We start from the raw sequence: 60,948 nt of genomic DNA on the forward strand, positions 1-60,948 counted from the left end.
GCTTACTCAAACTCATGTCCATCGAGTCAGTGATGCCATCCAGCCATCTCATCATCCTCTGTCATTCCCTTTTCCTCCTGCCTTCATTCTTTCCAAGCTCATCAGGGTCCTTTCAAATAAGTCAGTTCTTCCCATTAGATGGCCAAAGTTTTGGAGTTTCAGCTTCAACATCAGTCATTCCAATGCATATTCAGGACTGATTTCCTTTAGGATGGACTGGTTGGATCTCCTTGCAGTCCAAGGGGCTCTCAAGAGTCTTCTCCAACACCACAGTTTAAAAGCATCAATTCTTCGACGCTCAGCTTTCTTTATAGTTCAACTCTCACATCCATACATGACTGCTGGAAAAACCATAGCTTCAACTAGACTGACCTTTGTTGGCAAAATAATGTTTCTGCTTTTTAATAAGCTGTCTAGGTTGGTCTAACTTTTCTTCCAAGGAGCAAACGTCTCTTAATTTCACTGCTGCAATCACCATCTGCAGTGATTTTGGAACCCAAAGAAATAAAAGTCTCTCACTGTTTCCACTGTTTCCCCATCTATTTGCCATGGAGTGATGGGACCGGATGCCATGATCTTAGTTTTCTGAATCTTGTCCAGATAAAGCTCTAATTCCTTGTCTTATATTTTACCTCCTTATAGGATAGCTCATTCTCAGATGATCAGAAATTGAAAGCTTTATCTTTCTTCCTAAATTAGAGCTTCCTCTCACCTTCCCTGTTTTTATCAGTGTCAAATTTTAGACCTGTCTACCATGGAATTCCCATGAACCTTTGCTCTCTGTGCTCTCTTTTACTATTCTTTCCTTAGTTGCTGTTTTTTTTTTTTCCTCAATTCTGACTGACATCACTCAAATCAGATTCATATTATCCCATTCCTAAATTGCTCCAATTCTTAGGTGGACTTCCTAACTTCCCCCCTTTAGAAAAATAATTCATCTAAGATGTTGCCACCAAATGTTAGAACATACAGTTATTATATACCACTACAGCCCCCCAAAAAAGCAAAGACAAGAAAGGCGTTCTCCATTCCCAAAGAAAGGCATTTATTTCTAAAGAATGTTCAAACTGCTGCACAATTGCACTCATCTCATACACTAGTAAAGTAATGCTCAAAATTCTTCAAGAGAGGCTTCAACAGTACATGAACTGAGAACTTCCAGATGTTCAAGCTGGATTTAGAAAAGGCAGAGGGACAGAGATCAAATAGCCAACATTTGTTGGATCATAGAAAAAGCAAGAGAATTCCAGAAAAACATCTACTTTTGCTTTATTGACTACACCAAAGCCTTTGACTGCATGGATCACAACAAACTGTGGAAAATTCTTCAAGAGATGGGAATACCAGACCACCTGACCTGCCTCCTGAGAAATCTGTATGCAGATCAGGAAGCAACAGTTAGAACCAGACATGGAACAATGGACTGGTTCCAAATTGGGAAAGGAGTAGGTCAAGGCTGTATATTGTCACCCTGTTTATTTAACTTATATGCAGAGTACTTCAGGCTTCCCTGTTAGCTCAGTTAGTAAATATCATGGCATCTGGTCCCATCACTTCATGGCAAATAGATGGGGAAACAATGGAAACAGTGACAGTTTTTTCTTGGGCTCCAAAATCACTGCAGATGGTGACTGCTGCCATGAAATTAAAAGACCACTTGCTCCTTGGAAGAAAAGCTATGACAAACCTAGGCAGTATATTAAAAAAAACAGAGATATTACTTTACTGACAAGGGTCTGTATAGTCAAAGGTATGCTTCTTCCAGTAGTCATGTATGGATGTGAGTTGGACCATAAAGAAAGCTGAGTGTCGAAGAATTGATGCTTTTGAATGTGGTGTTAGAGAAGACTCTTGAGAGTCCCTTGGACTGGAAGGAGATCCAACCAGTCCATCCTAAAGGAAATCAGTCCTGAATATTCATTGGAAGGACTGATGCTGAAGCTGAAACTCCAATACTTTGGCCACCTGGTGGGAAGAACTGACTCATTAGAAAAGACCCTGATGTTGGGAAAGACTGAAGGCAGGAGGAGAAGGGGATGACAGAGGATGAGATAGTTGGATGGCATCACTGATTCAATGGACATGAGTTTGAGCAAGTTCTGAGAGTTGGTGATGGACAGGGAAGCCTGGCGTGTTGCATTCCATGGAGTTGCAAAGAGTCAGACACGACTGAGAAACTGAACTGAACCGAATAGCCCCCAAATTAGCAGAATATCCACAATATCTTTTTAAGTTTCTTCTAACTCTGAATTTTCAAGACTCCATGAATTTCTCAAGGCCAGAGGGACCAGTCTGTCAAATGACAGATGAAGAGAATTCATAGCTTTTGATTCATCCATTCATGGCTCTAGTTTGGCTATCTTCACTTTTCTTGCTGATGCTTGGTGTTACACCTAAAGAATATTCCTGTCATTTACTATGTGCGTTCTTGTCATTGCTGCAGTGACTCTATTCTTGGTTCAAGTTCTTACTATTATCTTCGGAGGTTCTTCAAGGAAGGACTATTTTCTATTCCCTCCAATGATTGCTGGTTCTAGTGCGTTCCACGCTTTGGTTTCTGAAGTTACAGTCATTTTAGCTTAAAATTTATGTCTTAATTACCGTCTCAAATTCAGGACAGGCTTATAGCCTTAATTACATGGTCTGCCAGACCAGACTCCCCTAGTATTATCCTACCATTATACCAGTTAACTAGTTAAGAGTCTCCTCTCCTCCCCTATGGTAAATTTCTTTTGTGGTAATGTATATCTTTTTCAACTGTCAGTTGGGACCAGCCAAATCATCATTATAAGAGATTCTTATAATATTATACCTCAAGAGGAAAGGTTTGAGTTTTGATCCCTTTCTTCCCAGGAGGCGATTTGCCTCCATCTCTCCCAGCTTCTTTGGGCATTGGAAGATACAGCCTTTGTCATGCTACAGAAAAGTTCTTGTTATAGTCTTTCTCTCAGGATGCTTGCATCACTTAAAATTTCCTAAATGAAAAAGCAGCTGGCAACTCCGGTTCTTCCTACTATATCGATACCACTACTTTATGTATACTTATAAAAATTGATCTACTCTATGGGAACAAATCTCTTAAAAGTTCTCCATAAAAGTAATGGTATTCAAACACCATAACTCCTTTCTGTTTGAACCCAGTTTTTACTTTATCCATGTAATGTTCTTTCACTACTAAAATGACTATTTACTTTTTATCTTTTTTTTCCCTGAAATCATGGGGACTCTTATATCTGTTTCTCCCTTTGAGTTTCTTTAATTCCTATCCCGAAGCTTTCTCTGTTTTCTCCATGTCCATAGTTGATAAAAGCCACCCCAAAATGGTGGTCCTAGCTCCTAAGTTGTTTGGTTTTTACATATGTAGTGTTTGTATCTAGCTAACAGAAGTCTTCAAGCTTCAATTCTAAGTTCTTAGGAAAATTGTTAGATAGCTAGGGTTGATGTTTACTGTTGTCCAGTCAGTTGCTTTCAACCAGAAGTTAGATCATATACTAAAAACATGGCTGCTTACCTCTGTCAATTGGAGTTTGGTCTCAGAGTACAGAAGCCTGGGTTGAGAAGATAACTCAAAATGTATAATTGTGTAGTGTATGGAGGAAAGAATGTGAGCAATTGCTTAGAGTTGGGAATTAGCTTAAAATTTATAATCGGCAATTAGAGTGACCTGACCGGAAGGTGTGCTCCATAGCAAACTATTGGAAAGCAAGTGTTTGTGTACACTATAAATCCAATGTCATAAAGTTTATTTGCCAGTCTCATTACTGTGAATTTTATAATATGGTAAAAGCATCAGGTAACTTGGAGAAGGAGCTTCCCCGGTGGTTTAGTGGTAAAAAATCTGCCTGTAATGCAGGGAATGCAGATGACATGGGTTCAATCCCTGGGTCAGGAAGAACCACTGCAGGAGGGAATGGCAACCTAGTCCAGTACTCTTGTCTGGAAAATCCCATGGACAGAGGAGCCTGGTGAGCTACAGTCCATAGGGTTGCAAAGAGTCAGACACTCTTTAACATAAGAGTCAGATGTGTTTTAGTACAGGAATGTCATTATTATATTAATCATAGATGGGAGCAGTAGAACATCCTTTTGTACTTAATCCCTCAGTCACCTGTATACAGTACTCTTTGATGAGCTTACTTATTTTCTCTTATTTTGGCTCTTTGGGGAGCAATAACAAAATTTTACTTGTGCTATCCTAAGTAAATAGAGGAATTTATTATAAGGCCTTTTGTAACCTAAGGGATGGTACTTCAGCCAGGGACTAGAGCCAGTACTAGAAAGCCATTAGGAATTGGGATTATGTAAATGATCTCTTTGAGGACACATGATCTTACATCTCTGCTTTTCTGTGGATATATGCTTTATTCTTTGTGCTAATGAACTTTCAGTTTACTTAAGAAAGATATGGCTTTATAATACTTGTCTTATATCATTTAAAAATTTAGCACCCAGTGGAAACTGACTAGAGTCCAAATTTTTACAAGGTATACTCTTATTGAACATCTTGGCTTGAGCCAGCTGTCCCTGACTGTGACTACGGAGATTTGGGCGAATATAGTATAGGGTGTTGGAGAGAAGCACTATGCATGGATTTGCAGTTATTAATGCTGGGAAGTTTGGGCTGAGGAGAGACTTAAAGTGTCAGCTAAAATTACAAGCTCTTTTAGCTTCATCTCTTTTCAATTCGCTGCTTTTTGTGTTTATTTCATCTTTTATCCCAGGTTGCAAGGTCATATTTACAAACAGTCAAAGTTTTTTCTAATCACCATTGTCAATTTTCTTTTTCTGTCTTTACTACAGCACTTTCCCCCTCAAGTCCAAAATGACAGGAATGTTTGCACTTGATATTTCATTCACTTTAGGAAACTTTGTTGTTGTTGTTCAGTTGCTAAGTCATGTCTGACTTTTTGTGACCCCATGGATTGCAGCATGCCAGACTTCCCTGTCCTTCACTATCTCTTGGAGTTTGCTCAAACTCATGTCCATTGATTCGGTGATGCTATCCAACCATTTCATTCTCTGTCATCCCCTTCTCCTCCTGCCTCAATCTTTCCCAGGATCAGGGTCTTTTCCAAGACCTTTAGGATACTAGGCTCAAATAAAGATTCAACCCCACAACAGGGCATTTCTTTATAAGTTATATTCAAAAATATGAGAGTGCAAAGATTCACAAGAGTGTCTCATTGAATTTCACTTTAGAAGAAGTCCATCAAGATGATGACCAGCCAAAGAACCACCAGAAATCTCAAAACAAAATCCTTAGGGAAGTTGCATTCAAGAAAACAACTCTGACTAAGAAAAAGAGCCACGAACGTAGTTCATTGTGGAAAAAAAATGTGAGTACAAAATATATTCCTTCAAAAAAAAAGCTTCTTAAATTTGATTCACATGGAAAGAATTTAGACTTACCTGGTGACCTAAGAAACTGTGCAGAAAAGAAATCTGATATAGCTAAAGAGCATAGGAAATCATTCAGTCATAGCTTATCTGATACAAAGAAAGACAAAAATCAAACTGGAAAAAAATGTGAGAAATCATCTACCTATAGCTCATCTAATGGGCCTGACAAAACTCAAACTGACAAGAAATATACTGAACAGGACAAAATTCAAACTGGAGAAGAACATGAGAAATCATCCAGCCATTGCTCATCTCTTACTAAGCATGAAAAAACTCAGAATAAAGTGAAACCCTATGAATGTAATGAATGTGGGAAGGTTCTCAGCCATAAACAAGGACTTATTGACCATCAGAGAATTCATACAGGGGAAAAACCATATGAATGTAATGAATGTGGGATAGCCTTTAGCCAAAAATCACACCTTGTTGTACACCAGAGAACACATACTGGAGAAAAACCATATGAGTGTGTTCAGTGTGGCAAAGCCCATGGTCATAAACATGCTCTCACTGACCATCTCAGAGTTCATACTGGGGAAAAGCCCTATGAATGTACTGATTGTGGGAAAACCTTCAGACATAGCTCAAACCTTATGCAACATGTGAGATCTCATACAGGTGAGAAGCCCTATGAATGTAAGGAATGTGGAAAGTCTTTTAGGTATAACTCATCTCTTACTGAACATGTGAGAACACATACGGGTGAAATACCATATGAATGTAATGAATGTGGAAAAGCCTTTAAGTATAGTTCATCCCTTACTAAACATATGAGAATTCATACAGGTGAGAAACCCTTTGAATGTAATGAATGTGGGAAAGCTTTCAGTAAGAAGTCACACCTCATTATACATCAAAGAACTCACACTAAAGAGAAACCCTATAAATGTAATGAATGTGGAAAAGCCTTTGGACATAGTTCATCTCTTACTTACCATATGAGAACTCATACAGGTGAAAGTCCATTTGAATGCAATCAGTGTGGGAAGGCCTTCAAACAAATTGAAGGTCTCACTCAACATCAGAGAGTTCATACTGGGGAGAAACCCTATGAATGTAATGAATGTGGGAAAGCTTTTAGCCAAAAGTCACACCTCATTGTACATCAGAGAACTCATACAGGGGAGAAACCCTATGAATGTAATGAATGTGGAAAAGCCTTCAATGCAAAGTCACAACTTGTAATACATCAGAGATCCCACACTGGAGAGAAACCTTATGAATGTAATGAATGTGGAAAAGCCTTCAAACAAAATGCATCCCTTACCAAACATATGAAAACTCATTCAGAAGGGAAAGCTCATGAGTGAAATTAGTGTGGGATATCTGAACACAGGTTTTACTTAAACTTATATGTATTCTGAACTTAAAGGATGTTAGAAAGCCTTTAATAAGAAGTCACACCTTGTTACACATAAGAGAATTTGAAAATGAATCTTCACATAAAAGAAATGGATGGAGAGTTTAAATTTGATACTAAACCTTTTATATAAAATATTGTTATAAATGATCTATATATTCAGACTGAAATATAAAGCTTTTAAAATTGTTAATAAATTAAATAATCAGTACACTAGAGAACCAGATTACATATTCTGACAATTCCTGAGTGGCTTGAGTGTTGTGTCCTTAAGCACCATGTATGAGAATTAAGTTTGCATATCTGTTTAGTGCCGTGTATAAACGTCTGTGACTGTTGGTATAAGCTTCATCTTTGATACTATCACACTAGTCTTTGTATTATCAGAAAACTTTATAAGAGGATTATTATTTATATAAAAATGTTAATGCAAAATTAAGAGAAAATGAAAGAAATCAGCTGAGGACACACAGTGCCAATAGGGAATGCTGTCAAAGATACATTGTTGAGTGAAATAAGCAGGTTGCTCAACTATGTATATAGTTTGTTCCCATCTATGTACAAAAGGGTGTGTGTATTTGCATGTCTGTCCATGTGTATGTATGTATTAATATATTTGTATACATGTATTTATCTGTATGTATGTATGCGTGTATGTGTATATACATATTTTTTATGTAAATAGATTGGTTTGAAAAAATACAGAAGAAACTTAGGGGTTGCCTTTGGGCACAGGCATACAGGAATGAGGTCTGGGATGAGAGAGAGACTTTCTCTTTATTGTATACTGCTTAAATTTTAAAATCATGTACATATATTATTTTCACAATTAAAATCCTTTTAATATGTATAAATCAACACTAATGAAAATTTTCACTGAACCCACTCTATGATGTGATTTGACTAAGTAAAAGTTTCTAGGCTTATTCATAAATGAGCATATGGTATTAAATTTGATACTGAATTCATGAAGGCTTTTCTTATCAAACATATTCTTTCATTAAAATAATGAATTACAACTATTACTTGGAGCTGTTTCTTTTATTTACTATAATTTTAAAGACTGAAGATAAACTGTGATTGCAGCTGAATAAAAGGGATTTTCTGAACAATCACTCCACTTTACCTCATATTCAAAGTGCTTTTATACAAATACTTCAATCTGGGTTTTCAAATGTATTGCAACAAATGGCACTACTTCCTGTTCTTGCCCAATAGCATACCTTGTGAATGGATCAGTGCACTCTTTCTGAGTGAATCTAGACTTGGCCTCAGAATATTCTCAAGCATGCATTCCAGAAGGTACTGTTAATCCATTTGGGTTTGCACAGGAAACCTGTTTTCCTATTTTTCCTCATGAGTTACAGACTTAAAAATACAGCTGAACTGTTCTAAAATATAAGTGGTTACACTAAAAATGGTAACATAAGGACAAAAAATGGTTTTGAATATAAGATAATAATAATATTTGATATATATGTCATCTTTTATATTTTTCATAGCACATTCACTACATTACCTGATTTGTTCCTCAGAATAAACATGAGTTGGTAAGAAAGACTTCTCTAGTCATGGTCAATACTTCTCAATAAATATTTCAAATAAATAGGTACTGTTCTAGCATAATTATAGACCCTTAATAATATGTGGTTAAATGCTATCTTTGCAAATATTTCCTGTCCCAGCGGCTGCCTTACTGACCTCATTTTTTGAGAATTAAAAGGTATAAATATTTAAAATAGAACTTGTGTTTGTGTGTGTACATGCATGTTTCAATACATGCATGTATTGAAAGATCAACTCATGAATATTATACACTCATTACCAAGTAACTTATTTACTCTCAGGTGAAGAAAATGAAATCTGAAAGTCATTTCCCTCAGTAATTTATTACCAAATGAAAATCTGGCACTATACACAGAATGAATTCATCACTGTCTAGAGCTGTAATAAATCTCACTTTTTAGAAGAATAAAGCAGTTGCATGGGTGACTAGATTAACTTTCCTACATCTCTTGGAGAACCCACAATAGTGCCACACCTGGGATGATCAAGAGTATAGTGTGCCTGAATATTAAAAAATGAATGCTGAAAGTCATCCTGTGCAGTAAAAAATGAATTAAAATTTAGCATCAATGAATGAAGAAATAATATTTGAAAACGACTAGAGGCAAACAGTGAAAGAAAATAGACATACAGATGTGAGTCCAAATCCATGATACAGTTGGTTGGGCATGCATCACAATGGCCTAGAAGGCTTGTTACTTGAAAGACTTTAGAAACGGGCCCCGCCCACAAAATTTCTGACTCAGTAGGTTTGTGATCTGGCCTGAGAATTTGCATTTTAAATAAGTTTACAGAAGATGCTGATGCTGTTGGTCGGGGACCACACTTTGAGAATCACTAATCTGAATAATTGTTTAAGTAAAATTTTAAAATATTTTTAAATGTTCCTGAAATATTTCTTCAATATAAAGAAGAGGAAGGGCATGGAGTTAGTTGTTATATTAACAGTTTTAAACCATTTATTTCTTCATGAACTTTTGATCACATATATATTATATGCTGGGCACTGTTATAAATCTGAGGGACATAGCAGTCAACAAAAAAAGAAGGAAAGAAATCTTGTCCTCAGAGAGCTTAATTCTAGAGTGGGAGACAGGCAGTAAATCTAAATATAGTTGCCCCACAGGGGATTGGTTCCAGGGCCAGCCACAGTTACCAAAATCTGAGAATGCTTAAGTCCTATAGTTGGCCCTCCAAATCCTTCATATCCAAGAACTCAACCAACCATGGATTGTGTAGTACTGTATATATTTATTGAAAAATATCCATGTATAATTGGACCCACACAGTTCAGACTGTAAGTGAAATATAGAATATGACAGAGGGTGACAAGTGGTATGGCAAAGGACAAAACAGAGAAGGGGAATGTAATTGTAAGAGAATGAAATTTTAAATTTGATGGTAGTGGTGATGGAGTAAGCTCAATCTCACTTAGTGGTGACACAGTCTTGAAGAGTGCAGAAGCAAGTCATATATATATGATGAAAGAGCTTTCCAGACATACATCTTTTAGAATCTGAAGGTATGGAAAGAGAAAGATGCTGAACATACAGAAGAGGAAAAAGTAAGAACCTTTTTTATTAAATCAAAAATTTTAAATAATCAGGTTTGCAAGAGAGGTAGAAAGCAAGATCTCTCTCTCTCTCTCTCTTTTTTAAATGGGAGAGCACACAGACAAGCAGTTTATTTATTTAAGTCAGAAGCAAGACAGACATACATACTCTGAGAAAAAGGGTATGGTCATCCTCTCTGGTGAGGAAAAGCATAGTAAAGAGATAATTTTCATTTTTATTTAAAGGATTTCATTTTCCCAGTTAGACATTTGAAAAAAAAAGTCTTTTTCTTTTTTTTTTTTTTTGGCTGAGACAAATGGTTTGCAAAAAAAAAATAAAAGATCTCTCATACACTGCTTTTCATAGTCAAGTTTGTATAACCTATTTAAATGTAAATCTGACAGTACACACTGCACTCCTACTTCCAGGAATCTGTTCTATGATACACAGTTAAAGTGTACTGTAGTGATCACAGAACAGAGAAGTTGGATAAAGCAGTTAATTGCCAATTAAGTGTGACACCCTCATAAGATAAAATTTGATGTGGCAGAGGAAGATAATTTGAGAGAAAACACATAGTTTTTGTTTGTTTGTTTGTTTGTTTTAACATGAAAAACCACAAGACTGAGTTTTTAGCAACCACAGCTACTGGAAAATGAGGAGAGAATCCCAGAAAAGAGACACAGAGAGGGAGGACCTCAAATTATGTGAATAAACTCTGCCCTAGTCTCCGGCTGACCCCGAACCATGCATGTGTGGCACAACTACTATCTTTCTGTCTTTTGAACTGAGCTTTCTTTTGTGTTGCTACTGCAGAGACAGAGTTTAAAGTTTGAGTTCAACAATGTTAATTACTTGATAAAAGCATTAACACTCCTCCAAGAAATATACAGAATCCTGAATTGCCATGATTTATCACTCACAATATCTAGGATACAAGAAAATTCAGATTAGGAAAATGTGACCCCATTTCAAGAAAATAGACAACCAACTCAGAAATTGGAATAGCAAATGACGATATTATTATAGATATTATAACTATGCTTAATGAAGTAAAATATGCTCCAAATGAATAAAGATTTTTTTAATTCAGGGAAAAAATGGAAACTAAAGAAAAACCAAAATAAAATTCTAAAACTGAAAACACAATATCTGAAATATAAAATTCACAAGATAAATGTACCAAATGTAAATTACAAGGAAAAGAGTCACTGCCTTGAAATAGATCAGTAGAAATGATCAAACAAGTGAAAGAAAAATGATGACAACACATTAACCTGTGACCTGTGGGACAAAAAAAAAAGTCTTACATCTATGTAGATGAAGTCCCAAAAGGGGAGTGAGGAGAGAATGGGACATACTTGAAATATTTGAAGATATAATGGCTATTTCCCCAAGCTTGGTAAATAATATAAATATACTGATTTGAGAATCTTGGCAAACTCCTAATTGGATAAAAATGGAAAAAACCATCATTCAGTTCAGTTCAGTTCAGTCGCTCAGTCATGTCCGACTCTTTGTGACCCCATGAATTGCAGCACACCAGGCCTCCCTGTCCAACACCAACTCCCAGAGTTCACTCAGACTCACGTCCATCGAGTCCGTGATGCCATCCAGCCATCTCATCCTCTGTCGTCCCCTTCTCCTCCTGCCCCCAATCCCTCCCAGCATCAGAGTCTTTTCCAATGAGTCAACTCTTCTCATGAGGTGGCCAAAGTACTGGAGTTTCAGCTTTAGCATCATTCCCTCCAAAGAAATCCCAGGGCTGATCTCCTTTAGGATGGACTGGTTGGATCTCCTTGCAGTCCAAGGGACTCTCAAGAGTCTTCTCCAACACCACAGTTCAAAAGCATCAATTCTTCGGCTCTCAGCCTTCTTCACAGTCCAACTCTCACATCCATACATGACCACAGGAAAAACCATAGCCTTGACTAGACGGACCTTAGTCGGCAAAGTAATGTCTCTGCTTTTGAATATACTATCTAGGTTGGTCATAACTTTTCTTCCAAGGAGTAAGGGTCTTTTAATTTCCTGGCTGCAGTCACCATCTGCAGTGATTTTGGAGCCCCCCAAAATAAAGTCTGACTCTGTTTCCACTGTTTCCCCATCTATTTCCCATGAAGTGATGGGACCGGATGCCATGATCTTCGTTTTCTGAATGTTGAGCTTTAAGCCAACTTTTTCACTCTCCTCTTTCACTTTCATCAAGAGGCTTTTTAGCTCCTCTTCACTTTCTGCCATAAGTGTGGTGTCATCTGCGTATTTGAGGTTATTGATATTTCTCCTGGCAATCTTGATTCCAGCTTATGCTTCTTTCAGCCCAGCGTTTCTCATGATGTACTCTGCATATAAGTTAAATAACCAGGGAGACAATATACAGCCTTGATGCACTCCTTTTCCTATTTGGAAGCAGTCTGTTGTTCCATGTCCAGTTCTAACTGTTGCTTCCTGACCTGCATGCAGATTTCTCAAGAGGCAGGTCAGGTGGTCTGGTACTCCCATCTCTTTCAGAATTTTCCACAGTTTATTGTGATCCACACAGTCAAAGGCTTTGGCATACTCAATAAAGCAGAAATAGATGTTCTTCTGGAACTCTCTTGCTTTTTCGATGATCCAGCAGATGTTGGCAATTTGATCTCTGGTTCCTCTGCCTTTTCTAAAACCAGCTTGCACATCAGGAAGTTCACGGTTCACATATTGTTGAAGCCTGGCTTGGAGAATTTTGGGCATTACTTTACTAGCATGTGAGATGAGTGAAATTGTGCGGTAGTTTGAGCATTCTTTGGCATTGCCTTTCTTTGGGATTGGAATGAAAACTGACCTTTTCCAGTCCTGTGGCCACTGCTGAGTTTTCCAAACTTGCTGGCATATTGAGTGCAGCACTTTCACAGCATCATCTTTCAGGACTTGAAATAGCTCTACTGGAATTCCATCACCTCCACTAGCTTTGTTTGTAGTGATGCTTTCTAAGGCCCACTTGACTTCACATTCCAGGATGTCTGGCTCTAGATGAGTGATCACACCATGTGATTATCCGGGTTGTGAAGATCTTTTTTGTACAGTTCTTCTGTGTATTCTTGCCACCTCTTCTTAATATCTTCTGCTTCTGTTAGGTCCATACCATTTCTGTCCTTTATCGAGCCCATCTTTGCATGAAATGTTCCCTTGGTATCTCTAATTTTCTTGAAGAGATCTCTAGTCTTTCCCATTCTGTTGTTTTCCTCTGCTTCTTTGCACTGATCATTGAAGAAGGCTTTCTTATCTCTTCTTGCTATTCTTTGGCATTCTGCATTCATATGCTTATATCTTTCCTTTTTTCCTTTGCTTTTCGCTTCTCTTCTTTTCACAGCTATTTGTAAGGCCTCCCCAGACAGCCATTTTGCTTTTTTGCATTTCTTTTCCATGGGGATGGTCTTGATCCCTTTCTCCTGTACAATGTCACGAACCTCATTCCATAGTTCATCAGGCACTCTATCTATCAGATCTAGGCCCTTAAATCTATTTCTCACTTCCACTGTATAATCATAAACATCCTAAACACACTCTAGAGCTTGAAGATAGAAATAAAAGCTTGGAAGCAGGAGGAGGAAATGATACATTTTATGTGATAAAAACAATTTTAATGATTGGTGACTTATCATCAATACTGTGGAGGCCAGAAGACAACAGTGGATCAGTATCCTTAAAATGCTGTAGAAAAACAAACAAAAACCTTCAACCTCAACCTTGAATTCAATAGCCAGCAAAAATATCCTTTAAAAAATGGAGGTGACATAATGACATTTTAGATAAATGAATTCAGTTCAGTTCAGTTCAGCCGCTCAATCATGTCCGACTCTTTGGGACCCCATGAATTGCAGCACACCAGGCCTCCCTGTCCATCACCAACTCCCAGAGTTCACCCAGACTCACGTCCATTGAGTCCGTGATGCCATCCAGCCATCTCATCCTCAGTCATCCCCTTCTCCTCCTGCCCCCAATCCCTCCCAGCATCAGAGTCTTTTCCAATGAGTCAACTCTTCTCATGAGGTGGCCAAAGTACTGGAGTTTCAGCTTTAGCATCATTCCCTCCAAAGAAATCCCAGGGCTGATCTCCTTCAGAATGGACTGGTTGGATCTCCTTGCATTCCAAGGGACTCTCAAGAGTCTTCTCCAACACCACAGTTCAAAAGCATCAATTCTTCGGCTCTCAGCCTTCTTCACAGTCCAACTCTCACATCCATACATGACCACAGGAAAAACCATAGCCTTGACTAGGCGGACCTTAGTCGGCAAAGTAATGTCTCTGCTTTTGAATATACTATCTAGGTTGGTCATAACTTTTCTTCCAAGTAGTAAGCGTCTTTTAATTTCATGGCTTCAGTCACCATCTGTAGTGATTCTGGAGCCCCCCAAAATATAGTCTGACACTGTTTCCACTGTTTCCCCATCTATTTCCCATGAAGTGATGGGACCGGATGCCATGATCTTCGTTTTCTGAATGTTGAGCTTTAAGCCAACTTTTTCGCTCTCCTCTTTCACTTTCATCAAGAGGCTTTTTAGCTCCTCTTCACTTTCTGCCATAAGTGTGGTGTCATCTGCATATCTGAGGTTATTGATATTTCTCCCGGCAATCTTGATTCCAGCCTGTGTTTCTTCCAGTCCAGCGTTTCTCATGATGTACTCTGCATAGAAGTTAAATAACCAGGGAGACAATATACAGCCTTGATGCACTCCTTTTCCTATTTGGAACCAGTCTGTTGTTCCATGTCCAGTTCTAACTGTTGCTTCCTGACCTGCATGCAGATTTCTCAAGAGGCAGGTCAGGTGGTCTGGTATTCCCATCTCTTTCAGAATTTTCCACAGTTTATTGTGATCCACACAGTCAAAGGCTTTGGCATACTCAATAAAGCAGAAATAGATGTTCTTCTGGAACTCTCTTGCTTTTTCGATGATCCAGCAGATGTTGGCAATTTGATCTCTGGTTCCTCTGCCTTTTCTAAAACCAGCTTGCACATCAGGGAGTTCACGCTTCACGTATTGCTGAAGCCTGGCTTGGAGAATTTTGAGCATTACTTTACTAGCATGTGAGATGAGTTAAGAGAATTTATACCCAAATACCATAAATTTCTTTAGACTTAAGGGAAATAATACCAGATGGAAACCTGGTTCTTCAAGGAAGCATTAACAAGCATCAGAAATGGCAAATATATAAGACTATCATAACCTGTTGCTGCTATTTTGCTAAGTCACTTCAGTTGTGTCCGACTCTGTGCGACCCCATAGACGGCAGTCCACCAGGCTCCACCGTCCCTGGGATTCTCCAGGCAAGAACACTGGAGTGGATGGCATTTCCTTCTCCAATGCATGAAATTGAAAAGTGAAAGTGAAGTCGCTCAGTCCTGTCCGACTTGTAGAGACCCCATGGACTGCAGCCCACCAGGCTCCTCCGTCTATGGGATTTTCCTTAAAATACTTAGGGTTATTTAAAACAAAGCTTATAATAAATAAAATTATTATTATTATTTTTAAGGGCTTCCTTGGTGGCTCACTGGTAGAATCTGCCTGCCAATGCAGGAGACATAAATTTGATCCCTGATCTGGGAAGATCCCACATGCTGCACAGCATCTAAACCCATGCGCCACAACTACTGAGTCCATCTGCCACTATTAATAAGATATCCCTATTAATTTGAAAAAGTCCTTTTTATCCCTAGTCTAAGAGGTTTCTTTTTGCTTTCTTATCATGGAAGCATATTGAATTTTGTCAAATGCTTTTTCTACATCTATGGCATATGGTTTTTCCTTTTATTCTTTTAGTAGTTTTATTTCCTGACTTTAAACATTAATCCAACTTATATTCCTGACATAAATTCTGCTTTTACATATGTTATTTTCATATGTTTTGTGCAGCTCATTCCTGTTGAGTAATCTGGTTTGAATACTGTAAACTCTTTGGCCTTCCTATTATCTGATTTCTTTCTCGTCAAGTCAGTGAACCCCTGGGCTCTCTTTGAAATATTCCTCCCTGAAAATTTATCCTGAAGTCTTCCTCCAGGATGCAGACTGGGGCAATCATAGAGGTCACTGGATCTATTTTTCAAGTATCATGGTTCTGTACTGTTATTCAGTGTCTCAAAACCATTGTTTTATATGTTTTCGTCCAGTTTCCGAGTTCTCTAAGCTAAGAGGGTGAATCCAGTTTCTTTTAATCCATCATGGATGGTTGTGTAATTCTTAACCTCCAACCCCACTCCCCTAACAGGATTTTTAAAAATGGAGTGATCACATTTATTTTCAACTTCATCTGAAACTTAAAATGCAAAAAATTGCCCAAATTTTTCGGTAAAGAGCACTCACAGAGAATTTATCTACCTGATAAACTTATGTAAAAACAACAGTAATTAGTGTAGTATAGTATTGGCATAGGAGCAGCTTAGTAGTAAAAAAAAAAAAAAGGCTGATATATATATATATATATATATATAAACTGATGTTGACAATGCAGATTTGGACTGCACAGGTCCACTTATATGCAGATCTTTTTTCTATAGTAAATGCTACTTGATATATGGTTGTTAAATCTGTGTATGCAAAACCTAATACTACTTGGCAAGTGTGAAATTATCCTAAAGGGAGTTAATTGTGTGATGCAAATTTGTGAAGGTCTTAGATATTGTTATCTTTTTAGTTCTAGCCCCACAATAAACCTGCTTACTGAGACAAACAGATCTAGCTAATATTTGATGCTGATCTCTCCTCCTCCATGTTGTGTATGAATAGGAACAGGCTACCATTTTTTGCATCTCTCTAACATCTATTTTTTTCTGTGTTCTGTTTCCATCACTTTACTTTTGATTGATCCATATTTCTTTACATGTATTGCTGCCATCAATAGGGTTGTAATCATGTCCATTTATGCATGACTACTTATGATATCTATACACTTTCTGTTATCTCTTGTGTATAGTTTATGTTTTTATGTTTATAGTAGATAGAAGATTTACTACTTTCAGTGTTTTTAATAGGAAAACTTCAGCATTGCTTTTGTATACTCTCACCAGATACGTCAGTTCAGTTCAGTCGCTCAGTCATGTCCAACTCTTTGCGACCCCATGAATCGCAGCACGCCAGGCCTCCCTGTCCATCACCAACTCCCGGGGTTCACCCAGACTCACGTCCATCGAGTCAGTGATGCCATTCAGCCATCTCATCCTCTGTCATCCCCTTCTCCTCCTGCCACCAATCCCTCCCAGCATCAGAGCCTTTTCCAATGAATCAGCTCTTCGCATGAGGTGGCCAAAGTACTGGAGTTTCAGCTTTAGCATCATTCCCTCCAAAGAAATCCCAGGGCTGATCTCCTTCAGAATGGACTGGTTGGATCTCCTTGCAGTCCAAGGGACTCTCAAGAGTCTTCTCCAACACCACAGTTCAAAAGCATCAATTCTTCTGGGCTCAGCCTTCTTCACAGTCCAACTCTCACATCCATACATGACCACTGGAAAAACCATAGTCTTGATTAGAAAGACCTTAGTCGGCAAAGTAATGTCTCTGCTTTTGAATATACTATCTAGGTTGGTCATAACTTTTCTTCCAAGGAGTAAGTGTCTTTTAATTTCATGGCTGCAGTCACCATCTGCAGTGATTTCGGGGCCCCCCAAAATAAAGTCTGACACTGTTTCCACTCTTTCCCTATCTATTTCCCATGAAGTGATGGGACCGGATGCCACTGGATCATCAAAAAAGCAAGAGAGTTCCAGAAAAACATCTATTTCTGTTTTATTGACTATGCCAAAGCCTTTGACTGCATGGATCACAATGAACTGTGGAAAATTCTTCAAGAGATGGGAATACCAGACCACCTGACCTGCCTCTTGAGAAACCTATATGCAGGTCAGGAAGCAACAGTTAGAACTGGACATGGAACAACAGACTGGTTCCAAATAGGAAAAGGAGTGTGTCAAGGCTGTATATTGTCACCCTGCTTATTTAACTTCTATGCAGAGTACATCATGAGAAACGCTGGGCTGGAAGAAGCACAAGCTGGAATCAAGATTGCCGGGAGAAATATCAATAACCTCAGATATGCAGATGACATCACCCTTATGGCAGAAAGTGAAGAGGAAGTGATGAAAGTGAAAGAGGAGAGTGAAAAAGTTGGCTTAAAGCTCAACATTCGGAAAACGAAGATCATGGCATGTGGTACCACCAGATACATGCTGCTGCTGCTGCTAAGTCACTTCAGTCGTGTCCAACTCTGTGCTACCCCATAAACGGCCTCCTACCAGGCTCCTCTGTCCCTGGGATTCTCCAGGCAAGAACACTGGAGTGGTTTGCCATTTCCTTCTCCAATGCATGAAAGTGAAAAGTGAAAGGGAAGTCACTCAGTCGTGTCTGACTCTTAGCGACCTCACGGACTGCAGCCTACCAGGCTCCTTCATCCATGGGATTTTCCAGGTAAGAGTACTGGAGTGGGGGTGCCATTGCCTTCTCCACACCAGATACATAGTAGGTACCAAATAAGTACTTTTGGTCACTCTTGAATTTAGAACTTTAGAACCCTGAACTCTCTTTGAACAACTTCCTAGCCCTAGCCCTTTACTTTGTCATTTTGAGTTGTTCGCTTTACTCTTTCTTTCATAAGTAGTTGCATGCATGAGCCCTTTGTAGGCAGGTATTTGTTTGGTGTTATAGGAACCAGTGGCACTGAAAGGTATGCCAGCACAACTTTATATTGTGGTAATGAAAAGAATCAGGCCATTGTCAGATACTATATAAGGAAGTGATAACAATTTTAGGAGCTTTGTCTCATTGGTTAATTATAGCTTTGTAGTTACTATAGATTACCATGACTTTTGGAGAAGGAAATAGCAACCCATTCTAGTATTCTCGCCTGGAAAATCCCATGGAGAGGAGCCTGGCAAACTACAGTCCATGGGATTGCAAAGTCACGACAGAAGCAACTGAACACACACACACACACCATAGCTTTTTCCTCAAATGTCAGTGTATGGGATTATGGTTTTTACAGGTACTTATCTGACCTGGTCTTTGAGTTTAGGGACCAGAGATCTTAAATTTTATTTGTGCATGGATACAAGGTATTTCCTTTATTAGTAAACAGTCAATTGCTTCTTTCTTCAAAATACTGTACACAGATAACTTAACTTTGTTGCCTTAAGCATCAAAAACACTGCAGATGGTGATTGCAGCCATGAAATTAAAAGATGCTTACTCCTTGCAAGGAAAGTTATGACCAACCTAGATAGCATATTCAAAAGCAGCGACGTTACTTTGCCAACAAAAGTCTATCTAGTCAAGGCTATGGTTTTTCCAGTGGTCATGTATGGATGTGAGAGTTGGACTGTGAAGAAAGCTGAGAGCCGAAGAATTGATGCTTTTGAACTGTGGTGTTGGAGAAGACTCTTGAGAGTCCCTTGGACTGCAAGGAGATCCAACCAGTCCATTCTAAAGGAGATCAGTCCTGGGATTTCTTTGGAAGGAATGATGCTAAAGCTGAAACTCCAGTACTTTGGCCACCTCATGAGAAGAGTTGACTCATTGGAAAAGACTCTGATGCTGGGAGGGATTGAGGGCAGGAGGAGAAGGGGACGACAGAGGATGAGATGGTTGGATGGCATCACTGACTCAATGGACATGAGTTTGAGTGAACCCCGGGAGTTGGTGATGGACAGGGAGGCCTGGCATACTGCAATTCATGGGGTCGCAAAGAGTTGGACACGACTGAGTGACTGAACTAAACTGAACTGAACAGCATCAACATTCCTATATTTCAGAGTTCCTGAAGACAACTTAAGACACAACTTTGAGATCCATCATAACCACCCAAGCCCATATCCTGCACCAAGATTCTTAGCATTAGCTTTTTAAATCAAATATTATCTTCTAAGTAGGAAAGCGAAAATGAAAGTTTGTGCAGTCACATCTGACTTTTTGTGACCCCATGGACTTAGTCCATGGAATTCTCCAGGCCAGAATACTGGAGTGGGTAGCCTTTCCCTTCTCAGACAGATCTTCCTGACCCAGGAGTCAAACCGGGGTCTCCTGCATCAGAGGTGGATTCTTTACCAACTGAGCTGTGAGGGAAGCTAAGTAGAAAGAACCATATTAATAGATAACAGAGGGAAAAAAATAGAGAAATGTCACAAAATACTTAGCCAAGAAAGAATCAGGTAACTAAGTTACAATCAAGTAGCTAGAAATCTTTGTAAATAACAGTTCATCTGTCCATTGCAGTGGTGGTACGAGGTTCTAATTTTAGTGTTGGTAGGAGGTGGTAGACTTGGAAATGCTGGTTCGTGTCCACTGTGCAGAGCCTCCTTTTGTGTGCGTGCTATGTCTCCTCAGTCATATCCAACTCTTTGCAACCCCATGGTCTGGAGAAGGAAATGACAGCCTACCCCAGTAGTCTTGCCTGGAGAATCCCATGGACAGAGCCTTCTCTTCAGTTCAGTTCAGTTCAGTCTCTCAGTCACTCAGTCGTGTCTGACTCTTTGTGACCCCATGAATTGCAGCACTCCAGGCCTCCCTGTCTATCACCAACTCCCGGAGTTCACTCAGACTTGTGTCCATTGAGTCAGTGATGCCATCTAGCCATCTCATCCTCTGTTGTCCCCTTCTCCTCCTGCCCCCAATCCCTCCCAGCATCAGAGTCTTTTCCAATGAGTCAACTCTTCTCATGAGGTGGCCAAAGTACTGAAGCTTCAGCTTTAGCATCATTCCTTCCAAAGAAATCCCAGGGCTGATCTCCTTTAGGATGGACTGATTGGATCTCATTACATTCCAAGGGACTCTCAAGAGTCTTCTCCAACACCACAGTTCAAAAGCATCAATTCTTCGGCTCTCAGCCTTCTTCACAGTCCAACTCTCACATCCATACATGACCACAGGAAAAACCATAGCCTTGACTAGATGGACCTTAGTCGGCAAAGTAATGTCTCTGCTTTTGAATGTACTATCTAGGTTGGTCATAACTTTTCTCCCAAGGAGTAAGAGTCTTTTAATTTCCTGGCTGCAATCACCATCTGCAGTGATTTTCGAGCCCCAAAATATAAAGTCTGACACTGTTTCCACGGTTTCCCCATCTATTTGCCATGAAGTGATGGGACCGGATGCCATGATCTTCCTTTTCTGAATGTTGAGCTTTAAGCCAACTTTTTCGCTCTCCTGTTTCACTTTCATCAAGAGGCTTTTTAGCTCCTCTTCACTTTCTGCCATAAGGGTGGTGTCAGGTCCTAGGTCAGGGGCAGCGGCCTAGAGTGCCAGGCTGCCACGGCGCAGGAATGGCCGAGAGGAGCTACCCTGCGTCTGAGGTCAGGGACGGCAGCCGAGAGGAGCTACCCCGCATCCGAGGTCAGTGGCGGCCGGGAGGAGCTACTGGAATAACTAAGTGACTGTTAAAAATTAGAAACAGCAAAATAGGGCTTGCTGTCCAAGTAATTCAAATGGTAGTCTGTAGGAAACAAAACAATTGGTATACCACAGATGAAACAACTGTATCTGTAGAATAGAAAACAAAGAGAAATACTTATATATGATACTTCCATATGTGATTTAAAAATAGTATCTCAAAACAAATAATGGACTATTGAGTATAATGTTGGGATAACTGGCTATTTATTTAGAAAAATAATTACTTGATAACATGCACAAAATTAAATTCTAGAAAGGAATAATTGAATGCCTTTTTGTGGTAGTTTTCCAGAAGACAGGAGCTAGGCACATAAATCTGGGATTTCTTCAGATCCTTCCATAACCACTATTGGATAGACACAAATTTAAAAGTTCTGAAAAAACTTTATTATAACTGCTGATAGAATTATAATGGCATGGTTCTCTTCAAATCATTACAAAAAACAGAAAAAACAATATTGCTTTAGGGGAAGAAGAAAAGGAATAAATCTGGAACAAAAGATTAGATATAACCATTTTATCAGTAAAGAGCCCTTTTAAAGGTTACATCTTTTAGATTAGGTTTACAGGAAGGAAAACTAACATTTGTTGGTCACTAACTTAAATAGTATAGAAATTAAGGTGCTAAGGTTATCTAAGTCAATCATTGTTACCCAACTTTTCAGGGCAGAACCAGGATTACAAAACAAATAGACCTAAACTTAGTTTAAACACTTTCACAATAAAAAAGTAGACAAAAATAAATTTGTAGGGTTCTAATGACAAGTGATGGGACCAGATGCCATGATCTTTGTTTTCCGAATGTTGAGCTTTAAGCCAGCCTTTTCACTCATGGCATCCAGTCCCATCACTTCATGGTAAATAGATAGAGAAACAGTGGAAACAGTGGCAGACTTCATTTTTGGGGGTTCCAAAATCACTGCAGATGGTGATTGTAGCCATGAAATTAAAAGATGCTTACTCCTTGGAGGAAAAGTTATGACCAACCGAGACAGCATATTAAAAAGCAGAGATATTACTTTGCCAACAAAGGTCCATCTAGACAAGGCTATTGCTTTTCCAGTAGAACTGTATGGATGTAAGAGTTGAACTATAAAGAAAGCTGAGCGCCAAAGAATTGATGCTTTTGAATGTCGTGTTGGAGAAGACTCTTGAGAGTCCCTTGGACTGCAAGGAGATCTAACAAGTCCATCCTAAAGGAAATCAGTCCTGGGTGTTCATTGGAAGGACTGATGCTGAAGCTGAAACTCCAGTACTTTGGCTACCTGATATGAAGAGCTGACATTTGAAAAGACCCTGATGCTGGGAAAGATTGAAGGCGGGAGAAGGGGATGACAGAGGTTGAAATGGTTGGATGGCATGACCGACTCAATGGACATGAGTTTGAGTGAACTCTGGGAGTTGGTGATGGACTTTTCACCCTACTTATATTTCCTTTGTTGTGCAAAAGCTTTTAAGGCCTGGTGTGCTGCGGTCCATGGGGTCACAAAGAGTTGGACACGACTGAATGAACTGAACTGATGACAAAGCTTGTATGAATTTTGCAGTGATATCATACACAAGGGCCTATTCCATAGGGTAGAGTTCATTACTGGGCAGAATACAAACATAGGAAACTTAAAATATGCATTTTCACTTCCTGGGACTGATGGAACAAATTACCAGAAACTAGGTGGCTTAAAACAACAGAAACGTATTGTCTCAGTGATTTTGAGCATCTTTTTATGTGTTTGTTAGCCATCTGTATGTCTTCTTTGGAAAAATGTCTGTTCAGTTCTTTGGCCCATTTTTTGATTGGGTTGTTTATTTTTCTGGTATTGAGCTGCATAAGCTGCTTGTACATATTTGAGATTAATTCTTTGTCAGTTGTTTTGTTTGCTATTGTTTTCTCCCATTCTGAAGGATGTCTTTTCACCCTACTTATATTTCCTTTGTTGTACAAAAGCTTTTAAGTGTCATTAGGTCCCATTTGTTTATTTTTGCTTTTATGCATATTTGGCCTTGGAGTACAGAATGAAGCAGGGCAAAGGCTAATAGAGTTCTGCCAAGAGAACACACTGGTCATAACAAACACCCTCTTCCAACAACACAAGAGAAGACTACACATAGGACATCACCAGATGGTCGACACCGAAATCAGATTGATTATATTCTTTGCAGACAAAGATGGAAAAGCTCTATACAGTCAGCAAAAACAAGACTGGGAGCTGACTGTGGCTCAGATCATCAACTTCTTATTGTCAAATTCATACTGAAATTGAAGAAAATGAAGAAAACCACTAGAACATTCAGGTATGACCTAAATCAAATCCCTTATGACTATACAGTGGAAGTGAGAAATAGATTTAATCTTAAGAAATTTTAGATTTCTTAAGTAAGAAATAGATCTGATAGACAGAGTGCCTGATGAACTATGGATGGAGGTTCATGACATTGTACAGGAGACAGGACTCAAGACCATCCCCAAGAAAAAGAAATGCAAAAAAGCAAAATGGCTGTCTGAGCAGACCTTACGAATAGCTGTGAAAAGAAGGGAAGCAAAAAGAAAAAGAGAAAAGGAAAGATATACCCATTTGAATGCAGGGTTCCAAAGAATAGCAAGGAGAGATAAGCAAGCCTTCCTCAGTGATCAATGCAAAGAAATAGAGGACAAGAACAGAATGGGAAAGACTAGAGATCTCTTCAAGAAAATTAGAGATACCAAGGGAACGTTTCATGCAAAGATGGACTCAGTAAAGGACAGAAATGGTATAGACCTAACAGAAGCAGAAGATATTAAGAAGAGGTGGCAAGAATACATAGAAGAACTGTACAAAAAAGATCTTCATGACCCAGATAATCACGATGGTGTGATCACTCACCTAGAGCCAGACATCCTGGAATGTGAAGTCAAGTGGGCCTTAGAAAGCATCACTATGAACAAAGCTGGTGGAGGTAATGGGATTCCAGTTGAGCTGTTTAAAATCCTGGGAGATGATGCTGTGAAAGTGCTGCACTCAATATGTCAGCAAATTTGGACTCAGTGGACATGGGTTTGGGTTTGGGTGGACTCTGGGAGTTGGTGATGGACAGGGAGGCCTGGCATGCTGCGGTCCATGGGGTCACAAAGAGTCGGATACTACTGAGTGGCTGAACTGAACTGAACTGATTCTGGGAGGTGAGTCATGTAGGATTTTGCTGTGATTTATGTCAGAGAGTGTTTTGCCTATGTTTTCTTCTAGGAGTTTTATAGTTTCTGGTCTTACATTTAGATTTTTAATCCATTTTGAGTTTATTTTTGTGTATGGTGTTAGAAAGTATTCTAGTTTCATTCTTTTACAGATGGTTGACAGTTTTCCCAGCACCACTTGTTGAAGAGATTGTCTTTTTTCCATTGTATATTCTTGCCTCCTTTGTCAGAGATAAGGTGTCCTTAGGTGGGTGGATTTATCTCTGGGCTTTCTACTTTGTTCCACTGATTTATGTTTCTATCTTTGTGGCAGTACCATACTGTCTTGATGACTGTAGCTTTGTAGTATAATCTGAAGTCAGGCAGGTTGATTCCTCCAGTTCCATTCTTCTTTCTCAAGATTGCTTTGGCTATTCGAGAATTTTTGTATTTCCATACAAATTGTGAAATTATTTGTTCTATTTCTGTGAAAAATACCATTGGTAGCTTGATAGGGATTGGATTGAATCTGTAGATTGCTTTGGGTAGTATAATTTTCACTATATTGATTCTTCTGATCTGCAAACATGGTATGTTTCTTCATCTATTTGTGTAATATTTTATTTCTTTCATCAGTGTTTTATAGTTTTCTATATATAGGTCTTTTGTTTCTTTCAGTTCAGTTCAGTCGCTCAGTTGTGTCCGACTCTTTGAGACCCCATGAATCACAGTACACCAGGCCTCCCTGTCCATCACCAACTCCTGGAGTTCACTCAGACTCACTTGTTTCTTTAGGTAGATTTATTTCTAAGTATTTTATTCTTTTCATTGCAATGGTGAATGGAATTGTTTTCTTTAATTTCCCTTTCTGTTTTCTCATTGTTAGTGTATAGGAATGCAAGGGATTTCTGTGTGTTAATTTTATATCCTGCAACTTTACTATATTCATTGATTAACTCTAGTAATTTTCTGGTGATGTCTTTAGGGTTTTCTATGTAGAGGATCATGTCATCTGCAAACAGTGAGAGTTTTACTTCTTCTTTTCCAATCTAGATTCCTTTTATTTCCTTTTCTTCTCTGATTGCTGTGGCTAAAACTTCCAAAACTTTATTGAATAGTAGTGGTGAGAGTGGGCACCCTTGTCTTGTTCCTGACTTTAGGGGAAATGCTTTCAATTTTTCACCATTAAGAATAATGTTTGCTGTGGGTTTGTCATATATGGCTTTTATTATGTTGAGTATTTCCTTCTATGCCTGCTTTCTGGAGAGCATAAATGTCATAAATGTGTGTTGAATTTTGTTAAAGGCTTTCTCTGCATTTATTGAGATAATCATATGGTTTTTATCTTTCAATTTGTTAATGTGGTGTTTCACATTGATTGATTTGTGAATATTGAAGAATCCTTGCATCCCTGGGATAAAGCCCACTTGATCATGATGTATGATCTTTTTAATATGTTGTTGGATTCTGCTTGCTAGAATTTTGTTGAAGATTTTTGCATCTTTGTTCATCAGTGATATTGGCCTGTAGTTTTCTTTTTTTTTTGTGGCATCTTTGTCTGGTTTTGGTATTAGGGTGATGGTGGCCTCATGGAATGAATTTGGGAGTTTACCTTCCTCTGCAATTTTCTGAAAGAGTTTGAGTAGGATAGGTGTTATCCTACCCTACTAAATTTTTGGCAGAATTTACCTGTGAAGCCATCTGGTCCTGGGCTTTTGTTTGTTGGAAGATTTTTGATTACAGTTTCGATTTCTGTGCTTGTGATGGGTCTGTTAAGATTTTCTATTTCTTCCTGGTTCAGTTTTGGAAAGTTATACTTTTCTAAGAATTTGTCCATTTCTTCCAAGGTTTCTGTTTTACTAGCGTATAGTTGCTGATAATAGTCTCTTATGATCCTTTGTGTTTCTGTGTTGTCTGTTGTGATTTCTCCATTTTCATTTCTAATTTCATTGATATGATTCTTCTCCCTTTTTTTCTTAATGAGTCTGGCTAATGGTTTGTCTATTTTATTTATCTTCTCAAAGAACTAACTTTTAGTTTTTTGATTTTTGCTATAGTCTTCTTTGTTTCTTTTTCATTTATTTCTGCTTTAATTTTATGATTTCCTTCCTTCTACTAACCCTGGAGTTTAATTTCTTCTGTTTCTAGTTGCTTTAGGTGTAAAGTTAAGTTGTTTATTTGATTTTTCTCATGTTTCTTGAGGTAAGCTTGTATTGCTATGAACCTTCCCCTTAGCACTACTTTTACTGAATCCCATAGGTTTTGGGTTGTTGTGTTTTCATTTTCATTAGTTTCTATGCATATTTTTATTTCCTTTTTTATTTCCTCCATTATTTCTTGGTTATTCAGAAGCATGTTGTTTAGCCTCCATATGTTTGTATTTTTAATAATTTTTTTTCCTGTAGTTGACATCTATCTTACAGCATTGTGATCAGAAAAGACGTTTGAAATGATTTCAATTTTTTTGAATTTACCAAGGCTAGATTTTATGGCCCAGGATGTGATCTATCCTGGAGAATGTTCCATGAGCACTTGAAAAAATAGATGAAATTCATTGTTTTGGGGTGAAATGTCCTATAGATATCAGTTAGGTCTAACTGTTCCATTGTATCATTTAAAGTTTCTGTTTCTTTGTTAATTTTCTGTTTAGTTGATCTATCCATAGGTGTGAGTGGGGTATTAATGTCTCCCACTATTTTTTTTTTAATTTTTTTCCCACTATTATTGTGTCACCATTAATTTCCTCCTTCATGCTTGTTAGCATTTGCCTTACGTATTGAGGTGCTCTTATGTTGGGTGCGTATATATTTATAATTGTTATAGCTTCTCCTTTGATTGATCCTTTGAGCATTATGTAGTGTTCTTTGTCTCTTTTTACAGTCTTTATTTCAAAGTCTATTTTATTTGATAGAAGTATTGCTACTCCTGCTCTCTTTTGGTCTCCATTTTCATGAAATATCTTTTCCAGCCCTTCACTTTCAGTCTGTATGTGTCCCTTGGTTTGAGGTGGGTCTCTTGTAGACAGCATATATAAGGCGTCTTGTTTTTGTATCCATTCAGCCTGTCTTTGTCTTTTGGTTGGGGCATTCAAACCATTTACATTTAAGATAATTATTGATAAGTATGATCCCATTGCCATTTACTTTGTTGTTTTGGGTTTGAGTTTATAAACCTTTTCTGTGTTTCCTGTCTAGAGAAGATCCTTTAGCGATTATTGATGAGCTGGTTTGGTGGTGCTGAATTTTCTGAGTTTTTGCTTGCCTGTAAAGCTTTTTATTTTGCCTTCATATTTGAATGAGATCCTTGCTGGGTATAGTAATCTGGGTTGTAGGTTTTTCTCTTTCATCACTTCAGGTATGTCCTGCCATTCCCTTCTGGCCTGAAGAGTTTCTATTGAAAGATCAACTGTTATCCTTGTGGGGATCCCCTTGTGTGTTATTTGTTGCTTTTCCCTTGCTGCTTTTAGTATTTGCTCTTTGTGTTTGATCTTCGTTAGTTTGATTAATATGTGTCTGGGGGTGTTTCACCTTGGATTTATCCTGTTTGGGACTCTGAGTTTCTTGAACTTGGGTGGCTATTTCCTTCCCCATTTTAGGGATGTTTTCAATTATTATCTCCTCAAGTATTTTCTCATGCCTTTTCTTTTTGTCTTCTTCTTCTGGGACTCCTATGATTTGAATGTTGGGACATTTAACATTGTCCCAGAGGTCTCTGAGGTTGTCCTCATTTCTTTTAATTCTTTTTTCTTTTTCCCTTTCTGCTTCATTTGTTTCCACCATTCTATCTTCCACCTCACTTATCCTATCTTCTTCCTCAGTTATTCTTCTGTTGATTCCCTCCAGAGTGCTTTTGATCTCATTTATTGCATTACTCATTATTGATTGACTATTCTTTATTTCTTCTAGGTCCTTGTTAAACATTTCTTGCATCTTCTCAATCCTTATCTCGAGTCTATTATCTGTAACTCCATTTTGTTTACAAGAATTTAAATCATCTGTACTGAATTATTCTGAATTCTTTTTCAGGTAGACTCCCTATTGCCTCCTCTTTTGTTTGGTTTGGCAGGCATTTATCATGTTTCTTTACCTGCTGAGTATTTCTCTGCCTTTTCATTTTGTTTATATTGCTGTGTTTGGGGTGCCCTTTCTGTAGGCTGGAAGTTCATGGTTCCTCTTTATTGTGGAGCCTGCTCCCTGTGGGTGGGATTGGACTAGTGGATTGTCAAGGTTTCCTGGTTAGGGGAGCTTGCATGTGTGTTCTGGTGGGTGGGGCTGGATCTCTTCTCTCTGGAGTGCAATGAAGTGTCCAGTAGTGAGTTTTGGGGGTGTTGATGGGTTTGGCATGGCTTTAGGCAGCCTGTCTTTTAATGCTCAGGCTGTGTTCCTGCTTTGCTGGAGAATTCGCATGGTATGTCTTGCTCTGGAACTTGTTGGCTCTTGGGTGGAGCTTGGTTTCAGGGTAGGTATGGAGGCTTTGGGGTCTGCTCTTGTCTACTAATGCTCCCTGGAATCAGGAGTTCTCTGATATTCTCAAGTTTTGGAGTTAAGCCTCCTGCCACTGGCTTTCAGTCTTATTCTTACAGTAGTCTCAAGACTTCTCCATCCACACAGCACAGATGATAAAACATCTAGGTTAATGGTGAAACAGTTCTCCACAGTGAGGGACACCCAGAGAGGTTCACAGAGTTACATGGAGAAGAGAAGAGGGAGTAGGGAGATAGAGGGGACCAGGAGGAGAAGAGGGGGAGTAAAAGGGGAGAGAGCAATCTAAGCAGTAATCAATTCCCTCAGTGCTCTCCACAGTCTGGAACACCCAGATAGATTCACAGAGTTACATAGAGAAGAGAAGAGGGAGAAGGGAGATAGAGGTGATCAGGAGGAAAAGAGGGGAGTCGAAGCGGGAGACCAGTCTAGCCAGTAATCAGTTCTCTAAGTGTTCCCCACAGCCCAGAACACCCAGAGAGATTCACAGAGTTAAGTAGAGAAGAGATAGGGGAGGGAGAAGATAGAGGTGACCTGGCAGGGGAAAAGGGAGAGTCAAAAGGGAAAAGAGTAACCAAGCCAGTAATTACACCCCTAAGTGAAAATGGAACTGAAGATTGGATTCTTAAAGGTACAAAATTGATAACAAATACCAAAAAGCAAAGATTAAAAATCTAGAGTAGAAGTTAGACTTTCAAAAAATAATATTAAAAACACAAAACAATCACAAAAATTATAAAAAATATATATATGAAATTTGCTTTAAAAACAGGGTATTTATTTTTTGCAAAGTAATAGTAGGTTATAAAAATGAAAATCAAAGGAGTAATAAAGAACTCAAATTTAAAAAAATAATAAAGTGATAATAGTAAAAATATATCTAGGAATTTCTCTGGACTTGTTGTGGGCAGTGTGGAGTCAGTTCAGTTTCAGATAGTTCCTTGTTTCAGCTTGCACTCATTCTCAAGGTCTATAGGCCCCTCCAATGCTTAGTCAATGCTAACTACAAGGTTTTAATCTGTTGTGCCTGTCACTTCGAGTGGTTCCCTCTTCTTTGTTTATTTTGGCTTTCTCTGTTTGCAAGTCTCTTCAGAGTCTAATTTCCACTCTGACACAAGGAGGTGAAGGTGGTCATTTATTTATTTATTGTGTTATTGTGTTGTGGGGAGGGAGGGACACTGCAAACAAATACAAAGAGGGAGACTCCAAAGGGGAGAGCAATCTAGCCAGTAATCAGTTCCCCAAGTGTTCGCCAGAGCCCAGAACACCCGGTGTGGGGAGTGCTTGCAGTGCGTGTGCGTTCTGTGCCCTTCCCAGGTCTGAGTAGCTCAGGTGACCAGGTGTTCGGCGAGCACACTATCCCAGGTGGGCACTTTCCCAGGTGGACTGTGTGTCTTAATCACCTCCCCATCCGGCCACTCAGTTTCCCTGGTGTGCTGCAAGAGCACCGAGTCAGGTATGCTGTATGTCTCCTCTGGGGAGCTGATCTCGGCTGCAACCCTCCTGGCAGATGTCAGCCGTCTAGGATCCCAGGAAGACATGGTTAGCACCTGGGAGCCTGCTCACAGTTTGGTGGAGCAGCTCCTTGCTTTCTGGCTCCGGCTGTCACACGCCTGCCTCTCTGCCTCTAGTGGGGAGGGAGGGGCCTGTACACTGCGGGCTAGCTCTCCTTTATTCGCTCAACCCTTTGTTCTGTGAGTGGGCCAGGCTGAGCGTTAGAGCCTTTTGCGGCAAAGTTCTCTGCTGGTGGCAGATGCAAGCATCTGGGCTATTTCTCCACTGGCAGTTGAGGTTATGCACGTATTCTGTGGGTTGTGTTTTTTTTTTTTCCTCCCGGTTATGTTACCCTCTGAGATTCCAAAACTCCCCACAGACCCGCCTGTGAGAGGGTTTCCTACTTTTTTCCATCCCTAACTTTTTTTTCCTCTCTTTTTGTCTTTTATATTTTATCCTGTTGCTGCTGCTGCTGCTAAGTCGCTTCAGTCGTGTCCGACTCTGTGCGACCCCGTAGACGGCAGCCCACCAGGCTCCCCCTTCCCTGGGATTCTCCAGGCAAGAATACTGGAGTGGGGTGCCATCGCCTTCTCCAGTGCATGAAAGTGAAACGTGAAGTCGCTCAGTCGTGTCCAACTCTTCGCAACCCCATGGACTGCAGCCCACCAGGCTCCTCCATCCATGGGATTTTCCAGGCAAGAGTACTGGAGTGGGGTGCCATCGCCTTCTCCTACCTCCTTTCAAAAGAATGGGCTGCCTTTCTGGGTGCCTGGTGTCCTCCACCAGCATTATAGAAGTTGTTTTGTGGAAGCTGCTCGGCATTCAAATGATCTTTTGATGAATTTGTGGGGGAGAATGTGGTCTTCTATTCCTCTGCCATCTCGGGACCGCCCCCGGCCCCTCCCTCTTGAACCTCTTCCACCCTTTCCCACCCTCCTAAGTTGTTACAGAGCCTGGTCTGAGTTCCCTGGATCAGGCAGCAAAATTCCCACTGGCTATCTATGTCACATACGGTAGTGCATATGCCTCCCTGCTGCTCTCCATCTCACCCTCTCCTTCCTCTCCCCCCACTCTTGTCCATAAGTGTGTTCTCTATGTCTGCATCTCCACTGCTGTCTTGAAAACAGGTTCATCAATACCATCTTTCTAGATTTCACATATATGCATTAATATATGATATTTGTTTTTCTCTTTCTGACTTACTTCACTCTGTATAATAGGCTCTAGGTTCGTCCACCTCATTAGAACTGACTCACATGCATTCCATTTTACGACTAAGTAGTATTCCATTGTAAATATGTACCACAGCTGCTTTATCCATTCATTTGCCAATGGATATCTAGGTTTCTTCCATGTCTCAGCTACTGTAAACAGCGCTGCAATGACTACTGGAGTACGTGTGTCTTTTTCAGTTTTGCTTTCCTCAGGGTATATGCCAGGCACTGCCCTAGGCGATGAGTATAATAGTGAACAAGACAAGTCCTGCCTTCATGAGAAAGACAAATTATAAAAAAGTAAATAAATACAAGATCTTATATACCATTATCAGGGCTAAGAAGAAAATAAATAGGGGGCCACAGAGTGAAGAACAGGGGTCAGCATACCTAGATGGCAGGGTCATAGAAGGCTCTTCAGAGAGGTGATATCTAAGCAATCTGGATATGTATCTAAAGGTCAGATGTGCTTACCTCTTGGCCAAGAACTCCCCCTTTGAGGAACCCAGAGTACAGACGTGCATACACGTAAGTATACACGTGAGAACGTGGGCCAGTGCCGTCTCTCTTGCCCCATCCCCTGCACTGTAGCTCACAGCAGCCTGTGTGATCTCTGGGAAACTCAAATCTGATCATGTTCTCTGCCGGCTTAAAACTCTTTGATTACTTGCACTTTGGACAAAGTCCATACTCCTTACCTTATAAATCCCACAATAATCTGACCATTCCCTGTTTACAGCATAACTCTATTTCATACCATCCTCCCCTTGCTCCTAATGATCCAGCTGCCCTGGTCTATTTTCTGTTCTTCACGTGAGCTAAGCCTTTGCTCAGATCATTCCCTCTGTCTGGAAGCTCTTGCCTGGAGCCTTCCTGTGGTTGGCACATTCTCATCCTTGGGTCTCAGCTCAGGGCTCACTTCCTAAGAGTAGCTTCCTGACCACACAGATGGCTTGTGTTCTGTCAAGTTGGTTGAAGTGGGAACTGTTTCCCAGCATTGCTTTCCCTGTATGATTCCATTTAGAGTTAGCCATAAGAGAAACACGCGTGAAATTTGGAAGGTGGAAGTAAAGTAATGGCCATTGCTCTCTGAAGGTCGTTGTATCAGATGTGGTGATGGACAGATGGATATAGAGGTACCCAGCAGATTCCAGCTGGTAGTCAATCTCCCTACCCTTACCCCACCGTGTCTGGCTCTTCTTTCTGACTCCTGGCCCTGCTGACAGCCTCAGGCTCACCCGCAGCAAAGGCAAGGGGTGCAAGGCAAGGACCCCACACCACAAGGGCCCCAGGAAGCTGAGGCTCGTGAGAGCTGGACAGCACAGCTGGTAAAACAGGGAAATGAGATGAATTCAGAGGCTTCCTGCTGGTCGTGCTTCTTGGCCTCCAACATACTGGGCAAGGTGGCTTTGATGATTTCCATCTGGAGGAGGAAAAAGACTGGGCACCCACAAATTATCCAATTTGAACCACCTGAAAAAGAGTATATTAATAATTTTTACTGATTATTTTCAGTATGTATTTTTCTGAGGTCTTTGGCTATTTTTTCTCTTTTCAGAAAAGTTGGTAAAATGTTCAGTTGAGAGGATGCTTGCTAAAAGATTTTTAAAAATATAACTACTGATGATCCAGTGCCCTGAAGTGATTGGTCACTAATGTCATTTAGGCCACTATGCATCTCCAAAATCATTCTAGGAGTGGATCGTGTTTTATTCTCACTTGCTTTTGGCTTGTTCTTAGAAATTAAAAAAAAAAAGAAGCAACTTTTGCATGAAACATCCAAAGAAGGATTTTTGACACATCACATAGCCAGAATCTTACTATTCCTTTATTCTTTATTTGCCGTGTATTGATTTAGCTCCTGTTCTGTGCCAGGCGCCATTACACCTGCTCTGTGCCCCAACGGTGGGCATTAAGGACACAGCACGAGACAAGCAGACAGAATCCCCATACTATGGGAGTTTATATTCTATTCAAAGAGACAGACAATAAGCAAACAAGTGAAACAAATGTGTAATAAAATTGCAGGGACTATGTGCTATGGAGGAACCAAGTAGGCTAAACAGTGACTTTGGGAAGAAGAAACCTTGCCACGACATAGGACAAATGTGTTCTAGCAGGGATAGCAGTTGCAAAGGTCATGGGATGGAAACAAGCTTGACATGTTCAGGGAACAGCAGAAAGCCCAGTGAAGGAGGGAGCCAGCTAGGACATGAGGTTGGGCTTGGAGAGGTCAACACTGGAAGCAGTTTGGATGGTTTTCCAGGGGTGATGGAAAGATGGAGATTTTCAACAGTAAAGTGATCTCATTTCCATTTTTGTAAGTTTGCTCTGGAAGTTGTATAGAAAAATAGGTTTCATTTGTGAATGGAAACCAACAAGAGGAAGATTAGAGCCAATAGCCATTGCTACAGTTCTAAAATTTGTTAAAATAACAGACTTTCCAATTTTTAAATGGCATCATAATGGGTACCACTTTTGTACTCTGCTGATTCTTCAGGTAGTAGTTGCATATTATATTTACATGTGTACACATGACAAAAATAAGCATTCAATACTCCTGACCTGAGAAACCTCACAATGCACAGAAGAGAGGAAGCAGGAAGAGGCTGCTCCTGTGGGCAGGGAGCAGCAGCCAGCCAGGCTGTGTGATGCAAGTCAGGCCTCTGACTGGCCACTAGGAGGCAACCTTGCCGCACTTTTGGGCTCTGGTCCGCCGTCTTCCTCTTTGCCAACTTCGGCTTCAACTCTGTCCCAAGCTGCTGATGGGAAATGTAGCTATGAATTCTTCCCCTTTCATCTCTGGGTGAGCTGGAACAGATCCAAACATGGGCAGTTACAGGGATCTTGGAGAGGCTGCTGCCTTGCAAGTGCATAGGAACAGGTCTTTCCAAGGCCACCTGTTATCTTCAAGATAGTAAATCACGCAGGCTTTTTTTGGTCCTCGGTCCTCGTTTTGCTTGACTTTTCATCAGCATTTGATCTGGCTCCCCCTCCTTTATTTTTGCATATACTAAATTAAAATTTTATTCAGTGAAAGATTCTCTCCAAAACTCATGATTGAATAGACTATACCACGTGCAGTTAAACTGAACAGAATAGCCATTTAACATGGAATGTCACACAGACTGGCACATCTCACTGTACAAAACTGTTTATAGACCTGTTTTATAATAAAGCGTATAGTATTAGATTTGTGAATAATATATTGGAAGAAACTGACAGATTAAAGCATACACTAAAAAATCTATTCCCTATATGCTCTGCAAATCTATTTCATTTTTGCATTATAAATAAATCTAAATGCCAACATCAAAACTAATCATGGTCATCCCACAGAATCAGCTCTCAAACTCAGAATGCAAGTTTTGAATTTATATATATATATATATATATATATATATATATAGTGAATAAAGTAGGGCAAAAAACAAAGAAATAATCAGTCATTGCCAAATTCATATAGGCATACTTAATAGTCTAGGTTTAAGCATTTTTTAGGCATTTATAGCTATATAATAGGTTGCATCTGCTAATGCCAAACTAATAATCCCCTACACCCCTGCCCCTTGGCAATCACAAGTCTGTTCCCGGTGTCTGTGAGTCTGTCTGTTTCATGGATGAGTTTGCCTGTGTCCTGTTTTAGATTCCACATTTAAGTGACGTCATGTAGTACTTGTCGTTCTGATGACTTGGCTTAGTATGATAATCTCCAGGCCCGTCGATGCTGCTGCAGATGGCGCTGGTTCCCTCTTTTATGGCTGAGCAGTATTCCACGGTAGATATATGCAGCATCTTCTTATCCATGCATCTGTCGATGGCCATTCCGGTTGTTTCTGTGTCTTGGCTATTGTGAATCACACTGCAATGAACATAGGAGTGCATGTATCTTTTTGATAAAATTCTATAATTTATGATCAATAATTACATGTCAGAAAATGAAAATCGTTGATGTCAGCAGTTGTAACACTACTATTCATAAGAGACCATAAGAGACTGCAATTATCAACTATCTTTTAACCTATAAAGTGAACATTTTACATGGTTTAACTCCATGTTCTCCACAGTTGTCCCCTGAATATACGATCCAGTGCATTTGGTATAGGTTTCTGAGTAAGCTGGAGAAAGCTGTAGATACTAACAACAAACGAAATTGTCCAACTTCACAATGAATTAATTAAAGTTGAAAAATTATTTCCTTAAAAAAAGACATTTGAAAGAAAAGAAAAAGCATTGAACTGATTAGCAGATTTTAACTGTTTAGCTGTGTTATCATGGTTCTTATCAATACTTCACAACAAGCAACTTTCTAAGTGAATGCAGCTAAATGCTTGTATTTTTCTCATTTAGTGCTTCTGGAGGAGAATAACCAACAGGGCCAGTGGCGCAATGGCTAACTGCAGATCAGAAGATTCCAGGTTAGTCTCCTGGCTGACCTGAGGTTACCCCTCGCTGCTCTAGTGGGGAGGTAGGGTGGTGTGTTATTTACAAGCCACCTGACACTCTCTTATTGGCTTCCCTGGTGGCTCAGATGGTAAAGCGTCTGCCTGCAATGTGGGAGACTTGGGTTCAATTCCTGGGTCAGGAAGATCCCCTGGTGAAGGAAGTGGCAACCCACTCCAGTACTCTTGCCTGTAAAATCCCATAGTCAGAGGAGCCTGGTAGTCCATGGGGTCTCGAAGAGTCGGACACAACTGAGCAACTTCACGTGATTCGCATGGAGGAAAATGAAATCTCTCCTCTTCTGCCCCCTGTTGGCCACTTCGTTTTCCTGCTTTGCCAGTTTTTAATAGAATCTCCGTGGCCTTATGAAGACTTTGCTTTTCCAAAAGGAAAAATATTTGGTTCCTTGACTTAAAGGACTTGCTCCTTTTCAGGATGCCAGACCAATGGTGAATTGGTGGGAAAACTAACTTGGTGTAAAACTGTATAAATTTCATACCTGTTGTGCAGTAAACCCAGGAGGAAACAGATCATCAGGAATCAGCTGTTCCTCTTTGGAGCTCAAGTCAGCGTCTGGTGGGAGAGAGCGAGACAATTACTTAATGCAAGGCCACAAGCAAAAGAATAAAAAGAAGAGATGTGTGTTTGAATGGATTCATTCAGAATGTAAGCAGCAGGCCCTGAGCTTTCTCTTGGAATGCTGGGGTTGCCATATGTCATAAGCTTGGGTTTTTTCCCCTCTTGATGGTAAGACCTTGTCTTCAACTTCCCTGCTGTTCTTTGCACTGGGTTGGGACACTCAGCAAAGACTAGTTGGTTCCCAATAAAGGTGCCTTGGAACAATCTCTGTCCCCAGAAAATAGACGTGCCAGTGAGGCTTGCAAGAGCAAAAACAATGCTGTTCTTTAGACAAGAGCATGTCAACAAAATGAGGCTGTGTTTCTGACCTGGAATAGTCTGGGGAATTGCTAAATTGTTTGGAAATAAAATATACTTTCTGTTTGGTGGCTCAGATGGTAGAGAATCTGCCTGTAGTGCAGGAGACCTGGGTTCGGTCACTGGTTTGGGAAAGATCCCCTGGAGAAGGGAATGGCAACCCACTCCAGTATTCTTGCCTGGAGAATCCCATGGACGGAGGAACCTGGCGGGCGACAGTCCATAGGGTAGCAAAGAGAGGACACATCTGAGTAACTAACACTTTTACTTTCTCTAGAGATGGTTCAGCATTTCTCGATGGGGGTGCTGCTCATGTGCTGGATGAAACAGTTCCGTGTTGCAGGGAACATGCTTGCGTGTGTGCTGCGTCCTAAGTGGTGTCAGTCATGTCCAACTCTTTGCAACCATATTGTATATGGTCTGCCAGGCTCCTCTATCCATGGGATTCTCCAGGCAAAAATAATATAGTGGGTTGCCGTACCCTCCTCCACGGGATCTTTCCAATCCAGGGACCAAACCTGGGTCTCTTATGTCTCCTGCATTGGTAGGCAGGTTCTTTACAACTGGCACCACCTGGGAAGTCCTGGATCCTAAGCACCAAATGTCAGTAATACTTTCCAGTTACTGCCAAAATAAAAAAATGCTGTATCCCCTCCCCCATTTCCAAAATCACTCCTGGGACTAGTGCTGGCCTTAGTTAAGAACCATTAAATCCTCTCATTTTTATCAGTTGAGGCCTAGAGAAGGGAAGGAACTTGCCTAAATCACAGATAAGACATATAGAAAACAATCAGAGGAGATTTATTGAAAATCAATTACTCAAAGCTCAGGCACTTACCAGAACCTGGCTGGGGCTGGGGACAACAGAGAGAACACTATAAAAACAAAAAACAAAAAACAAAAAAAAACCTGATCTCTCTTCACAAAAGAAGAGAGAAAGAGAGTGAAAGAGCTAATATTTACTGGGAACCTATTGCATTCTAGCACTCTCTAAGCCTTTTCACATTATCTCTGAAACAACTCTGAGGAAATAGAGGCACAGAGGTTAAGCGTGGAGGCATAATTTGAACTTGGGTTTTCCTGACTCCAAAATCATTATCTTTTCACAGTTACCTTTCCAATGTATGTGTAACCATAAAAACTAGTGTTTTTAAAAATTATCCAGAAATTGAAAAAAGGTAAAAGATAACCATGTGTTCTTTCAAAGTCATACAAGAGGACTACCTAATAAGCCCTCCTGGGGTCCTCTGGTTTTCTTGGCAAATGTGACTATGCTTAATTTACTATTTACTGTTGTTTACAGGCCAGACTCTGTGAATTTAGAGATTAATTAATGTAAAATTGCTGCTGCTGCTGCTGCTGCTAAGTCACTTCAGTCATGTCTGACTCTGTGCGACCCCATAGACGGTAGCCCACCAGGCTCCCCCGTCCCTGGGAGTCTCCAGGCAAGAACACTGGAGTGGGTTGCCATTTCCTTCTCCAAAGCATGAGAGTGAAAAGTGAAAGTGAAGTCGCTCAGTCGTGTCCGACTCTTAGCAACCCCATGGACTGCAGCCTACCAGGCTCCTCCGTCCATGGGATTTTCCAGGCAAGAGTACTGGAGTGGGGTGCCATTGCCTTCTCCGATATAAAATTGAGAAGGTGCAAATTACTTCTGTCTGGTAAATATGTAAATGCTCTCTGTCCCATTGAGACAATGGCCACAAAGGTTGTGGATTTATTGCCCTGTAAGACATTAACTACACGTGTCTAATTTAGCAATCTTATTCCAACCGTTTTTTCTCGCACTGAATTATGTGTGTATCAGCTTCTCATAACCTCCTTTGAATCAGCTGTCATTCTTTTGGTTCCTTCAATAATGGTTTAATATTAAATCTTTGACACAGGCTCACTATATAGTTGTATGAGAGTCGTTTTTTCTTTTTTTTTTTTTAAGCTCTTTTGGAATTATATTTAGACAGTAGCTTGAACCAATAAGTGATTGACTGCTGTAATGTAAGGGTAAAACTCTAGGTACTATGTGTGCTAAGTCGCTTCAGTCGTGTGCAACTCTTAGCGACACTATGGACTGTAGCCTGCCAGGCTCCTCTGTCCATGGGATTCCCCAGGCAAGAATACTGAAGTGGGTTGCCATTTCTTTCTCCAGGGGATCTTTCCGACCCAAGGACTGAGGCTAGGTCTCTTATGTCTCCTGCAATGACAGACAGGATCTTTATCACTAGCACCACCTGTGCTCTGAAGTGAAGTGACTCAGTCGTGTCCAACTCTTTGTGACCCCGTGAACTATAGCCCACCAGGCTCCTCCGTCCTTGGGATTCTCCAGGCAAGAATACTGGAGTGGGTTGCCATTTCCTTCTCCAGGGGAACTTTCCGACCCAGGGATCGAACCCAGGTCTCCTGCATTGCAGACAGACGCTTTAACCTCTGAGCCACCAGGGTTATTACCTGTGCTATAGGAACATACAAAGGATGAGAAGAGTGAGCCCTGGGGCATCAAAGGAATTCTTGAATTCTTGGCCTTCGAGGAAGGATAATATTTGAAAAGGCAGAGGAGGGAGGGCTTTCTAGAAAGGAGTGCAGCATGAAGAAAAGAAGGAAAAAGTCAGGGGTTTTTGTAGAGGCTACAATTAAAGGAGAGGCACCTAGTTTGGTCTTTTTCCTCAGGTCACACTCCTGACCTTATAGGATCCAGAATGTGAAGATTAAAAAGAAATAAACCATTGTAAAAGCTCAGTAAGGGCAGGAATTTCAACTATTTTTGTCAACAGTGTACTCGCAGAGCTTGGACATATTAAGTCCACAGTGACTATTTGTAGAATGACTACGCTGATCAAAAGAAAAGAATATGATTAGCTTCAATTAACTGACCACTTACTATGTGCCCAGCATTATGCCAGGCTTTTTAAAATTTTTTTAAAATTTTCTCTTGGAATACTGTTGATGTAATTACAGTTCATTTCAGGTGTACAACAGAGTGATTCAGTTATACATACACATACATCTATTCTTTTTCAGATTCTTTGCCCATATAGTTTATCACAGAATATCGAGTAGCATTTCCTGTGCTATAGAATAGGTCCTTGTTGATTATCTATTTTATATGTAGTAGTGTGTATATGTTAATGCCACTTCCTAATTTATCCCTCCTCCACACTTTTCCCCGCTGGTAACCATACGTTTGTTTTCTAAGTCTGTGAGTCTGTTTCTGTTTTATAAATAAGTTCGGTTGTACCCTTCTTTTAGATCCCACATGGGAATGATATCATATGGCGTTTGTCTTTCTCTTTCTCTTCGCTTTCACTTACTTCACTTAGTAAGATCATCTCTAGGTCCATCCATGTTGCTACAAATGGCATCATTTTAATCTATTTTGTGGCTGAGTAATATTCCATTGTATATATGGACCACAGCTTTTCTAATCCATTCATCTGTAGATGGAAATTTTGGTTGTTTCCATGTCCTGGCAATTGTAAATAGTCATGCAGTGAACATTAGGATGCATGTAGCTTTTCAGATCATGGTTTTCTCTGGATATACGCCCAGGAGTGGGATTAACGGATCATATGGTAGCTCTATTTTTTATTTTTTTAAAGAACCTCCATACTGTTCTCTATAGTGCCTGTACCAATTTATATTACCACCAAGAGTGTAGGAAGGTTGCATTTTCTCCACACCCTCTCCAGCATTTGTTATTTGTAGACTTTTTGATGATGGCCATTCTGACTGGTGTGAGATGATACTTCATTGTAGTTTCGATTTGCCTTTCTCTAGTAATTAGCAATCTTAATCTTTTCATGTGCCTGTTGGCCATCTGTATATCTTCTTTGGAAAATGTCTATTTAGACTTTCTGCCTATGTTCTTTATTAGGTTGCTTGCTTTTTTTATATTGAGCTGCATGAGCTGTTTGTATATTTGAGAGAGTGATCCCTTGTTGATCCCATGGTTTGCAAATATCTTCTCCCATTCTGTGGGTTGTCTTTTCATTTTGTTTATAGTTTCCTTTGCTGTGCAAAAGATTTAATGCTTAATTAGGTCCCATTTGTTTATTTTTGTTTCTATTTTCATTACTCTAGAGAGTAGATCAGAAAAGGTATTGATGCAATCTTTGTCAAAGGGTGTTCTGCTTTTCCTCTAATAATTTTATAGTATCCAGTCTTACATTCAGGTCTTTAATCCATTTTGAGTTTATTTTTGTGTAAAGAGTGTTCTTATATCATTCTTTTACATGTAGCTGTCTACATGCCAAACTCTTTACATAAATAATTTCTTCAGATCCTTACATTGATGATATGAAACAGATTTTCATGTTTTCAAATTAGGTCTCAGTTCAGTTCAGTTCAGTCACTCAGTCGTGTCTGACTCTTTGCGACCCTGTGAATTGCAGCATGCCAGGCCTCCCTGTCCATCACCAACTCCTGGAGTTCACTCAGAGTCACGCCCATCGAGTCAGTGATGCCATCCAGCCATCTCATCCTCTGTCGTCCCCTTCTCCTCCTGCCCCCAATCCCTCCCAGCATCAGAGTCTTTTCCAATGAGTCAGCTCTTCGTGTGAGGTGGCCAAAGCACTGGAGTTTCAGCTTTGGCATCATTCCTTCCAAAGAATTCCCAGGACTGATCTCCTTCAGAATGGACTGGCTGGATCTCCTTGCTGTTCAAGGGACTCTCAAGAGTCTTCTCCAACACCACAGTTCAAAAGCATCAATTCGTTGGCGCTCAGCATTCTTCACAGTCCAACTCTCTCATCCATACATGACCACTGGAAAAACCATAGCCTTGACTAGACGGACCTTAGTCGGCAAAGTAATGTCTTGGCTTTTGAATATACTATCTAGATTGGTCATAACTTTTCTTCCAAGGAGTAAGCATCTTTTAATTTCATGGCTGCAGTCACCATCTGCAGTGATTTTGGAGCCCCCCAAAATAAAGTCTGACTCTGTTTCCACTGTTTCCCCATCTATTTCCCATGAAGTGATGGGACCAGATGCCATGATCTTCATTTTTTGAATGTTGAGCTTTAGGCCAAATTAGATCTGGCCTATGGCAAAATTGTTACATGAATGATTTTTATCTTGAGAACTCCTTGACCCTTTCCCAAAGGATCCATAATCCAAGACTTATGATTATTCTTCCCACTGCCCAAACTGTCTTCCTCCCATCCCAAGCCTAGTGGTATCAGTATCAGTGGAATAAACTGGTCCAATGATATGCTTAAGAGAGTCCCAGATGGATTGCTGGGTAACCTGGGCCCACATGCAGTAAGTACTTGCTGAATTTTGATAATCTGATAATGAAATCTTGATAATTTTGAATCTGAAGGCAACAATCACTGGTATCATTGGTTTTCTTACCCACAGGGAGCCCTCATGTTGTGCTAGAAATTTCAAACTAGAAGCGAAGGAAAGGGTTTTTGCCTCCACCCGTGCCCCATGTGAGAAGAGAACTCTGGATATTAGGATGGTGTGTCAGACACAGAGATACATTGCTCAGATTCCCTCTTCAAGAAAGGGCTCATTCTGCAGCGGTGAGGAGAGGGGTTAACCCACAGCCTCCACTGTGACCTGGTTCTGAATGGCCTCAACTCTTGAGCTGAGATGGTGGTCTTCTTGGTGTGGCCCCATCCAGTGGCTGTGCAAGACTATGGCACAAGGTCCCATCCTTTTCTGCCCAACACAGGCCTCCTCTCACATGCTCAGAGCTCCCTGCTGGGCTGACAGAGACTTTGTCAGATCAGTGTCATGGTCTGGCAACTCCCTTTCCCTAATCCCATTTCCTTCTTTTTCCTTTCACAAGTGTTAATCCCAGTAAGCCTTTTACACTCCTAAATCTGTCTCAGCAGCTGTGTTTTGGAGGGCCCAGATGACACAGATGGGATGCTGTTAGCTCCAAGAAACCTTTCATCAGTGAAGGGAGTGGTTATTTTAAAACTGGATTTGAGCCACTACCAGCAGAATATATAATCACCCTGGATGCTCAAGTCCAAGGAGTACTTCCAGTCTGGCACATGAATCAAATAAGCATTATTTCTTGCTATTCCTTTCGGCACTGTGTCTTGCTATTATATAACATGACTTGAATGTTTCTATTGTCTGTCTCAATGAGTGATTTGTTAAATTAATTAAGAGTGTGACTGAGGACAAGGTCATTATGTCCATTCCCATTCTGCTGGTTAGTTTCAGTCAAGTTGCCTGTTATGGATGGACTGTTGTCTGGTCATATATGGACTCCATAAACCCCTTACCCATGCTGAATCATGACTTAGGCTAGTCATTTCTCAACTTCCTAGTAGACCGTCACCCTTCCTGAGAGTCACTTATAAAAAGCTCTATATTTTAGCATTGGGTGAGGAAGTCTTAATGTGGTTGGTGACCAGTACTTATGGCCACAAATGGAAGGGCATAGTTTTTGCCTTTTGGGGTATGGAAACATCCCCTAATTCTTTGTTAGAAATGCTTGTATTCACACTCAGTCACTCAGTCATGTCTGACTCTGCAACCCAATGGACTGTAGCCCACCAGGCTCCTCTGTCCATGGAATTCTCCAGGCAAGAATACTGGAGTGGGTTGCCATTCCCTCCTCCAGGGGAATCTTCCTGACCCAGAGGATGAACCTGTGTCTCCTGCTCTCCTGCATTGGAAAGTGGATTCTTTACCCCTGAGCACCTAAGCCCCATTAAACGAGCAGTACCCCTCAAATTATCCATTCACCCATCAAATATTTGTTGACCGAGAGGGCTGCTACTTGCCTGTCACTTGATCTGACCCTCAGCTCTGTCCCTAATGTCACATTTTTGGGGAAATCTACATGCAACTTCTTCCATAGTAACTACCAGGCAGACATCCCTGAGAGTCTAAAGCATTACTTATTCCTGTTCCATCTGTCCTCTGTGTCAGAAACATCAAGCCTTGATCTGTGTCGTGGAGTCAGTCAGCATAGGAGCTCTGGGAACAGACAGTCTTGGGTTCCAATATAGGTTCTCCCACTTGCTTGCTGTGTGATCTTGGTAAGCTTACCTAACCTCTCTGAGTCTTAGTTTATACCTTTATAAACAGGATAATAATACCTATCATACAGATCTATTATGAAGAGTCTAGGAAATAATATTTATAAGGCGCTTGTCTAATACTCATTGATATTTACTCTGTTTATGACAGCAAAATATCATTCTTTAATGTCTGGCTCCTGGACAGCTGGGTTTTTTTACTGCTGCAAAATATATGCCCATTGTAACTACCTGCCTTGGTAAGTGGATTACAGCACAATCCCACGTTTGAACAAATATGTTTTTGAACGCCCTTCTTTATTTGATTACCAAGTTGTTCCTAAGTTTGTTTAAGTCTAACCACCTTAGATATAAAAATAACAGATGCAACTTGACTGTAGTATAGTAGTTCGGATTCAGGTTGTCAATGACATGTTTGAACTGAGGGAATGTGATTAAATATTACTTCTCTGTTCCTAAATGATTGGTAGATGTTTGAGGAGAGGGAATGAGGCGGCATCATTATTTTTTGTGGGTATGATCTGGTCAGTTTTTGCTCTTAATTGTTTTTCCCTTTATTTATTAATTGAAGTAAGTTAAGAATCCCATGGACAGAGAGTTGATTTACAATGTTGTGTTAGTTTCAGGTGTATAGCTAAATGGTTCAGTTATACATGTATATATATATATATATATATATATATATATATATATATATATATATATATTCTTTTCAGATTCTGATTCATTATTTTTCAAAAATCCTTTAGTAGCACGTCTTCTAAAGCAGCTTGCTACACCACAGACAGAATTACTCTACATCAAATACTTGCCCTGTATATTTTGCATTATATACTAGATGTGTTCACCATTGATGGATAGTCAGGTGAACTTTTGTAAAATGAATCCTTATGCCATGTACTTACATCATCTTCTGAGAGATGCTTACATCAGTGGTTGTTACTCTTCTATTTTAGTTTTTTTGGTCATCTTTCCTTATCTCTCTACCCCTTCCTATCTTCCATAGTAAAAAGTCAATAAGTCACTCAACTGTGATATTTATTGTTCACCTACAAGTTGTGAGAGTGTTTCATATTGTTAATTTACAACTCCTACCACAAATATTTAAGCACAATTCAGGAATATTGTTTAAGGGAATCCTACTGTAAAGCCAGCATCACCCCTGATTGGTTTAATATTAGTGCAGCTTTGGTTTTGACTGGGTCTTCTCTCACCAGGCCGCTAGGTGAACTGCCTCACACCTTTGGTATTTTTGAAGCCCTGACCTTACTATCTCAGTGAATACAGGCTGTCCTGGCAGTGCTTGAGCCGACCACCAAAAATGAGGTAGATCTGAAATGGAAGTGAATAACCAGAGTCGCGGACAGTCAACTCAGATCTTAGTATCAAAAGATAAGATCACCCACAACATGGGCCTCAGATCATAGATTTCAATCCTCTGCCCTCTCTCCACTCCTGTGGACCAGGAGCTAACAATGAAGTCACTGCCCAAAAGCAATATTTAAAAAGGATTTTCTACAAGGTTATTTCTCAAAACTAGAATCCTTGGTGCTTTCTGGGCTTTCCAGGTGGTGCCAGTGGTAAAGAATCTTCCTGCCAAAGCAGGAGACACAAGAGACACAGGTTCGATCCTTGAGCCAGGAGATCCCCCAGAGTAGGGAATGGCACCCCACTCCAGTATTCTTGCCTGGAAATCCCATGGGCAGAGGAGCCTGGCGGGCTACAGTCCATGGGGTTACAGAGAGTCAGACACGACTGAGCGACTGAGTACATTCTAGTGCTCAGTACTGAGCTTGAAAGCGCATCCTGCTTTTCAGACAGGATTTAAGGTTCAGTCATTCCAGAGGTAATACTATACGTATCAGGTGCTATGGTAGGTACAAAGCAGAACAGGAAAGACATCTCCACCAGCAGCGGAAAATTACAGTGTGGAGCTCTAAGGGTTGGGAATGGTGGTGGGTGCAATGGTGATCTTGTGTGGAGTGGTGGTAGCTGACCCTCCCCTCAGCACCACAGCCCAGGAAGAGTGGGGTTTGTCATGCAAACCTGGTTGCTCATAGGCTGCCATCTCTTCTTGGGAGGAATCAAAACCAGGGAGTAAAGTACACAGCCTTTGTTACTATTTGTCAAATTCAATTCTTCCATCTCAGGGACAGGAAAACTTGCAATCAGCCCATGATGACAAAAAAGCAGTGGCTGGATATCAGTTAAGCATGAGCTAGGAATGGTCACACAAGGACCTGGGATGATTTTTTAAAAAATATTGACCATTTTTATAGTCTTTATTAAATCTGTAGCTATATTTCTTCCGTTTTATCTTTGGCTTTTTGGCCACAAGACATGTGGGATCCTAGCTCCCCGGGCAGGGGAACGATGTCCCCTGAGTTGGAAGGCAAAGTCTTAACCACTGGACCACCAGGGGAAGTCCCTGGGAGAACTTCTTAAAGCAGGCCATAGACTGAATGCCACAATTCTGAGGTCCACTGCCCTGTGCCATCACCTCCCATGACGCCAGTCATTCTCCCAGGTGTGCAGAAGGGACTATTGGGTTTCCCTGTTGGCTCAGCAGTAAAGAATCTGCCTGCCAGTGTAGAAGACATGTGTTCAATCCCTGGGGAAGGAAATGGTAACCCATTGCAGTATTTTTGCCTGGGAAATCACTTGGACAGAGGCGCCCAATGGTGTAGGGTAAGGGAGTTAGAAAAGGCGAGGTTTGGAAAAAGAACGAGACTGGCACTCTACAGGAACAGATCACCTTTAGTGAGGCGAGAAGGGGCAGCAGTCAGGTTAGTGAGCTGCTACTGAACTGAACTGAACTGAACACTAACCCAAGAAGAGTAAGTATATATAGGCATATATGTGGAAATCTACTGTCCTAAGGGGGCCTGTTCTTCTCCAAGGTTGTTTGGGTTAGTTATCTCTTAAATGGCTGGGGCAAGGAATTCTGGAGATCGGCCAGAGGCTGGACCGGCTGGGCGCTGGGCATAATCAACCTTAATGTTCATTTTTTTTCTTCCGGTGAGAGAGTTCTTTGTTTTGCATAGAATGGTGGGGAGGACCTTGAGGGGAGTTTTAACTGCAGGCTATTTTGAGCTGTGTAACTTTCCTTCAGATGGGGTGCAGGCCATGGGCTCACACAGAGTCGGACACGACTGAGCACTCATTCACACCAGTACTCACAAGGGGACACTAATTCGAGGCAGAATAAGCCCCAGCTTTTAACAAGCCTCAGCTATGGGGTCAAGATCCTAGCACAATACTGTCCTCTCACCTGCCAGGCTCTTCCCACATGCTCTGCATATCTCTATTTCCTCTCTAACTTACAAGACCCACCCCAAGTCCTGCTGTCTCCTGGAATAAGTCTCTGATCTCACCAGCCCAGTGTGTGCTGGACATTCTTTTCAGGGTTCCACACAAAGCGTCCCATTGAATCCCTTCAGCGACCCTTGCATGCGAGCTTGCTAAGTCGCTTCAGTGTGACCCTATGGACTGTAGCCTGCCAGGTTCCTCTGGGATTCCATGGGATTCCAGTCCATGGGATTCTCCAGGCAAGAATCCCAGAGTGGGTTGCCATGCGGTCCTCTAGGGGATCTTCCTGACCCAGGGATCAAACCCTGGTCTCTTATGTCTCCTGCATTGGCATGGGTATGTCATTGGTTCTTTACCACTAGCGCCACCTGGGAAGCCTACAGCGACCATGCTGCTGCTGCTGCTGCTGCGAAGTCACTTTAGTCGTGTCCGACTCTGTGCGACCCCATAGACGGCAGCCCACCAGGCTCCCCTGTCCCTGGGAGTCTCCAGGCAAGAACACTGGAGTGGGTTGCCATTTCCTTCTCCAATGCATGAAAGTGAAAAGTGAAAGTGAAGTCGCTCAGTCGTGTCCGACTCTTAGCGACCCCATGGACTGCGGCCCACCAGGCTCCTCCATCCATGGGATTTTCCAGGCAAGAGTACTGGAGTGGGGTGCCATTGCCTTCTCCGACAGCAACCATAGGCAGGTGTAATTATCCTGCTAACACTCAGAGGATAACTCTCAGCAATCTTAAATCTGTCTTCATAGCTTCAGAATGGCAGAGACAGGAAGGAAGCTCAAGTCTCCATGATGCCAAAGCCTGTGTTCTTGGTTACTTTTTTTTTCTCTCTCTTGTTATTAAACAGCAAAGCCAGCAGAGGTCCACCCTGCACACTCCCAAAACACTTTTATTGCACTAAAAACAGAATTTATAAACAAACACTTGGGAGAGGATGTCTTCAAGATGTACCCACAATCAACTTCACGAGAGATATCAAACAGTGTGGGGGCCTAGAAAATGGGGATCCCCAGAGGGAAAGCAGAGCTTTCAGGAGAGTTATCTGGGTCAGAAAAGGGGGTGGGAAGTCCCAGCGAGCATCTAAGTCCCTGCGGGGCTCTCTGTCCACTTTCTCTGCCCTCAGGCCTCTCCCAGGTGGTCTCAGGAGCAGGGGACCTGAGGGAGCAGGCCAGGACTGAGGCCGGAGGGTGCACAGCCAGGGACCCCAGCGCCGAGGGCCTTCGTTCTCAGGTTCAAGGGCGTGGGTATGTCTCACCAGGTGGGCCAAAGGGAAGGCCTGCTCCCCTCCGCAGTTCCTCCCCACCCCCCACTGCCCCCATGTGATCTGGAAAGCCAGAGCTGGGAGGGACACCCTTTGGACTAGGAGGGGGCACCCCAGGATCCCCACAGACCAGCATGGTCCATCCTCACCCCGCAGGCAGCCCAAGAGAGCCGAAGTGCGGGCTGGCCTGGCCTGGCCCTGCTTTAGACTGTGTTGTTTGTGTCTGGCTGGGCCGGTTGTTGTTGTTCAGTCACCCAGTCGTGTCTGACTCTTTGCGACCCCATGGACAGCAGTAGCCAGGCTTCCCTGTCCTAACAGCTGAACCGGAAACCGCCACAAAAATCAGTCAAGGACCCACACACTGATGTGACAGTTAAGACAGCTGTCTTAGCAGCCTGAAAAGCCACAAGCTGGTGGACAAGCGCCCCTTGTCCCATCCAGCCTAGCACAAACCTATGGACACAGGTGGAGTAAAAGCTGAGGCCTCAGTCCCTGAGCAGCACTTCCTGGGTTCAGCTGCCAAGGAGGGTGCTGGATGCTCAGGAGCAGGCGGGGACAGGGAGGAGCAGGGCCCACGAGCTAGTGCCACTCTCTGGGCACCATCTGAGCCAGCCTTCCAGAGGAGGCAGGCCTGGATGCCCATCGGGGCCGCAGGGTCCCCAGAAAAGAGGGCCTTGGAGGAAAGCAGCCCACAGAAGGGCTGCCTCACTTGAGGGGCAGAGCCATCAACCCCCTTTCTAATCCTCTGGGGCTTCCTCCTTGGCTGCGGGTCTTTGCTATGCAGCTCAGACGTGGCACCCTCCTCCCTCTGACTGGCTCTCACCTCAGGAGCCTGGGAGGGCTGAGGGCTGCCCAGAGACCGCTTAACCCCGGAGTGGGGGTCCTCCCGCAGCCCCATGGGGCGCCGCGGGCAGAACGAGGACCTAGCATCGCTCTCTGCGGGGCGTCTGGCGGAGGATACTCACAGTGCCGCAGAGAAGATCCGGCTGGGCCCCAGGACAGGCAGCCTCTGGGTGTGTGATCGGACTCTGCTGCCTCCTGGCCCAGGTTCGAGAACTCCGGAAGGGGTGAGCTGCGGCGGTGGGGGCAAGGAACTTGGGGTCCAGAGGGACTCAGCCCGGCAAGCTGGCCCTTCCTTTTCTGCAGCAGCCCCCTTTCTTCTCTTCCGTTAAAAGTAACCCCTGTAAAAGAGTATGACCCAGGACACCCCCAACAAGAGCCTCAGCATCAGGGCTTCCCTGCAGGATCCGGAGGGGAGCGGGGCCTCTACAAGAAGAGCAGTGGTGGAGGTCAGGGGCAGCTCCTTCTTCCCCAGCAGCGTGTGCCGCTTGAGACTGCTGCCTTGTTCACCACCTTGATCCTGAACGCCAGCTTCCTCACACTGACTGGCCCCAGGCCGTCAAAGAAGTCCTCGCTGAACACGGGGAGGCGGCGGTTCTTGACGTTGGTGCTGCGCTGCTTCTGCAGCTTGCCCGGCACCAGGCACAGACCCACGCAGCAGCAGATGTTGCAGGCATCGCTCTGCCAGTCGAAGGGGCCCTTTCTTAAAAAAAGAAAAAAATTATTTACCTTTGGCTGCATCTGGTCTTAGTCGCCGCCCGGTGGTTAAGGCACATGGACTCAGTAGCTGTTGCTCATAGGCTTAGTTGCTCTGTGGCATATGGGATCTTAGTTTCCCGACCAGAGGTCTAACCGCATCCCCGGCATTGGAAGACAGATTCTTAAGCACTGGACCACCAGGGAAGTCCCCTTAAGCTCTATCTGCATGATACTACCTCCTACCATCAGCCCTTTGCTGACCAACAATGGTCTGGACTTGGTCCCATTCACTTGAGTTATTTTCATGCTTGTAGGATTAAGTTCTTATTGAGTACAGGAAGCATTTCCCCACCTTCATTGAAACTTGTTTAAAGGAAGGATGGCAGCTTGTACTTCTCTATTTATCTTATGGGACCTAAGAATGGTGAGGGATACACAGTGATTACACACTTCCTTACTCATTGTGTGGAAAGGAAAGACTACAGGGGTTGAGTTCAGAGAAAAAAGAAAAGGAATTTAAATGTACTCAGTACCAGACACCATACTTTAAAGACTTTGTTACTATTTTATCCAACCCCATTTTAACCAACTGTGTGTTAATGCTTTGTGATAGCTACTATCATCTTTGGCAGAGACAGTTTCTTTGTTTCTGAGGCTATCAAAATGAAGTGACTCACCGAATTCCATTGAGACACAGAGTCCCTACCTTGGTTAGACTCCATTTCTGCCACATGTAACTGGATTTTGGATTCTAAGCTAGATCCACAGTTAAATCTGGTTCCACAAGGCAGCCCTTTCAAGCCTCCACTATTTTTCTAGAGTATGTGTTTTGAGGAGTTTAAGGTCACTAAGTAGATCGAAAAGAGATAAAGTTGCCAAATTTCAGAAGGTCAGGAACAGTCCTTGGCCTCGCCCCAGGGAATAACAGCCCGTGTTACAATGTGGGAGGAGGAGAGGTGGTGCCTTGTGGACAGTAAACTGGACCCCGAGTGGATATAAAAGGAGAGGCCCTGGGGAGCCAAGCCACCATCAGGAAGAGACTCACTCTCAGTGACAGTAGAGAAAACAGCGCTATCTCCTGCCAAGATGAAGCTGCTGCTGCTGTGTCTGGGGCTGACCCTAGTCCGTGCCCAGGAGGGAAACTCTGATGTTGTGAGAAGCAACTTCGATATTCCAAAGGTAAGGGCAGGGGAGCAAATTGCAGGCAGATTCTTTACCAACTGAGTTATGAGGGAAGCCCCACACTCACCCAAGGGCAGTGGAGCATAGTGACTTTGGATTTTGGAGGGCATTTTGGAAGATTCTGAAGCAGAGTGGCCCTCTGGGAGGAGAGGCGGTCCTTGACATAATAGAGGCTTCAGATCTGGGTCTAAGAAAGGGCAGTGGTCCCATGTTAAAAGGTGACAACACTTAGGGAACCTCCAACTTACTGGAGGAACAGTGAACAGTGGAAAAAGTCCTCAATATAGTGCCGATTGACCCGAGTCTAATTTCATCTTCACATCATCATGATGGGAGTCCTGGCCCAGAGGACAGGGTTCGAGGAGACAAGGGTTCATGTTGTATTCCTTTCCTCTTTTCTCACCCAATCATTTTATTGATTTATTGCAGATTACAGGGGAGTGGTTTTCCATTCTCTTGGCCTCAGACAACAGGGAAAAGATAGAAGAAAATGGTAGCATGAGGTTTTTTGTGGAGCACATCAGTCTCTTGGAAAATTCTTCTTTGTTTATTAAAATGCATACAAAGTAAGTGTGTATTTTTTTGCTTGGGAAAGGGAAAACAGAAGTCTGAATATGATGTTGGAGCTTTACCCACACATGCGTGAACACGCATGTATTCTGGGCCTGTACTAAAATCAGGGCCCATCCTTGATAAAATCATTGGTACTGACCCAAGGATTGAGGAACCTGAACCTGTGACTTTGCTAGATTTCAGAGATAAGAATTGGGACAGGAATATGTTTCCTGGGAACATAGGAGTGGGAACAGAGGAGGTAAGGGGTAGAGAGGTATCAGATCATTAGTAGTATGGAAAGACAGCACAGGTTAAGAGCACAGGATTCAGAATCAACCACTGATCCAGTTCTGATTCTCTTTGTGTCACCAGGAAAATTCACCTCTTTCTTCTTCAGTCTTCTCTGGAGTAAAAGAGGATGATACAATTCTCTCATGTCTTTTTGTGAGGACCAAGCAAGGTGATGTTTGTGAGGCACTATCTGAGAGACTGGCACATGGTCAGAACCCAGCTAATTCTCTAGACAAGTAGCTGTCATATCAGTAAGTGTGGGAAGAGGTGATAGAGGCATAGGGATAGAAGCAGTGGGCTCATTCTCAAAGTACCAAGTGAAGTGATATAATGTAAATAAAATCGCTTTGGAAACTATATCCAAAATGTTCAACAGCTAATCAATGAAATGGGAAACTCAAGTTACAGGTAGAGTGTGAGGGAGCCAATCACTTCAGGATCTCTTGGGCATCAGCTCATTTTGTTTTACAGGGTAAACGGAGTGTGTACTGAGCTTCCTTTGACTTGTGACAGCACAGGAGAGGATGGCGTATATACTGTTAGCTGTAAGTATGTTAAAAAAAAAAAAAGTCTTTCTAAATTCTACTTCCAGCTGCAAGGAATTTACTCCAATGTCTTCAGGATTTGATAAGTTCCTTATATATTTGTTTAGGTAACCTAATGTGGCCATCTAATAGTCAATATCCTGAATTTGGGAGAAATGTGTGTGTCAAAGCCAGTGCCTGGCACGTAGTACCATCAGACAGAGAAAAAAGCTTGGTCATATGTATTTCCTACAACAAAAGGAAGCTGGCAAATAAAAAAGTAAATTGGCAGGACAGTTTCATATTCCTTACCCACTTTAAATAAATTATTTCTTTATTTTGGCTGCACTGAGTCTTCATTGTTGCCTTTGGATTTTTTTCTAGATTTAGCAACCAGGAGCTGTTCTCTACTTGTGATGAGCAGGCTTCTCGTTGGGCAAAGATTCCGCCTGCTATGCAGGAGACCTGGGTTTGATCTCTGGGTTCGGAAGATCCCCTGGAGGGGAGCATGGCAACCAGCTCCAGTATTCTTGTCTGGAGAATCCCATGGCTTCTCATTGTGGTGCCTTCTCTCTTGTTGAGGATCATGGTCTCTAGGGCACAGGGGCTCAGTAATTACACCATGTGGGCTCAGTAGCTGGGGCATGTGGACCCTAGAGTATACGATCTTAGTTTCCCCAAAGCATGTGGGATCTTCTTGGACCCAAGGATTGAACCTGATCCCTTGAATTGGCAGGTGGAATCTTATCTACTTGACCGCCAGGGTAGTTCCATGGCCCACTTTCTGATGATATCTGATAGCCATTGCCAGAGCATATCATTCAGGTTTATAGCACTGGGTATATAAGGCCAATGGGGCTTATAGAGAGGGCATTTGGCAGAGATGGCCGAGGGAGGTGGTGGGTCCAAGGTGTCATAATAGAGGGGAAGTTACTGCTGTGGCTCAATTTTTCTACCCTAATTGTCATTCCATTGGTGCTGCTTAGAAATTGCATCTTGAAGCCCAGAGAGATGCAGATGGAAGGCAGTAGATATAACTATTTCTTTCAGGATTTGTTTTCTGGGAGAGAACAGGTAAAAGGGTTACACTTCTTTCCCACAGACCAAAGAAGTTCTGAGCCGTGTTCTGTTTTCTCCACAGATGATGGAAATAATAAATTTCGCATACTTCAGGTGAACTATAGTCGCCATATTATTTTTTATCTCGAGAATTTCAGTGACTCATTCCAACTGCTAGAGCTCTACGGTAGAGTATTTTCATGCTGGCGCTCATCTTGGGGTGGGGAGGCCAGGGAAGGAAGGAAGCCTGGAGACAGAGTGGACTTCCCAATCGTACCCTGGGACCTCTCTCCTCATTAAAGACAGATGCTCCCCTTTGGTAAAATCTCTCAGGCTCAGTGATGGGAAGATGATGACTCTCACTGTGCCAGAAAGATATCCTAAAGGTGTCTTTCCTAAAGAAAGACTTTTTTCCATCCCTGAGACTTGTGCCTAAGCACGCAATCAGTGCCATTCACTTTCCCACTCGGCCAGAGACCAACGCCTGTCATGAGCCTCCATCACCAGGAAACAGGACAAAGCAGCTCCTGTTACTCTTCCTACAGCCCGAGAACCAGATACGAGTCCAGAACTCAAGAACGAGTTTGTGGAAATTTGCCAAAAGTATGGAATTGTTAAGGAAAACGTTATTGACCTGACCAAAGTGGGTAAGTTGAGCTATCTCTGGCTTTCTCTGCCTGAAATCCCGTGTTGCTGAGTAGGAATGTTACTGAAGGGAGAAATCCAAGAGAAGTTAATACCCCCATTCAGTCCCCTTTATCCTAACCTGGAAAATCATCTGGTTTCGTTCTGGGAAATAAACTGGGGTTGGTGTTTGAACGTGCTCTTCTCTGCCTCTACAGATCGCTGCTTCCAGGCACGAGGGAATGGAGTGGCCTAGGGCTGCAGTTTGGTGAGCTCTGCTGGAGACGGGGTGGCCCAGGATTCCAGAAGCATTAGGGGATTACAGTAGAAGATTTAAAAGATCACAATAAAAATAATTTGATAGTAAGAGCTTGAAATTTGGAGTTGGAGGACCTGGGTTCAGGATCTACTCCTGCCATGGGTTTTTTAGCAAATGATACAACAATTAGAAGGGGAACAATGATGTCTACCTTACAGAATTACTGCGTGAATATAATGCTGGAGAAAAGGGCTCAGGAATTGATAATGTGGGAAAAATCAGTAGGACTTATAGTTTTAAATGGGAAAAGGGTGCAAATATGAAATTCAAATACATTCTGTGTTTGTGGTCCATCTTCAAATCCTGAAAGCCCATCTCACCCTCCAATATATGGAAAGAATTTTTTCCTTCAATCTCTGCATATTCTTAACTTATAATCTGGGAATAGAGCTGTCTGGGCTTCCAGTTGTCGTCCAACCTGGAAAATAGACTCTTGACAAGTTTCCTTATCTGTTTCCTGCCTCAGATTTATTGTGTGGCTTCATTCAGATAATGTAGGTGAAAGTCTTAGCAACTATGGCTTACATAAAGTCAGCATTTAATAAAAGATTGCTATGGCTTTTGCCAATTTGTCAAAAATACTTTAAAACTTCCGGTGCTGAGGATGGCAGAATAAGCCTAGCATCCTTCATTGCTTCCACTCTTCTTTTCATAGGCTCTGGGGCAGGTTAAGATGGGGTCAACAATAGGAGAAAAACAGGAAAAGAATCACTAACACCCTCCTTTCCCCTATTTTGGCAAATAGCATGGGTTAGAATGCAGATTGATGACTATTTCTTCAATGTATTTTTGGTAATAGAAATTCTCTTCATCCTCAGTTCAGTCTGAGAAGCACTTAATAAGCTTTTGTGTTCTCATTCTCATTTGCTTATTTAGTGCCACCTCATTTGGGCTCCAGAATCTTCTCTTCCATGGTTCCCATATCATCTTATGACAAGCGCTGCGACCTGACTTCCACCACTATTGCGCTGGAAGACACCGTCTCTGCATCTTCAGGATATTCCCTAATTATCTAGGAAGACTTAGCAGCTCACTGAGAATCAAAGTTTCCTCCAGATTTCCGATGCCCTTTGCCCCATTCAGGACAACAGGACCATGAATAAGACCTTCCTCAACCTGCTCAATAAATGATTTGCCTTGCAGTCATGTGGTTTTTCTTCGTTTATGTAAGAATCGTGGGGTGACAGGAAGAAAATGAGGCCTTGTGACCAGAATCTTCCCCTAGCCTCTCAGAACCTTCCCTGAGATTCAGGATTTTCCCTCGTCTGCAATAATTCTCTGTCCCGATGAGTGCTACTGATCTTTAGAGTTGCCCATTTCTTAGTGACCTGGTAAACTGTAAGACTTGCCCTAGAAATTGCTCCATCCTAGAATTCTCTTTTTCAGTGAGGGTACTGAGAGAGCGTTGCTGCTGGGGCTGACACCAGCTCAACATGTTTTTATGATATGACTTTACAACCCAGCTTCTCTCAATCATCCATCCTCTGAGATTGTCAGTGTCCTTTCTTTCTTTTTCTGGTATGGCAAATGCTTTTATTTTGTAGAAACACATCTATGATATCTAAGTTGAAAATTATCATTGTAAGTTGCTATTAATTTCAAATTCTTCATTTAAAAAATTTTATTGAAGTATAGTTGATTTACAGTGTTAATTTCTGCTGTACAGCAAAGTGATTCAGTCATATATATATATATATATATATATATATATACACACACACACATCCTCTTTCCTATTCTTTTCCATTATGGTTTATCGCAGGATATTCAGTATAGTTCCCTGTGCTATAAGTAAGACATTTATCCATTCTGTATATAATAGCTTACATCTGCTAATCCCAAACTCCCATTCTATCCCTCCCTCATCACTTATCCCCCTTGGCAACCACAGGTCTGTTTTCTATGTTTATGATTCCATTTCCGTTTCACAGACAGGTTCATTTGTGCCATATTTTAGATTACACACATAAGTTGTATCATATATCATTTATTTTTCTCTTGGTCAGTGTCTTTTCATACTCTTGGAAAACCTTCAATCACTGCTTTTTTTACTGTGAACATGTTAAGTGAGATTCCGTGAAATGTGATCAATACTTATCTTCAGCATTCTATACTTAGTATGGTCAGGAGGCATCAGTGAGGCTAAATGTTATTGGTCTCTTCTTGGGGAGCTTACAGGCTTTGGAGGAAGGGAAATTAAATATCCTCCTTCAGCTGTAACCCTTTGCCAACATCAGCCGATAATGAAAACGATGTAAGAGTCACACATGAGTGTTGTGGCAGAGCAGGGTATGGGTAGCAGCTGTTGTGTGAAAAAAATGACTCACTCCTTACGGACTTAAGATTTATATGAACAAAGAAGGCTTTCCAGGTATCTGACTCTCCCCATATTACTCTGCCTTCAGGTCAGAAAAATGTCTTAGGTTCAGGCTTATTAGTCTTTACTTAAGGGCTTAGTCCAGTTTGCTGAAATATGACAAAAGTCTATGGAGAAATCCAACCAGTCATGCTGGGATCACTCATTTTTAAAAGAAGCCTTTAAGAGACCGAGCAGCTGATACTCAGAAGGGTGTGGCCTAGCATATCCTTGGGAATGCTTAGAACATTGACAACAATAGTAACCAATGCCCAGGAGGGCCATGTGGGTGATGGGGGATGGCTGTATCGTGCCACATGTCCAGAAACTACAGCTGATGGGGAAGCACAAAATGACTCTCAGGGGTTCCCAGATCAAGAGGACAGATGAGCTCACACTGAAACCTGACCCTCAGCCCTAAATAATATGCAAATAAGGCACGAAATGTTAAAGACACTCAAAAGCAAGGAGTGAAGATGTCTGCGGATCAGAAACTGAGCAGTCCTCTCCCAAAGAAACGAAAAGATAGAAATCATGGGGAAGATGTGGGTAAAGAGGCCCGAACAGGCTTTACGGGAAGAGGAGGGTGGACATCCGTCCAAAGGCTGACTCTCCCACCCATCCCCTATCGACAACCAGTGGGGAAAGAGCTTTTCTAGGTTGAAGGAGAGGTCTACATGCAGAAACAACACAGTCAGCTCTGACAGTCATCTTCAAATTTGTCATCGGTGGTCTGACCAGTGTCATCTTGATATCGTTTTAAGTACAGTTAATCTTCAGTTCCAGGATGGATTTGTTTCTATTTCTTTGAGGTCAGTTCTTGAAACTGTGGCAGCTTATGTCACAGCTACAGTCTGGTCATCCTGTAATTAACTTCTCCAATCTAGTGGGGGTTTTAGTATCTAAAAGACAGCTCATAGGATATAGCTCCGAATATTATCTGTAGTCCTTGAGAAGGAACTAAAGGTCACTGAATATGCTTAATGACTGCATTATTATTATTTGGTCTCATTTGACTCTTCTCCTTTGTTTCCGCATGTTCTCATTTCTCTGACCAAACGTATTCTTTGACTAAAGCTTTCCACAGATGAAAGGTAGGCAGAGGACATGGGGCAGGGGGCAAGGACCACAGGGTCCTGCTTCATTTCAGTACGGGTTCAGTTCAGTTCAGTCACTCAGTCGTGTCCAACTCTTTGCGACCTCATGAATCGCAGCATGCCAGGCCTCCCTGTCCATCACCAACTCCTGGAGTTCACTCAGACTCATGTCCATCGAGTCAGTGATGCCATCCAGCTATCTCATCCTCTGTCATCCCCTTCTCCTCCTGCCCTCAATCCCTCCCAGCATCAGAGTCTTTTCCAATGAGTTAACTCTTCTCATGAGGTGGCCAAAGTACTGGAGTTTCAGCTTTAGCATCATTCCTTCCAAAGAAATCCCAGGACTGATCTTCAGAGTGGACTGGTTGGATCTTGTTAGTAAACTAAAATCAATTTCATTAAGTTCGTAAAAGATTTCCTTATCAGCAACATAAATGTGAATGTTCTTCAACATGTGAAAAGGAATGTACTAGATCTATATTAGCATTGTTAGAGCTCAGAAGCAAATTGAAAGGTGAAAAAAGCCAGTTGCTGAATGATATGTGCAGTATGACATCATTTATATAACTTTTAAATGACATACAGAACAAAGCAATAATTATTTGTGGATTCCTATAAGTATGATCACACAGTGCTTCTTATCACGTGTATACGAATCACTTGCAGATCGTGTTAAACATTAGCAGGCTCTGATTTAGTGGGTCTGGGGGTGGGGCTTGAGACCGCTAAATCAGAGCCTGCTACTGTTAAACAAGCTCCCAGAGACGCCTGTGCTACGTCATCATGGGAGACAGGGGACACAGGTAAAGCGAAACTTTCTTACTTTCTTCAGTTTTGTTGCTCAGTGTGGATGCTGGAACCTCTCTGTTGTACTTCTGAACTCTCATAAATGTATTCTTGCCCATGAGTGGTTGTTAAATAGGTGTATCTGTGGGGTTATGTGGGCTGGCACTTCCTATTCTATCATCCTGCTAATGAACCCAAATCAGTTGTGTATCATTTCACCCACAAAACACACAGTGAGAAAGACACTGAGGTGTTTGTTGTTGTTGTTGTTGTGTGTGTGTGTGTTTTTTTTTTAAATGTTTCTTTATTTAGCTGTGCCGGTTCTTAGTTGCAGCATATGAACTCATCTAGTTCCCTTACTGGGGATCCAACCTAGGGCCCCCGCACTGGGAGCATGGAGTCCCACCAGGGATGTCTCAAAACACTGAACTAGCTTTTATTTTTCTAGAACATCTACTGAAATCAGGGATCAAATGAAAATTATGGTGGAATTGTTACTGGTTTAGGTCCTTGGACTCTTATTCAGTAGAATTTTATAAGAAGCCCCACAAGGAGTTCTGGCAAGGCTTTATGGGGACTCATGCTGCAGGAGGGAGTGAGAACAAGGAACAGGTGCCCTAGTCACTCCTGGAGGGAGGGTGAACTGGTTCCTTACCCAGGATAACAGCAGGGGTTGGTCCGGGGCTCCAGTAAGAGCGTGGCTTAGATGGTTAGCTTACCCCTTTGGTGGCTCTGTGTACCCTGCTTTGGCTCTTAGCACTTAGAAGCAGGCTTTTGTGGCCTTTTGTATCTTACTGTTTATAATTACCCTGACTGTGCATGCCTGCAGCTATGTTTTTAGCTTCGTATGGTTTCTTTGTATTCTGTTACTAGAGGAGACGTTTGTCCAGGTGCAAGGGCTGCAGCAAAGGGTCCCAGGTCCCAGCCCAAATCAGAGTCAGCTGTCAGGGGGAGCTACACTGCTTCCTTGTCCATTTGGCTCAGGGATGGAGGCCAGCCACACAGCAACGTTCCATCGAGGATTTTCCATCATGATATTTAAATCCTAAACTGTGTTTTTATTTGTTCTGTATCACCCTCCTACCACCTCAGTGTGCATAAACTTGCTCCCAGGTCCTGTAACACATTGAGTTGATTTAAGGAGGGGCAGTGGACTTCCCTGGTGGCTCAAACGATAAAGCATCTGCCTACAATGCGGGAGACCCGGGTTCAATCTCTGGGTCAAGAAGATCTCCTGGAGAAGGAAATGGCAACCCACTCCAGTATTCTTGTCTGGAAAATCCCATCGATGGAGGAACCTGGTAGGCTACTGTCCATGGGGTCACAAAGAGTCAGATATGACTGAGCAACTTCACTTCAAGGAAGGGCAGTAAGTCCACTGCAAAGAGCAGCGCAGAATAATATTCCAAATGCAGGTAGCATGAGGTAGGATTGCACAGTAGATCATATGTGCCACTCCCTTCCAAGAGTTAAACACTTATGTTAGGAAAACTAACAGAGTTAGGAAACTTTGCTGCTATATCAAAGATACAATTAGGAAGCTCTATTCTGTGGAGAAGGAAATGGCAACCCACTCCAGTATTCCTGCCTAGAGAATCCCATGGACAAAGGAGCCTGGTGGGCTGCTGTCCATGGGGTTGCACGGAGTTGGACATGACTGAAGCAACTTAGCATACATGCCTGCATTCTTGGCATGCAGCTGGACGGGAGAAATGGGTCCTACATTCGTTTCCTGTTTCTGCTGCAACAAACAACCACAAATTTAGTGGCTTCAAACAGCACAAGTTTATTTTCTTACCACTTTGGAGGTCAGAAGTCTGACATGGGGATCCCTGAGCCAAAACCAAGTAAGCCTGGTATCTATAAATTTATTCAGATCAGCTTTCAAGTCTCGTCTTAGAGTTTTAAAGTACCCTCCTCAGTGATTGTCTGGTGTATTCTTGGTTGTTAATTCCTATCTATTGATTGATATTTCACAGTTTTTTTGTTTATCTGTTTTGTTTTTTCAACAATTAGTTATTATCATGAGTTTTTGC

At 41.6% G+C, this 60,948-nt stretch overlaps 2 protein-coding genes across 4 annotated transcripts in view; both read left to right on the forward strand.

Moving 5' to 3' along the window:
• Positions 1–7,782, forward strand: part of ZFP37 (ZFP37 zinc finger protein) — a 15,581-nt gene extending 7,799 nt beyond the window's left edge. The window contains exon 4 of one of the 2 annotated variants that reach the window (XM_069575411.1): positions 5,200–7,782. In XM_069575411.1, the coding sequence (XP_069431512.1) occupies positions 5,200–6,710 (1,511 nt within the window). In that variant the 3' untranslated portion in view covers positions 6,711–7,782. The remainder of the gene's footprint in view (positions 1–5,199) is intronic. The other variant, XM_069575412.1, reaches the window with a different exon arrangement.
• A 42,955-nt stretch (positions 7,783–50,737) lies between these two features.
• LOC138432537 (major allergen Equ c 1-like) lies at positions 50,738–55,815 on the forward strand. 2 transcript variants are annotated; one of them, XM_069573859.1, is made up of 7 exons: positions 50,738–51,298; positions 51,731–51,867; positions 52,619–52,692; positions 53,813–53,917; positions 54,276–54,377; positions 54,573–54,622; positions 55,550–55,815. In XM_069573859.1, exons 1-6 carry the CDS (start codon positions 51,206–51,208, stop codon positions 54,608–54,610), a joined length of 549 nt encoding a protein of 182 aa, XP_069429960.1. In that variant the 5' UTR covers positions 50,738–51,205; the 3' UTR covers positions 54,611–54,622; positions 55,550–55,815. The 2 variants fall into 2 exon arrangements, with proteins under 2 accessions (XP_069429960.1, XP_069429958.1); XM_069573857.1 differs by lacking the exons at positions 54,573–54,622; positions 55,550–55,815 and having other exon boundaries at positions 50,896–51,298; positions 54,276–54,518.
• The last annotated feature ends 5,133 nt before the right edge of the window (positions 55,816–60,948 follow it).

The sequence above is a fragment of the Ovis canadensis genome, chromosome 2 (genome assembly GCF_042477335.2).
Source record: "Ovis canadensis isolate MfBH-ARS-UI-01 breed Bighorn chromosome 2, ARS-UI_OviCan_v2, whole genome shotgun sequence".
Lineage (NCBI taxonomy): Eukaryota > Metazoa > Chordata > Mammalia > Artiodactyla > Bovidae > Ovis > Ovis canadensis.

Bases quoted from the DNA above. Each gene is read 5' to 3' on its own strand.
- LOC138432537 (XM_069573857.1), top strand. From the start codon at position 51,206: ATGAAGCTGCTGCTGCTGTGTCTGGGGCTGACCCTAGTCCGTGCCCAG. The intron at 51,299-51,730 runs GTAAGGGCAGGG...GATTTATTGCAG, and splicing joins GCAACTTCGATATTCCAAAG to ATTACAGGGGAGTGGTTTTC. The intron at 53,918-54,275 runs GTAGAGTATTTT...CTCTTCCTACAG, and splicing joins CCAACTGCTAGAGCTCTACG to CCCGAGAACCAGATACGAGT.